Source organism: Hippopotamus amphibius, chromosome 11, assembly GCF_030028045.1.
Source record: "Hippopotamus amphibius kiboko isolate mHipAmp2 chromosome 11, mHipAmp2.hap2, whole genome shotgun sequence".
NCBI classification, from domain to species: domain Eukaryota; kingdom Metazoa; phylum Chordata; class Mammalia; order Artiodactyla; family Hippopotamidae; genus Hippopotamus; species Hippopotamus amphibius.
The window spans coordinates 21,424,208-21,490,000 of NC_080196.1; the positions used below are offsets into that span (position 1 = coordinate 21,424,208).

Genomic DNA, 65,793 nt, shown 5'->3' on the forward strand with positions numbered 1-65,793 from the left:
AGATGCTCCTTTTAAATTCATTAAAACAGAATTCACATTCCTGTAGATAAATTAGTACAGAAATTTTCCAAAGAGAATCTTGTAAGACAGGCTAACAATTGCCAAATGCCTGACATGAGGGTTTAAAAATATTTGATAAGCACTATTCATAACCTGCTAACACAGAATCAGGAGTGGGCTCCTGAGAAAGGCTTTGACAGCTGACAGTGACATCCCACTGATCACAAGTATCTCAAATAACTCAATCATTAGGAATGTTCAATATGCTTCACTGAGACTAAAGCCACAGGTACAACAAATGAGAACTTCACTCTCAAAAGAAATTATAAAACTGTCCTCAGAAATGGTTGCCTAATTAGAAGAATCTACAGTTTTTAAAGACCTCATAGATTTCATTCAGGTCAGAATTGTTCAAATCAATCCACCAAACAATGTAAATCAATAGAACAGACTGTCTAAAAAGGAGCAAAAGTATCCAGTCCCTACAGCTATCTCAGGGACACCGTCCCCTGATCCCTCTGATTCGGGAGTCATTCATCTTCTCATTTCTCAGATCCCATTCTCATTTACTCAGATCCCACCTGCCCCGCAAACCACATCCCCCAAATATTTCCATATATACTGGTTCCCAGGGTCTGTCAGATTAGGTTTTCAAATATGCTACAATACCAAAAGGGCAGGAAAAGTTCACCTATACTACACACAAGCACCAGATCAGAAGTCACCTGCAAAGGAAAGGGCTGACAGGGATCTGTGAGCTGTCCCTCCCTCCTCAGTGACCCTGGTCAGAGCAGAGCCCTCGCAACCAGAAACCTTGGACTGTGGGATGATTGAGGGTCTTACAGGGGTTGCTATATACTGATTACTGATTTAGTAAAGTTTTTAGAGGGGCTGTTTAGAGTATAGTAAACCTACAGTATACAGACTATAGTTGTGCTAAGGAATAAAAGTTAGTTCTATGGCCAGAACAGGGCTACATAAGTGGGCACACATATAAACTGAGAAACTTCCAAGTCTTGTTTGTGCTGACTTGCACCACACAAGTTAGTGTTCCATATTTCAAAAAAATAATGTATTCCCTTGTAGAAAGGGGGACTACAGAAGTTGTGTCTGACTGGTTCGAAGCCTCATAGATAGTAGCTATCACTCCTGTTATGCATCCTTTGCTAATTGTTAGTAAATCTTGTGCGCCTTAAGGATTATGTTTCATGTGAGTCTGACTGACTTTTTGCGTCTCTGCATTCACTCATCACCTGAGCCGATGATGTGCTCCCTGTGTTGCTCAGAGGGCTAAAGGGCTGGAGGAATCGCTGTGTGGGGCTAAAAATAACTGCATGCATGCACAGTTAGGGCAAATTCTAGACCCAAAAGATACAAAGAGACCAAAAAACCCAACTGCCACTTTTGAAGAGCCTGGAGCAAAAACAGGGTGTCGGGAGCAAAAACAGGGTGTCGGGAGCAAAAGCAGAGTACGGAGCATCTCCCCTGCACTCAACACCACCAGAGGGGTGGGCAAAACACCTAAGCCATCTCATGCCCAGCCCCTGCTGCAGCAGAGGCCCCAATAAAGCCTTGCTTGAATTTCTTGTTTAGCCTCTAGTCAATTTTTGTTGACTGGGAAAGGCCAAGAACCCTGGTCAGTATCAGTATGAGGAGAGTAACCTAAATATATTTTAGAAATTTTGCTGAATTACTGTTGGTGAAATGTGTAGAATATGAAATAGAACTTAGGTCATGTACTATTCAGATATGATGATGTTCTCAAAAGTCATTTTTAAAGAGGAAAAAGGTTAAAATGACCAACTCCCATGCCTCACATCAGCATTTCCCTGGCTATATACAAAATTATATGTAAGCACTACCTGATGTTATTACCAGCTAGTGGCTGCCATTGTCACTGGCAGCAGTGAATCACACCCTTCACTCAGTGCTTCGTGTCTACAGCCTTCTCCGAAATGCATGCTGCATAATATGGCTGCCACACTAGTGAAATCACAGTTGGGCCTAATTTCTGGATGGCTTTATCAGGATTGATGTTAGAAAGTTTTTCTTTGAGAGGCTTCCCTGGCAGTCCAGTGGTTAGGACTTTGCTTTCCAATGAAGAGGGTGTGGGTTTGATCCCTGGTCAGGGAGCTAAGATCCCACGTGCCTCATGGCCAAAAACAAAAAAAAGTTTTTCTTTGAGCCTAAATTTTGTTGTTGTTTTTTTTTCACAGTTGCCCCACCTATTTCTGTGAAAAAGCTGATGCATTCAACCCATGGACTTTACAACAAAGCCACAATCAACATGCAAGAATAAGTGATACCTCTTTAGCAACTGCAGAAAATGCTAAAATATTAATATTCCTTACAGCGTTTGAATGTTTTCATGTTTTTATTTTTGCTGTACCTCCATGGTATGTTCTTAAATGTCTTTTTTCAAGTAGAAATGGAATAATGTTCCCAAGTAGGGTTGCAAGTAAGAAAAGCCAGTGCAGCCTGCAGGGGAGGAAAAGTTTTCCTCTACTACCTTAGGGTCCTTGGCTGGGTCTGAAAATTAAACTGACAAAGACAGATTAACAGGAGAAAAGCATACAAATTTTGTTGAATTTTTACATGTACATGGGAGTCTTCACAAAGAATGAAAACCCCAAGAAGGCCAAACCAGTAAGCTTTTATACCTTTTAGACAAAGAACCAATAAATTTGTGAAGAATCAACAAGACAAAGGGGTTTGGACTAGGGGAGCCCAAACTATAGCTAAGGTAGTACTTATTTTCCTTAACTAGGAATAAAGGTTAGTTTAACAAGCTTTGTTTATAGATTCCTCTGGTGCCATGTCTGGGTTGATAAAAGCCTGTAAGAAAAGGAGAAATTTTCCTGCTTTAGGCAGAAAACAGGGAGCTTTTGCAGCATTAACTGCTTCTTAATTGTCTTCAGCTCAAAATACTTTCTACGTTCTTTAGGCATATTTTGGGATGAGATATTTTGTATTCACCCAAACTGCTTAAGAATAATAATAATGGAAATGCTCCAGGAACAGTGAATCAATATCTCTGGAGGCTAGAATGAATCCATTAACTTAGATTTGGAACACTCATTTTTCTAAGAGAACGAAGTAAAGAAATTCCCTTCAGAGTTGTCAGAGGAACTTTTAGATGATGCATGGGAGACACACATATACATCTAAAGAGCTCTGGCGTTCAAAGTCCTTCCATTAAAATGTCTTCCTCGCCCCATCATCTGGAGTCAGAGTCCTTCCAAAACACCTTCTTCATTGCTCCCTTCACATCCTTGTTCCGCAGCGTATATATGAGGGGGTTGATCATGGGGATAACGATAGTGTAGAAGAGAGATATGAACTTGCCCTGATCCTTGGAGTCAGTGCTGCTGCTGGGCTGAAGATACACATAGATGGCTGTGCCAAAGTACAGGGAAACCACGGTGAGGTGGGACCCACACGTCCCAAATGATTTTCTCTGCCCTGCAGTGGACTTTATTCTTAAGACTGCCCTGACAATCCGACCATAGGAGAACACGATTAATGCAACAGGTGTGAAAAGAATGAAGATACTGCCAAAGAAGAGTTCATACTCATTCATAGTGATGTCAACACAGGCAAGTTTGAGAAAAGGAGGAATTTCACAAAGGAAGTGGTCTAATTTATTTCTCCCACAAAGTGGTAAAAGGAAGATGAGCACGGTCTGCAATATGGAGTTAGCAAAACCAGTGATCCATGAAGCAGAAGCCATCAGGGCACACAGACGGGGGTGCATGATTACTGTGTAGTGAAGGGGCCTGCAGACAGCTGCATAGCGGTCATATGCCATAGCTACTAAGAGAAAGCATTCTGTAACTGCCAACCCCAGAGAGATGTACAGCTGAGCTACACAACCACCAAAGGAGATAGATTTGTCAGCTCCACTGAGATTAACCAGGAGCTGGGGAACAATGCTGGTAGTGTAGCACAGGTCCACAAAGCTTAGGTTGGAGAGGAAAAAGTACATAGGGGTGTGAAGTTGTGGGTCCACACGAGACAATGCAATGATGGTTGTGTTTCCCAGCAAAGTGAAGATGTAGAAGATCAAAAGCACCACAAAGAGGACTAGTTCCAGCTGAGGCCTATCAGAGAAACCCAGTAGGATAAATCCAGTGAAAGAACTTGCATTTTTCTGTTCCATCCTTTGTTAGCACATGGCTCCTGTCAAGACAAAGCATTTAACAATTTTTAAAAGGTATCTTCCAGAAAGGGAGAGGGGGTGAAAGGAGGAGGTGAATCTATTACATTAAAAGACAGGGCCAAGAGATTTTATATATAACTATTTAAATAAATGATGCATTCATTGAAATTGACATACGAGGGTGAGTCAAAAATTATCTGCACTCTGCTTATATTAAAACTTCTATAAATTCTACAACCAGAGTAGAGATAATTTTTGACTCACCCTCATATATTATACCAATTTAATTCTACCCTATCAAAAGTAGTAATATAGATATCTAATATAAGAAAAATCAAATAGTAGACCTTGTGTTTCCATCAATCATAGATATAAAAGGTCTTTCTCAGATTGAGTTGAATAGGATTTAAAGTACTACAAGAATGTATGTACATTTTAGAGAAAATGGGGATGAAGAGAAAACAGGAAGAGAGATTAGAAAGAATAAGAAAGAGAATCAGACAAGGGGAGAAAGGTTATCTTAAATATCTATCTCATAATTCTTCACAACTGGATTTCCACATATTTCACATGCAATAGGATACCAGATAACCTCTACAGTGCATTTGATAATAGGAATTTATGACCTAGAATGTACTTAAACAAAGGATTAAATTACATCAAAATATTACTAAGTGTGCTGCACATAAACATTTTGACAGAATTGCTCCTCTACTCCTTCAATATATTTGTGAATGCTACCTTGGTCTTTTTGTATGGCAGTAAAACAAATAAATACTTAGAGCCCGAAAATACCACCATTCAACTACAATGCTTAACTCGTGCACTCAAGATACCTAAAATTACTACACCAATTTAACAAGAACTCCAAAAATTCATTGGAGTTACCAATACTTATCTCTTCTTTCTATTGATTTCATTTTCATATAGTACCAATAACTAGAGTGCATGGGCTTCCTAGAGAGGTAGGATTATTCACTTTCAACGTTCTAATCAAGATAAACATTTTAAAAGTTATCCAATTGTATCATCTACATATAAAGTGTGATGCTTTATATTGCTCCCTATGATAAATAATTAAACAGATAAATACATAAAGACAGATATGTTGTCAGTGTACTGACAGGTCAAAGATACAAGATAAAACTAAAAGAAATACAAGGCATAAATAAATTATTTTGGTATTATAAAAATCTAAGAACCTTCATCTACATTAGGTTAATTTTATATTTGCACCTTTCTGGGAGCTATCTTGAAGCGTCAGTTACACTACACCAAACACACTGCCAGCTCTAAGTTTAGTTGACTACCATTTTCATCAAATATTTGGTATCTGCATAAGCATGGTTATACACTAACCCAAGTGGCATTAGAAAGTAAACAATCCAGTTCTATCATGTTCAAATTGTTAGGTATAAAGAAAATTTTAATTCTTCCGAAACTTTAAAAATCTGAATTGGGTTTGTGTATAGACCATTGATGTGTAAAATATATTGGTACAAAATAAGCATAAAATAAATGTTAATAAAATCTGAATAAGGAAAAAGTAAAGGGCAAACAAAAGAAGAGTCGGGGAAGAGAGGCCTCTGGGAAGTATTCCTCCATCACTGCCATAAATATTCTCCTTGTCCCATAATTTAGTTGCAAGGAAAGCAAACAACAAAGATATCACATGGTTTGAAATATAAAAGCACACACAAAAGAAATTTAATACTTCATATATAAGAAGGGTTAGTTAAACTAATTTAACTTTACACTCAATCGCCTGACAACAGTATGGAAGAGTACAGTTCACATAGCTTGCAAAAACAATCTTTGACTAATAAAAACTTTTTTCACATTTAAAGTTTGAAAGATAAAGCATCCAAAGGTTGAATGCTGGACAGATATGCTACCTACAGTTAACAATATTAATACTAGCTGGTACTGAATGTTTAATATGTTCTAAAATAACTGTATAATCTCAACTCCAACGAAACCCTGAAATTTATTATCATTTCCCTTTTACATATGAAGAAATACATTAAAGTGATTAAATAGCTTGCCCAAGATCATAAAATTCCTAAATGTTTTAACACAAACCCAGGTCCCATTGATATCAAAGTTAGTGCTTTTAACCACCTGTTATCATTAAGCACATGAATGCATTAAAACTGAGAAGTAGTACATGTGGCATACAGGATGTAGTATTTCACAATATTTTTTTAAAGTTTTATAATGATGTGATCAGTGGTATCCACAAAATAATCTATATCCAAAAATTTCATAATAGAATTAATCATAAAAGTATGAGAAAAAAAGTACGAGATACAGTCTACATGTGCAATGACACTCTATAGTCCCCTGACTCACACCTGCTCAGAAGAACAAATAAAAAAAAATGGCTCAGTCTCATGAACACATATACAAATATAATACAGTCATCTGAAATGTACCGCTTGCAATTTTTTTAATACACCTAATAAAGAAGCATTCAGCAGAGTGAAAGGGCGAAAATAAAATGCTAACTCATCAAAGGAAAACACCAAGATAATAATACACCAGCATAATAAAATAATGATTTATTTGAACATTAACATATCAATAAGGATCAAGAAGGCAGTTGACAGAAGGTAAAACTCTCCAATTTTCACAGCAGCATTACATGCAATAGCCAAGATATGGAAGCAACTGAAGTATCCATCAACAGTTGAATGGATAAAGAAGATGTGGTGTACGAGGGTAAGTCAAAAATTATCTGCACTCTGGTTATATTAAAACTTCTATAAATGCTATTTTTTGACTCACTCTCATGTATATATAGCTAAAACGGAATATTACTCAGCCATAAAAAGAGAATGAAATTTTGCCATTTACAACAACGTGGACAAACTTGCAGGGTGTTATGCCTGGCGAAATAAGTCAGACAAAGAAAGACAAATGCTATATGCCTTTACTTATATGTGGAATCTAAAAAATAAAATAAACAGATGAATATAACAAAAGAGAAACAGACTCAAAGATACAGAGAACAAACTAGTGGTTACCACTGGGGAAAAGGATAGGGGAAGGGGCAAGACAGGGGCAAGGGATTAAGAGGTACAAACTACTAGGTACAAAATAAACAAGATACAAGGATGTAATGTACAGTGTAGGGAACATAGCCAGTATTTTATAATAACTTTATATGGAGTATAATCTATGAAAATATAAAATCACTATGTTGTATACCTGAAGTGAATATAGTAAGTTAACAAATCTTCCATTAAAAAAAAACAAAACTCCTTGGGGAGATGAAGTTATACAAACCATTTACTGCTTTATAGGATAAACAAAAAAGAATGCTGAATAGCTACCTATCTGACAGATATAAAAATGAATGATTTTACTTTGAAATATAGAATATCAGGCAAAGGAGACATCAACTAAAATAGAATAAAGAATGGTATGGTCTCTGTATGCTACAATTGTTTCTAATCCACATAGAGAGCACACTGGGACATAATTAGGATACTAATGTCATATTCTCTTCTAACTTTAAATTTTTTTCTTTTACATTCAGGAAAATTATTACCCTTTAGTAACAATGGATATGGGAAATCTCTAGGTGCCAGATGCATTATCCCATTGATTCTCAAGAGTATGTTCTGCTGGTCTGGGTCACTTTGTCCCCTTCCTACTATCCTACTCAGCATCCATCTCTCCTAAAGCTGTTTGCACCACCACAAAAGGCAACTTCCAAGAGAAAGAATATTTTTTGGCTAAGGTTAATGAGAAATTTTCATTTCTTTCCTACAACATTTAAAGAATTGTGTAATTTCACTGGAAATCCTCATCTTTGTTAACGTAAGCATCAACTGACAATGCAGTAAAAAATGTTGATTAATATTAGGCAAACTACACAAATAATAACGACTGGAAATATCAGACACACTCATCCTTGCTATAGGAACAAAGAATGGTATCCATGGTAACCATCATGATATGACATAATATAGGAAAGTCCTGTTATAAAACTTGTGTATAAATTAATTCTTGGGTACAAAAGGGAAACAATTGAAAAAAGCAAAACATATGTACGTATAAAAAATTTAAATAGGTAAAATTTTTTTAATTAGATTCTATTCTGACATTCTGCGTAAAAATTATCCCAAAAAAATGGAAAATGATATCTCACAAGAACATAATTTTACTATACTAGTCATAGAATAGGCATCAGATGAAAGAGGTTAAATGCTTAGTAGTGACACACATCAGGTGGCAGAGGTAATAATTTACAATTACAATAATTATACAATACTGACAAATAATATAACTAAAGTTTTAGCAGAAAAATAAGTATTTCAATAAAGCCAGATACTCAGTATGTAGACCACACGTTTTAAAGACAGGAGATTTCAAGATGTCTGTTTTAAAGATATTTCAAATTATACAACATTCACTGATATTTTTAACATACAGACTCTGCCCTACCCAGTTCTTCAATCAATCTTGAAGAAGTCCTGGCAAAATTTCTGCAGCCTCAGCGCTATGACTGAATTGCTACTGCTTTAATGACATGTCTACCTCATATATGAGTTCAGCTCAGACCTATATTAGGACTGGCCCCTGATGGTAACTGAGGAAATGGGGAGAAATGGGTCTATCACTGTATTGGAAATGACAGGTCTAATGAATATGGACAGTGTTTTAGACCAGGTTCTGCAGAAGAAGAGACTAAGGTAAGAATTCCACTGCATGTGTTTCTGAAAGAATGCTTTCAGGATAAAGAAAGTGAGGGAAGCAAAAGAGAGCAGAAAACATGCTAAACAAAGATGTGATCTCAACTGGAATAACATTAGCCTGATCCCATAAAAAGCTGGAGTAGGACTCTCCAGTAGAACTATCTGTGAGGAGAAAAATATTCTTGTCTTCGCTATCTAATACAATAGCCACTAGCACATGTTGCTACCTAAGCATTTGGCATGTGGTAGCTAAGGAATTGAATTTTAAATTGTATTTAACCTTAATTCACTTGAATTTAAATAGCTACATGTGGCTAGTTGCTACTATCCTGAACAACACAACTGTGGAACATGAATTGCATCAGATTAAGTGCTACTTTGACACAAAGGCAGCCTTTTGTATATCCCAGACTTTCAAGTCTGTCATTGGCTGTGGGCTACTTCCACCAGGTTCAGGAGAACTCCTGGCAATGAGGCTACCATCCAGCTGGGGGCAACCCTCTGAAGAAGGGAATGACTGAGAACATAGCAGTCAATAAAAAAGATTTGAGTGGGAAACCAAAAGCATTCATGCAAAAGACCATTCATAAGTATGTTCAAGGATGGAAGGATGGCCACTAGTGTACATTATACATCACCTCCGTGCAATTCCATTGGGAAAAACTGTCATTTACCTAATTCATCAATTACACGAACAGGTCCCCTTTTCTCTTCCAACCCTGTTCCTCCTCAAACTGGTATTTGTACTCAATTAAAGAATAATGATTTCTCATTAACAATAAACTCAGAATAAAAATTGCATTGACACAATATTCCTTGTCACTGTGAACCTAGCATTTTGAAGAGTCCATACATATTTAAGATATTTTTGTCCTCTTTGAGAAAATAAACATTTAAAAACTATAGATAGTGACAAATACATTTTAAGAAATCAACATGGAAGCATATAGTCTACTAGTTTTACATTCACATATGCACTACTATTCTGTTGCTGAAGAGCATGTTTTAGTATAGCTAAATATGCTGTATTTAAATTATTTTCCATGTGTACCTACTGTGTTATCATGAATGTACTAAAATAAAATGAAACATCTAGGAACAAAGTGTTGGCCTCTAAAATAAACAATTAAGTTTAGTTCTTATATTTGTTGAATTTCTGTAGGAATTTCTGTTCCTTTTGCCAACTGACATATATGCTAACCAGTTCAGCTTTTTCTTTCAAGAACAACTGCAACCAAAAAAATCTAATTTGCCAATTCCTAAAGCAACAGAGACTGAGTTCCATTATACTCACCTTTATTCACCTTATCTGTGGGTCCAAAGCTCTTTACCTAGCTCATATCGAAGTTACTTCTTTAATATAGTACTGGGGATTGGAACTTGGATATGTAAAATCAGGAAGAAGGTTATGTGGAGGGAATGCAATTAAAGATTGGATTATCCTGATATTTTTATTAAGCAATAAGATGTTTGCTCATAATGACTTCACACATTTTCATGTGGTATTGGAGATATGCATTCTGTCTATACGTGGTAGGAAGATGAAGGAAGGCAATTTCAAACTCTTGGTATTATTTCCTGAATACAATGACCTGGCTATATGACAGAGAGCTCCCTATGGGCAACAGGAGAAGGTGGTGTGAAACTGCACTGTGACTGGGCTGGCATAGAGAAAGAACCAAACCTGGCTGAAGTGTCTGGGGAATGTGTGTCCTAAAATGTTAATTAGCTGATGTCACCTTGCTGTCCAGAGATTCTGATCTTCAGGGAAAATGAATATCAAGGAGAATACCAGAGAACACAAAATCTGCTTCTTTTATAATTTCATATATTTGACAGAGGACAGATAATTTCCTAGACCTCCCAGTTACCTTAGCTCTCATCTTTGAATAACTTAGATGTTTCACCAAACACTTAAGATTTTTTCTCACAATTGCAAAAACAATTTTTCCATATAAATATACAGTAAAGAAGAATTCATTCAGCTACTTAATATTAAATGTAAAAATGCAAAAGACTTTTCACTTAATGTAATTCATGGCCACTTATAAGGGATCATAGACCTAATAATTAGGCACATTCTTGTCTTTATGGTCAATGTAATCACTACATTTACCACTAAACATCAAATGTGGCTAAGGAAAAAAAAAATCAAGTCTTCCATACATTGTTCAGTTTATATTCAGAGGTTTTAATTATCTATTCAAACAATAAAAAGAAAAAATACTAACTTTTTAACAAAATTGACATGGTTTGTTTAAATTCAACTAGTCTTTGCCATTAAGTTTCACATGATTTTGGCTAAAGAAAAACAGAAGGAAGTTGATAGGCGTTGTGTCTGCTGAAGTCAGGTTTGAAGATCAATTAAATTATTTCAAAACAATTTATCTTTAATTGACAATACAGGCAAAAGGCAGGTATGAATAACACCAGACTTTGAAAAGCTTTGGCCCTAATCATCAAATGCAACTTCAAAAAATGAAACAAAATCCCTTTTTCCAGATGGGAACACATTTGTCTCAGAATAATAAATGACTGCTAGTTAGCAGTACAAGCTAGCTCAGAGAAAGCCATTTTGGTTTGAAGCACCTTGGTTTCCATATGCCATTAAGTCAGACAACCATAGAGAGCTTCTGTGATTAATTTACATCTTATAGCTGTTTCCCATATATCCATAAGTTCCAGTTTTATTTATAATATTCTGCCTAAAGACATAAATTATCTCTCGCTAAAAACATTCTTAGATTAAAATTTTCTCAGTTATCTCACAATTAAATCTCATCATAATATTTATAAGCTGGTCTAGTTAAGGCAAATATCACTTAAGTTGTCCAGAGGAAGGATGGAATACAAACCTGCTATTAACACTTTTCTTCCCCAGTTCACTCTTGCTGTAGCAAGTATTAATTAACAAAACATCTTTTGATGATAGTTTGGTTGCTATTTAGCAATGCTGACCTGCAATTACATTCCCAGGTACAATATTCTTCTTTAAAATAGTTCTTGGTTATGTGCCATAAGAGACATGTATAAGAATGCTCAAAGCAGCATTGTTTGTATTAACTAAAACCTGAAAACAATCCAAATGCTATCAACAGCAAAATGGGTAAATTTTGGCCTCTTTTATAAGAGAATGAAACAAGGAAATTCCTTTGATAGCTGTCAGGGGAACTTTTAGATGATGCATGGGAGACACACACACACACCTAAAGAGCTCTGGCGTTCAAAGTCCTTCCATTAAAATGTCTTCCTCGCTTCATCATCTGGAGTCAGAGTCCTTCCAAAACACCTTCTTCATTGCTCCCTTCACATCCTTGTTCCGCAGTGTATATATGAGGGGGTTGATCATGGGGATAACGATAGTGTAGAAGAGAGATATGAACTTGCCCTGATTCTTGGAGGTGCTGCTGCTGGGCTGAAGATACACACAGATGGCTGAGCCATAGAACAGGGAAACCACGGTGAGGTGGGATCCACACGTCCCAAACACTTTTCTCTGCCCTGCAGTGGACTTTATTCTTAAGACTGCCCTGACAATCCGACCATAGGAAAACATGATTAATGTAACAGGTATGAAAAGAATGATGACACTGACAAAGAAAATCTCATACTCATTCGTAGTGATGTCAGTACAGGCAAGTCTGAGAAAAGGAGGGATCTCACAAAAGAAGTGGTCTAATTTATTTCTCTCACACAGTGGTAAAAGGAAGATGAGCACGGTCTGCAACAAGGAGTTGGCAAAACCAGTGATCCATGAAGCACAAGCCATCAGGGCACACAGACGGGGGTGCATGATTACTGTGTAGTGAAGGGGCCTGCAAACCGCTGCATAGCGGTCAAATGCCATAACTCCTAAGAGAATACATTCTGTACCTCCCAACCCCAGAGAGATGTACAGCTGAGCTACACAACCACCAAAGGAGACAGATTTGTCAGCTCCACTGAGATTAACCAGGAGCTGGGGAACAATGCTGGTAGTGTAGCACAGGTCCACAAAGCTTAGGTTGGAGAGGAAAAAGTACATAGGGGTGTGAAGATGTGGGTCCACGCGGGACAGTGCAATGATGGTTGTGTTTCCCAGCAAAGTGAAGGTGTAGAAGATCAAAAGCACCACAAAGAGGACTGGCTCCAGTTGAGGCCTGTCAGAGAAACCCAGCAGGATAAACCCAGTGAAAGAACTTGCATTTTTCTGTTCCATCCTTCGGTGGCACATGGCTCCTGTCAATACAAAGCATTTAACAGTTTTTAAAGAGTACCTTCTACAAGGCGGGGGGGGGGGGGGCGGGGGGGGCTTGAGAGGAGGTGTATCTCTCATGTTAAAACACATGGCCATTGTCACATGAAAAGATACTTAACATTGCTAATTATTAGAGAAATGCAAATCAAAACTACAATGAGGTATCATCTCACAACAGTCAGAATGGTCATCATTTTAAAAAATCTACAAATAATAAATGCTGGAGAGAATGTGGAGAAAACGGAACCCTCCTACACTGGTTTTTTTGTTTGGTTTGGTATTTTTACTGCACCATGCGCAGTATGCAAGATCTTAGTTCCCCAACCAGGAATTGAACCTGTGCCCCACCACAGTGGAAGCTTGGAGTCCTAACTACTGGACCGCCAGGGAAGTCCAAACCCTCCTACACTGTTAGTGAGAATGTAAATTGCTGCAGCCACTATAGAAAAGAGTATGGAGGTTCCTTAAAAAACTAAAAATAGAGCTACCAGATGATCCAGCAATCCCATTCCTGGGCGTATATCTGGAGAAAACTCTAATTCGAAAAGATACTTGCACCCCCATGTTCACAGCAGCACTGTTTACTATAGCCAAAACATAGAAGCAACCTAAATGTCCATTAACAGAGGAATAAATAATATACAATGGAATACTATTCAGCCATAAAAAAGAAAGAAAGAATGTCATTTGCAGGAACATGGATGGACCTAGAGATTATCCTACTAAGTGAAGTAAGTCAGACAGAGAAAGACAAATATCATATGATATCACTTACAAGTGGAATCTAAAATATGCTATAAATGAACTTATTTACAAAACAGAAACAGACACACAGACATTGAAAACAAATTTACAGTTACCTAAAGGGAAGAGGGGCAAGGGACAAATTAGGAGTTTGGGATTAGCAGATACAAACTATTATATACAAAACAAATAAACAAGATCCAACTGTATACCACAGGGAGCTATGTTCAGTATCTTGTAATAAACTATATAGGAAAATAATATGAAAAAATATATACATATATATGAAAAACTTTGCTCTACACCAGAAAGTAACACATCGTAAATCAACTACTCTTCAATTAAAAAAAAAAAAAGATATGGCCATGGGAGTGTGTATTCAACTATTTGAATAAATGATGTATTCATTGAAATTGACATATCAATTTAGTTCTACATTATCACAAAAAGTATTGATATTTAATATAAGAAATATTTAATAGTGACTTTCAGTTTCCATCAATCATAGATGAGATATTTTTCAGATTGAGTTTAAAAGGATTTAAATAATATAAGAATATATGTATGTACATTTTAGGGACTTCCCTGGTGGTGCAGTGGTTAAGAATCTGCCTGCCAAGGCAGAAGACACGGGTTCAATCCCTGGTCCAGGAAGACCCCACATGTTGCAGAGCAACAAAGCCCGAGCACCACAGCTACTGAGCCTGCACTCTAGAGCCCATACTCCACAACAAGAGAAGCCACAGCACTGAGAAGCCCATGAACCACTAGGAAGAGTAGCCCCCGCTCGTCGCAACTAGAGAAAGCCCATGCGCAACAATGAAGACCCAACACAGCCAAAAATAAATAAAAATCAAATTAAATTTAAAAAAAAAGAATATACATACATTTTAATGTAAAGAGGGGGGGACTTCCTATGTGGCGCAGTGGTTAAGAATCTGCCTGCCAAGGCAGGGGACATAGGTTCGATCTCTGCTCTAGGAAGATTCCACATGCTCCAGAGCAACTAAGCCGCTCTGCCACAACTATTGAGCCTGTGTGCTGCAACTGCTGAAGCCCACATGCCTAGAGCCCATGCTCTGCAACAAGAGAAGCCACCACAATGAGAAGCCTGCACACCACAAGGAAGAGTAGCTCCTGCTCGCCACAACTAGAGAAAGCCCGTGTGCAGCACTGAAGACCCAACACAGCCAATAAATTAATTAATTTTTAAAAACAGAAAAAAGAAAAGAGGGGTCAGGAGAAAATAGAAAGAGTGATCAGAAAGAATAAGAGAATCAGATAGTGGGAGAAAGGTTATTTTAAATACGTATTTCATAGTTCAACACAACTGGATTTACACAAACTTCACATGCTTGAATACAAGATAATCTCTAAAAACTTGGTAATAGGAATTTATGACCTATAAAGTACTTATACAAAGGATTAAATTACATTGAAAATATCACTAGGAGGGCTGCACATAAATATTTTGGCAGAATTACCTGTCTTGTCTACTCCTCTACTATATTATATTTGTCAATGCTATCTTGGCTTTTTTGTATGGTTGTAAAATAGTTACTATTCAGACAGAGCCTGAAAATACCACTCTTCATTTATAGTGCTTAATTCTTGCCTTTAAAGTACCTAAAATTACTGTACCAATTTAACAAGAACTCCAAAAATCCATTGACTGTACATAGTCAGTTGAAGGCAGTAGCGCAAAATCCAGTGACCAACATCTCTTCTTTCTGTTGATTTCATTTTCACATATTACCAACATCTAGAGTGCCTGGAATTCCTAAAGGAGGTAGGGTTATTCACTACCAATATTCTAATCAAGATTAACATTTTTAAAGTATCCAATTGTGTAATCCATGTACAAAGTGCAGTACTTTATATCACTCCTTATGATAACAACTAAATGGCTAAATACATAGATATAGAGAGATATTTTCAATGCAATGACAGGTCAAAGACAGAATGTAAAACTAAAACTAATACAAGGAAAGGCATAAAGAAAAGGATATTTTGATATTATAAAAATCTAAGAACTTCAATCTACACTGGGTTGATTTTATATATACATCTTTCTGGGAGCTATCTTGAAGCATCAGTTACACTAAACCAAACACATTGCCAGCTCTAAGTTTAGTTTACTACCATTTTCATCCAACTATTTAGTATTTGCATAAGCAACATCATACACTGACCCAAGTGCCAGTAGAAAATAAATAATTCAGTTCTATCATGTTCAAATTGTTAGACATACAGTAAATTTTTTTCCATTAAGAACTTTCGAGATACAATTGACATACAATAAACTGCATATATTTAAAGTGTACAATTTGATATTTTTTTTCTTATTAGTAATGTATATACGGCAATCCCAATCTCCCAATTCATTCCCCCTCAACCCTCCCTGCTTTCCCCACTTGGTGTCCATATGTTTGTTCTCTACATCTGTGTCTCTATTTCTGCCTTGCAAACCAGTTGATTTGTACCGTTTTTCTATATTTCGCATATATGTGTTACTATACAATATTCATTTTTCTCTCTCTGACTCCACTCTATATGATAGTCTCTAGGTCCATCCATGTCTCTACAAATGTCCCAATTTTGTTCCTTTTTACAGCTGAGTAATATTCCATTGTACATAGGTACCACATCTTTATCCATTCATCTGTTGATGGGCATTTAGGTTGCTTCCATGTCCCAGCTATTGTAAATAGTGCTGCAGTGAACATTGGCATGCATGTGTCTTTTTGAATTATGGTGTTCTCTGGGTATATGCCCAGTAGTGGGATTTCTGGATCATATGGTAACTCTATTTTTAGCTGTGCAAGGAACCTCTATGCTGTTCTCCATAGTGGCTGTATCAATTTACATTCCCACCAACAGAGCAAAAGAGTCCCCTTTTCTCCACACCCTCTCCAGCATTTACTGTTTGTAGATTTTCTGATGATGCCCATTCTAACTGTGTGAGGTGATACCTCATTGTAGTTTTGGTTTGCATTTCTCTAATAATTAGTGATGCTGAGCAGCTTTTTGTGTGCCTCTTGGCCATCTGTAGACATAAATTTTTAATTCTTCCAAGACTTTTAAATCTGAATTGGGTTTGGGTGTAGACCCATTGATATGTGAAAGAAATTGGTACAAAATCAGCATAAAATAAGTGTAATAAAATCAGAATAAGGGAAAAGTAAAGGTCAAACAAAAGAAGAGTTAGTGGTAGAAGGGCCACTCAGAAATATTCCTTCGCTGCCGATATATCTATCCTCCTTGTCCCATAATTTAGTTGCAAGGAAAGCAAACAATGAAAAAATCATATCGTTTGAAATATGAAAGCAAGTGTAACAGAAATTTAGTACTTAGGAAGGATTATCTAATCTAGCTTTACACTCAGTCACCTAACAACTGCATAGAAGAGTACTAGTTCACAAATCCTGCAAAAATAATCTTTAATTAATTTAAAAAAACTTTTTTCACACTTAAGGCTTGTAAAATTAAGCAACCAAAGATTGAAACCTGGACTGATATACTACTTATAATTAATAACATTAATACAACTGGTATTACTGTTTGATATGTTGTAAAACATTTATGTGCATAATCTCAACTCCAAAAAATTTTTAAATTTATTACCATTTCCCTTTTACATATCTTACCAAAGATTTTAAACTTCTAAATATTTTAATACAAATCAGGTCTATTTGATATCAAAGTCCGTGCTTTTAACCACCATAACACCTTATTATCAATCAATTGAATATATTAAAATTCAGAGGATGAGACATAGAGGATGCAGTATTTCATACTATTTTATACTTCTTTTGATTTCTTATAAGTATGTGATCAGTGGTAGCCACAAAAAAAAAAAAAAAACTAAGTCCAAAATTTCATAATAGAAATAATTATAAAAGTATGATTTAAAAAAAAGTATGAAAGACAGTCTGAATGTGCAGTGACAGATTACATCCACCTGACTCACACCTGTTCAGAAAGGCAAATAAAAACACCATAGTTCAGTCTCGTGAAAAAATATACACATATAATATAGTCATCTGAAATGAACTGCTGGCAAATATTTTTAACATACATAATAAAGAAGCACTGTGAAGAAGGGCAAAAATAAAATACTAACTCATCCAAGGAAAACAAGAATATAATATCAATATAATGCACCAGTATAATAAAATAATGATATATTTGAACATTATCATTTCAATAAGGGTCAGAAAAGCAGTTCATAAAGGTAAAACCCTCCAATGTTCATAACAGCATTATTTACAAAAGCCAAGACTTAGAAGCAGTCTAAGTATCCATCAACAGTTGAATGGATAAAGAATATGTGGTGTATATGTAGATACAATGGAATATTACTCAGCCATAAAAAGGAATGAAATTTCGCCATTTACAACAACATGGACAAACTTGGAGGATATTAAGCTTAGTGAAATAAGTCAGACAAAGAAAGACAAATACCGTATCTTTTCACTTATATGTGGAATCTAAAATATAAAAAAAAATGAATATAACAAAACAGAAATACACTCACAGATACAGAGAACAAACTAGTGATTGCCAGTGGGGAAAGGGATAGGGCAAGGGGCAAGAGAGGGGCAAGGGATTAAGAGGTACAAACTACTAGGTACAAAATAAATGAGATACAGGGATGTAATGTACAGTGTAGGGAACACAGCCAATATTTTATAACTTTATGTGGAGTATAATCTATGAAAATATAAAATCACAATGTTGTGTACCTGAACGAATATAATATTGTAAGTCAACTATATTTCAATTAAAAAAAAAACCTCCTTGGGGAGATGAAGTTGTACAAACCATTTGCTGCTTTACAGGATAATATGTAGATTAACAAAAAGGAATGCTGAATGGCTACCTATCTGACAGATATAAAAATGAACGCTTTAACTTTGAGATATAGAATATCAGGCAAAGGAGACACAAACCAAAATAGAATAAAGAATGGTATGGTCTTTGTATGTTACAATTGTTTCCAATCCACATAGAGAGCACACTGGGATACTAATTAGGATACTAATATCATATTCTATCTTCTAACTTTAAATTTTTTTCTTTTACATTCAGGAAAATTATTATGGTTTAGTAACACTGGGAATGGGAAATCTCTAGGTGCCAGATGCATTATCCCATTGATTCTCAAGAGTACATCCTGCTGATTTAGGTCACTTTGTTCCCTTCCTACTTTTCTACTTAGTATCCATCTCTCCTAAAGCTGTTGGTGCCACCACAAAAGGCAACTTCCAAGAGAAGGAATATTTTTTGCCTAAGGATAATGAGCAATTCTCATTTCTTTCCTACCATATTTAAAGAACTGTGTAATTTCACTGGGAATCCTCATCTATGTTATCGTAAGCATCAACTGACAATGCAGTGAGAAATACTGATCCATATTAGACAAACTACATAAATAATAATCACTGGAAATACTAACCACATTCATCCTAACTACAGGAACAAAAAATAGTGTCTGTGGTAACCATCATTATATGACATGATATAGGAAAGCCTTGTTATAAAAATTATAGATAAATTATTGCTTGAATACAAAAAAGAAATTGAAATAGATTCTATAACACAAAGATGACATTCTGTGTAACAATTAACAAAAAAATAATACAAAGGAAAATGACGTCTCACAAGAACACAATGTTACTGTGCTAATCAAGAGAACAGCCATCAAATAAGAGGTTAAATGCTTAGTATTGAAACACAGAAAATACTCTAGAATTACAATAACTGTACAATATTCACACATAATATAACTAAAATTTTAGTGGAAGAATAAGTATTTCAATAAAACTAAATACTCAGTATGTAAACCACACATTTTAAAGAAAGAAGACCTCAACATAAGGTCTGTTTTTTAAAATATTTCATAATATACAACATTCACTGATATATTTAACATACAAATTCTGCCCTGTTCAGCTCCTCAGTGAATCCTGAAATAGTTTTGCCAAATTTCCACAGTCTCAGTGCTATGACTGAATCACTATTGTTTGAATGGCATGTCCACCTCATATCTGAGTTCAGTGCAGACCTACATTAGCACTGGCCCCTTATGATAATGGAGGAGGGGGAAATGGATCTATCACTATATTGGAAATGACAGGTCTAATGAACACAGATAATGCTTTAGGCCAGGTTTTATTGAAGAAAAAACTAAAGTAAGAATTCCACTGCATGTTTTTGAGGGAATGCTTTCAGGAAAAAGGGAATGAGGAAAGTAAATTGAGCAGAAAAGGTGCTAAGCAAGGATGTGATCTCAACTGGAATAACATTAGCCTGATCCCATAAAAAGCTGGAGCACCGCTCTCCAAAAGAATTATTGGTAATGATAAAAAATCCTGTCTTCACTGTCTAACACATTAGCCATTATTCACATGTTGCCACATGAGTATTTCAAATGTGATAGCTAAGAATTGAATTTTAAATTGTATTTTAATTTACATTTCAATAGCTACATGTAGCTGGTTACTACTACACTGAACAACACAACTGTGAAGCATGAATTGCATCAGATTAAGTGCCACTTTGACACAAAGGCAGCCTTTTGTATAACCCAGACTTTTGAGTCTGTCATTGGCTGGGGGCTGCCCCCACCAGGGTCAGAAGAATTCCTGGTAATGTGACTACCATTCAGCCAGGAGTAAGTCTCTGAAGAAGGGAATGACTGAGAACATAGCAGTCAATACTCATAAAAAGTAGGGTCTGGAAGGCTGCACCAGTCAGTAAAGATAAGAGCAGGAAATGAAAAGTATTCAATCAAAAGAGACCATTCATAAGTGTATGCAAGGATGGAAGGATGGGCCCTAGTGTACATTATACATCACCTCAATGCAATTCCGCAAAAAAAAAACTGTCATTTGCCTAATTCACCAATTAAACACTCAGGTCTCCTTTTCTCTTCCAACCTTGTTCCTCTTCAAAATGCTCTTTGTACTCAACTGAAGAATTGTCATTTCTCGTTAACAATAATCTCAAAATAAGATGAATGTTATAGTGGAAAACTTCCCCAACATGGGAAAGGAAATAGTAAACCAAGTCCAAGATGCTCAGAGAGTCCCATACAGAATAAACCCAAGGAGAAATACACCGAGACACATATTAATCAAACTAATGAAAATTAAACACAAAGAAAAAAATATTAAAAGCAGCAAGAGAAAAGTAACAAATAACATATAAGGGAAAACCCATAAGGATAACAACTGACCTCTCTGCAGAAACTCTGCGGGCCAGAAGGGAGTGGCAGGATACACGTAAAGTCTTGAAAGAGAAAAACCTATAGCCAAGAATACTCTACACAGTAAGAATCGCATTCAGACACGATGGAGAAATCAAAAGCTTTACAGACAAGCAAAAGTTAAGAGAATTCAGCACCACCAAACCAACCTTACAAAAATAGCTAAAGGAACTTTTCTAAGCAGGAAACACAAGAGAGGGAAAAGACCTACAAAAACAAACCCAAAACAATTAAGAAAATGGTAATAGGAATATACATGTCACTAATTACCATAACTGTAAATGTATTCAGTGCTCCAACCAAAAGACACAGACTGGCTGAATGCATACAAAAACAAGACCCTTATATATGCTGCCTATAAGAAACCCACTGCAGACCAAAGGACACATATAGACTGAAAGTAAGGGGATGGAAAAAGATATTCCATGCAAATGCAAGTCAAAAGAAAGCTGCAGTAGCAATACTCATATCCGACAAATTAAACTTTAAAGTAGAGACTATAACAAGAGACAAGGAAGGACACTACATAATGATCAAGGAATCCATCCAAGAAGAACATATAACAATTGTAAATATCTATGCACCCAACACCTCAGTACATAAGGCAAATGCTAATAGCCATAAAAGGGGAAATCAACAGTAACACAATAATAGAAGGAGACTCTAACACCCCACTTACATCAATGCACAGATCACCCAAACAGAAACTAAATAAGGACACACAAGCTTTAAATGACACATTAGAGCATCTTGACTTAATTGATGTTTATAGGACATTCCATCCAAAAACTACAGAATACACTTTCTTATCAAGTGCACATGGAACATTCTCCAGAATAGATCATATCTTGGGTCACAAATCAAGGCTCCATAAATTCAAGAAAATAGAAATCGTATCAAGCATCTTCTCCAACCACAAGACCATGATGCTAGACATCAATTACATGAAAAAAACTGCAAAAAATACAAACACATGGAGGCTAAACAATTCACTCTTAAACAACCAAGAAATCACTGAGAAAATCAAAGAGGAAATCAAAAAATACCTAGAAACAAATGACAATGAAAACACAACAACCTAAAACCTATGGGATGCAGCAAAAGCAGTTCTAAGAGGGAAGTTTATAGCAATACAGTCCTACCTGAAGAAATAAGAAAAATATCGAATAAACAACCTAAACTTACACCTAAACCAATCAGAGAAAGAAGAACAAAAAACCCCTGAAGTTAGCAGAAGGAAAGAAATCATAAAGATCAGATCAGAAATAAATGAAAAAGAACTGAAGGAAACAATAGCAAAGATCAATGAAACTAAAAGCTGGTTCTTTGAGAAGATAAACAAAATTGATAAACCATTAGCCAGACTCGTCAGCAAAAACAGAGAGAAAATGCAAATCAATAGAATTAGAAATGAAAAGGGAGAAGTAACAACTGACACTGCAGAAATACAAAAGATCATGAGAGACTACTACAAGCAACTATATGCCAATAAATTGGATCACCTGGAAGAAATGGATACATTCCTAGAAAAGTACAATCTTCCAAGACTACACCAGGAAGAAATAGAAAATATGAACAGAACAATCACAAGTACGGAAATTGAGACTGTGATTAAAAATCTCCCAACAAACAAAAGCCCAAAGCCAGATGGATTAACAGGTGAATTCTAGCAAATATTTAGAGAGGCACTAACATCTATCCTTCTCAAACTCTTCCAAAATATAGCAGAAGGAGGAACACTCCCAAACTCATTCTACGAGGCCACCATCACCCTGATACCAAAACCAGGCAAAGATGTCACAAAAAAAGGAAATTACAGACCAATATCACTGATGAATATAGATGCAAAAATCCTCAACAAAATACTAACAGAATCCAACAGCACATTAAAAAGATCATATGTCATGATCAAATGGGGTTTATCCCTGGAATGCAAGGATTCTTCAATATATGCAAATCAACCAATGTGATACATCATATTAACAAACTGAAGAATTAAAAACCATATGATAATCTCAATAGATGTAGGAAAAGCTTTTGACAAAATTCAACATCCATTTATGATAAAACCTCTCCAGAAAATGGGCATAGAAGGAAATTACCCCAACATAATAAAAGCCATATATGACAAACCAACAGCCAACATCATTCTAAAGGGTGAAAAACTGAAAGCTTTTCCTCTAAGGACAGGAACAAGACAAGGGTGTCCACTCTCACCACTGTTATTCAACATAGTTTTGGAAGTGTTAGCCACAGCAATCAGAGAAGAAAATGAAATAAAAGGAATCCAAATTGGAAAAGAAGCAAAATTGTCACTCTTTGCAGATGACATGATATTATATATAGAAAACGCTAAAGATGCTACCAGAAAACTGCTAGCACTAATCAATGAATTTAGTAAAGTAGCAGGATACAAAATTAATGCGCAGAAATCCCTTGCATTCCTATACACTAACAATGAAAGAGCAGAAAGAGAAATTAAGGAAACTCTCCCATTTACCCTTGCAACCAAAAGAATAAAATACCTAGGAATAAACCTGCCTAAGGAAGCAAAAGACCTGCATGCAGAAAAGTATGAGACACTGATGAAAGAAATCAAAGACGATAAAAAACAGATGGAGAGACATACCATGTTCTTGGATTGGAAGAATCAACATTGTGAAAATGACTATCTTACCAAAAGAAATTTACAGATTCAACGCAATCCCTATCAAATTACCAATGGCATTTTTCACAGAACTAGAACAAGAAATCTTACGATTTGTATGGAAATGCAAAAGACCCCGAATAGCCAAAGCACTCTTGAGAAGCAAAGATGGAGTTGGTGGAATTAGGCTTCCTGACTTCAAACTATACTACAGGGCTACAGTGATCAAGATAGCATGGTACTGGCACAAAAACAGAAAGGAAGATCAATGGAACAGAATAGAGAGCCCAGAGGTAAACCCAAGCACACATGGGCAACTTATCTTTAACAAAGGAGGCACGAATATACAATGGAGAAAAGACAGCCTCTTCAATAAGTGGTGCTGGGAAAATTGGACAGCAACATGTAAAAGAATGAAATTAGAATACTTCCTAACACCATACACAAAAATAAACTCAAAATGGATTGAAGACCTACATGTAAGGCCAGACACTATAAAACTCCTAGAGGAAAACATAGGCACAACACTCTATGACATCCATCAAAGCAAGATCCTTTTTGATCCACCTCCTAGAATCATGGAAATAAAATCAAGAATAAGCAAATGGGACCTCATGAAACTTAAAAGCTTTTGCACAGCCAAAGAAACCATAAACAAGACTAAAAGGCAACCCTCAGAATGGGAAAAAATAGTTGCCTATGAAACAACAGACAAAGGATTAACGTCCAAAATATACAAGCAGCTCATGCAGCTTAACACCAAAAAAGCAAATAACCCAATCCACAAATGGGCAGAAGACCTAAATAGACATTTCTCCAAAGAAGACATACAGATGGCCAACAAACACATGAAAAGATGCTCAACATCACTCATCATCAGAGAAATGCAAGTCACAGCCACAATGAGGTATCACCTCACACCGATCAGAATGGCCATCATCACAAAATCTGGAAACAACAAATGTTGGAGAGGGTGTGGAGAAAAGAGAACTCTCCTGCACTGTTGGTGGGACTGTAAGTTGGTACAGCCACTATGGAAAATAGTTTGGAGGTTCCTTAAAAAACTCCAAATAGAACTACCATATGATCCAGTAATCCCACTACTGGGCATATACCCAAAGAAAACCATAATCCCAAAAGAAACATGTACCGTAATGTTGATTGCAGCACTATTTACAATAGCCAGGACATGGAAGCAACCTAAATGCCCATCAACAAGTGAATGGATAAAGGAGATGTGGCATATATATACAATGGAATATTACTCAGCTATAAAAAGGGATGAGATGGAGCTATATGTAATGAGGTGGATAGACCTAGAGTCTGTCATACAGAGTGAAGTAAGTTAGAAAGAGAAAGACAAATATTGTATGCTAACTCACATATACGGAATCTAAAAATGGTACTGATGAACTCAGTGACAAGAATAAGGACACAGATGCAGAGAATGGACTGGAGAACTCGAGGTTTGGGAGGGGGCGGGGAGTGAAGGGGAAGATGAGATGAAGCGAGAGAGTCGCACAGACATATATATACTACCAACTGTAAAATAGATAGCCAGTGGGAAGTTGTTGTATAACAAAGGGAGTTCAACTCGAGGATGGAAGATGCCTTAGAGGACTGGGACGGGAAGGATGGGGGGGACTCGAGGGAGGGTGGGAGGGGAATTGAGGGAGGGAGGGAATACAGGGATATGTGTATAAAAACAGATGATTGAACTTGGTGCACCCCCCAAAAAATAATAAATAAATAAATAAAATAAAAAAAAATAAGTGGTGCTGGGAACATTGGACAGCTACATGTAAAAGAATGAAATTAGAACACTTCCTAACACCATACACAAAAATAAACTCCAAATGGATTAACGACCTAAATGTAAGCCCAGACACTATAAAACTCCTAGAGGAAAACATAGGCAGAACACTCTGCAACATAAATCAAAGCAAGATCCTTTTTGAGCCACATCCTAGAATAATGGGGAAAAAAATCAAAAATAAACAAATGGGACCTCATGAAACTTAAACTTTTGCACAGCGAAAGAAACCATAAACAAGACAAATAGACAACCCTCACAATGCAAGAAAATATTTGCCAAGGAAGCAACGGACAAATGATTAATCTCCAAAATATACAAGCAGCTCATGCAGCTTAATACCAAAAAAGCAAATAACCCAATCCACAAATGGGTGGAAGACATAAATAGACATTTCTCCAAAGAAGACATACAGATGGCCAACAAACACATGAAAAGATGCTCAACATCACTAATCATTAGAGAAATGCAAGTCAAAGCCACAATGAGCTATTACCTCATACTGGTCAGAATGGCCATCATCAAAAAATCTAGAAGCAATAAATGTTGGAGAGGGTGTGGAGAAAAGGGAAACCTGCTGCACTGCTGTAAGTTGGTACAGCCACTATGGAAAACAGTTTGGAGGTTCCTTAAAAAACTAAAAATAGAACTACCATATGACCCAGCAATCCCACTACTGGGCATATACCCAGAGAAGAGCATAATCCAAAAAGAAACATGCACCACAATGTTCACTGCAGCACTATTTACAATAGCCAGGACATGGAAGCAACCTAAAGGCCCATCAACAGATGAATGGATAAAGAAGATGTGGCACAAATATACAACAGAATATTAGGCATAAAATGGAATGAAATTGAGTTATTTGTGGTGAGGTGCATGGACCTAGAGTCTGTCATACAGAGCGAAGTAAGCCAGAAAGAGAAAAACAAATAGCGTATGCTAACTCATATATATGGAATCTAAAATAACGGTACAGATGAACCCAGTGACAGGGCAAGAATAAAGATGCAAATGTAGAGAACAGACTTGAGGACATGGGGTTGGGGTAGGGGGGTGCGAAGGGGAAGCTGGGACGAAGTGAGAGAGTAGCATTGACATATATACACTACCAAATGTAAAACAGATAGCTAGTGGGAAGTTGCTGCAAAACATAGGGAGATAAACTCAATGATGGGTGATGCCTTAGAGGGCTAGGATAAGGGAGGGTGGGAAGGAGTCGCGGGAGGGAGGTGATATGGGGATATATGTATAAATACAGCTGATTCACTTTGGTGTGCCTCAAAAACTGGTACAAGAGTGTAATGCAATTATATTCCAATAAAGAGCTTTAAAAAAAAAGATGAATGGATACAATGTTTACAAAATGGACTGACTCCTTGCAACTGTCAATCTAGCATTTTGAAGATTCCACATATACTTTAGGTCTTTGAGAAAATTAACAATTTAAAACTCCACATTTTAAGAAATAGTCTGTAATTTCCCAAAAATCAAGGAGCCAAAGGTAAAAAGTGGAAGCATATAGTCTAATACTTTTACATTCACACGCACACTAGTATTCTATTACTAAAGGGCATGTTTCATTACAGCTAAATATGTTGTATTTAAACTATTTTCCATATGTACATACTACAGTAGGATGGAATCTCTAGGGACAAAGTGTTAGCTTCAAAAATAAACAATTTAGTATCATTCTTATTTTTGGAGAATTTCTATAGGAATTTCTCTTCCTTTTGCCTTCTGACATATATGTTAACCAATTCGGCTTTTCTTTTCTATTGCAACTGAAAACAAACTAACTTGCCAATTCCTAAAGCGTCACAGACTGATTTCCATTCTACTCACCTTTATTCACCTTACCTCAGGTCCTAAGCTCTTTCCCTACCTCACATCCAAGTTACTATCCTTAATACAGTATTGGGGATTGGAAATTGCATATGTAGAATCAGGAAGCAGGTTGCATGGAATGAGTGCAAGGGTTGATTATGCCAGCATTGTTTTTTGGCGAAATTTTTCTTAAGCATGAAGACAATTTCTCATGATAACTTCAAATATCTTCACACGGTATTGAAGATCTGCATTCTGTCTAAGTGGTAAGAAGATGAAGGAAGGCAATTTCAAACTCACAGTATTATTTCCTGAATACAATGACCTCGCTATGTGACGGAGAGCTCCATATGGGCAACAGGAGAAGGTGGTATGAAACTGCACTATGACTGGGCTGGCGAAGAGAAAGAACCAAACCTGGCTGAAGTCTCTGGGGAATGTGTGTCCTATACTATTAATTAACTGATGTCACCTCACTGTCCAGAGATTCCGATCCTCAGGGAAAATGAATATCAAGGAGAATACTGGAGGACACATAATCTAAGGCATCACCCATCATCGAGTTTATCTGCCTAGGTTACATTCACTGTCATCTTTGAATGACTTAGATGTTTTACCAAACACTTAAGGTTTGTTTTCTCACAACTGCAAATAAAAATTTCACATATAGAATAATAAATAAGAATACATTCAGTTACTTAATTTCAAAACTAAATATGTAAATGACTTTTCATTTAATATAATTCATAACCAACTTATGAGGGATTACATAGCTAATAATCAGGCAGGTATCTAATGTATATATAATGGAGGGAAACCACCACATTTACTACCAAACTTCTACTGTGCCTAAGGAAAAAAAATCAAGTCCTCTATAGCATTGTTCAGTTTATACCCAAAAGTATTAATTATTTACTCAAACAATGAAAAGGAAACATTAACTTTTTTCTTAAAAACTGACATGGTTTGTTTGAATTCAATGAGCCTTTGTATTTAAGTTTCCCAGGATTTTGGTTTACGGAGATAGTTACAAGTAATCGCAAAAAATTTGGAAGAAAGTTGATGGATTTGTGACTACTGAAGTCAAGCTTGAGGATATATGTATACATATAGCTGACTCACTTTGTTGTACAGCAGAAACTAATACAACACTGTAAAGCAATTATATTCCATTAAGATGTGGGGAAAAAAAGAAAATTGGAAGAAAGTTGATGGATTGGTGTCTATTGAAGTCAACTTTGAGGATCACTTAATTTACTTCAAAACAACTTATCTTTAATTGACAATACAATAAAAGACAGGTTTAAATAACATCTGATTTTGAAAAGCTTTGACCCTAAATATCAAATGCAGTTTCAAAAAATGGTAAAATCCCTTTTTCCAGATGGGAACACATTTTGTTTGAGTAATAGATGACTGCTAATTAGCAGTACAAGCTAGTTCAGAGAAAGTCACTTAGGTTTTAAGCATATTGGTTTCCATATGCCATTAGTCAGACAAGCATAGACAGTTTCTGTGATAAATTTACATCCTATAGCCAACTATTTGCCATATAGCCCATGAATTCCAGTTTTAGTTATAATACTCTGCCTAGAGACATAAACTATCTCTTGCTAAAAACATTTAATTTAGAAAATTAAAAGTGTCTCACTTATCTCACTCCTAGCTAGGTCTCATCGTAATGTTTTTAAGGAGGTCTAGGTAATACGAATATTGCTTAAGTTGTCCCAAGGAGGGATGGAATACAAATGTGCGATTAATGCTTTCTTTCCCAGTTCACTTTTGCTGTTGCAAGTATTAATTAGCAAAATATCTTCGGACAACAGTTTGGCTGTTATCTAGCAATGCTGACCTGCAATTACATTCCTAGGTACAATATTCTTCTCTAAAGTAGTTCTTGGTCATGTGCCCCAAGAGACATGTATAAGAATGCTCAAAACAGCACTTTTTGTATTAACCAAAACCTGAAAACAATCCAAATGCCATCAACAGTAAAATGGGTAAATTTTGGCCTCTTTGTACAACAGAGTACCATACAACAACAAATATGAATAAACTACTGCCAAGCAAATTAAAATAATGTCTTTCTCACAAAAACATGACGCAAAAGATGCAATTCACAAAGTAATTGATCCATCCACAAAAAGTTCAAAAACAGAGAGTGTTCGGCCTATGTTTTCCTCTCAGAGTTTTGTAGTATCCGGCCTTACATTTAGGTCTTTAATTCATTTTGAGTTTATTATTGTGCATGGTGTTAGAGAGTGTTCTAATTTCATTCTTTTACAGGTAGCTGTCCAGTTTTCCCAGCACCACTTATTGAAGAGACTGTCTTTTCTCCATTATATATTCTTGCCTCCTTTGTCATAGATTAGTTGACTACAGGTGTGTGGGTTTATCTCTGGACTCTTTATCCTGTTCCATTGATCTATATTTCTGGTTTTGGGCCAGTACCATGCTGTCTTGATTACTGTAGCTTTGTACTATAGTCTGAAGTCAGGGAGCCTGATTCTTCCAGCTCCAGTTTTCTTTCTCAAGATTGCTTTGGCTATTTGGGGTCTTTTGTGTTTCACCTCACTGGTCAGAATGGCAATCATCAAAAAATCTACAAACAAATGCTGGAGACGGTGTGGAGGAAAAGGAACCTTCCTACACTGCTGGTGGGGATGTAAACTGATACAACCATTATGGAGAACAGTATGGAGGTTCCTCAAAAAACTAAATATAGAACTATCATATGATCCTGCAATCCCACTCCTAGACATATATCCAGAGAAAACCATAATTCAAAAAGATACATGCCCCCCAATGTTCACTGCAGCACTGTTTACAATAGTCAGGACATGGAAGCAACCTAAATGTCCATCAACAGAGGAATGGATAAAGAAGATGTGGTACATATATGCAATGGAATAGTATTCAGTCACAAAGAAAAGAATGAAATAATGCCATTACCAGCAATACGGATGTACCGAGAGATTATCATGTTAAATGAAGTAAGTCAGACAGAGAAAGACAAATGTCATATGATATCACTTATATGTGTAATCTAATTTTAAAATGATACAAATGAACTTATTTACAAAACAGAAACAGATTCACAGATCTCATAATCTAACTTATGGTTACCATAGGAGAAACATGGGGGGAAGTGATAAATTAAGAGATTAGGATTAACATATGCACACTACTGTATATAAAATAGATAAGTAACAAGGATGCGCTATATAGCACAGGGAGCTCTTCTCAATACTCTGTAACAACCTACGTGGGGAAAGAATCTGGAAAAGAATGGAGATATATATACATATAACTGATTCACTTTGCCGTACACCTAAAACTAACACAACATACTAAATCAACTCTACTCCAATAAAGTGTTTTTTAAAAAGTTCAAAAACAGGTAAAACAAATTGTTGTCTATGAAAACAAATATGGGCCCTAAAACTATAATTGTAGTCAAAAATTATAGGGAAAACTAAAAAGATCATCAAAAAGCTAATTATAATAAAGTTAAAATCAGTGGGGCGTAAAGGGGATGCAATTGGGTAGAGGCTTTCAGAGTAGTGTCCAGATTTTAGTTAAAGGTGAAAATATCATGACTATTCACTCTTAATTATTCATTAAATTGAAATTATTGAATTAACTTGTTGAATATGGAGAGACAGAGACACACAGAAGAACAAAGAGAGACAGAGAAGGACAGAGAAAGAGAGAAGCAGAGAAAGAGAGGAAGAGAAAGATCGCCAGAGGACATAAGGAACAACACATGGGACAATTTCATACCCATATTATAGGACAGTGTTACAGAACAGGAATACTTCTCCACCAGGTTCCAGGGCACCATCCTCTCAGTAGAGCTAGAATAGTGAGGATAGCCTTTCATCTGAAATGTCTAAATTGCTACCATTTACTAATTACTACACAGGCTATTTATGGTCTCTGAATTATTACTAGCTCGCTAATTCCCTTTCTCGCTAATAGTCCTCTGTCTGAGAGGAGTAGGAATAAAAGTTCAAACTTCCTAAGAAATGGTACCATTACTGTACCGCTACCATGATTTTGGATTTCTGTGGTTACCACTGATAATGGATAAAAATTCCAAATGGGAAAAGTGAAAAGGGAAAGGTTCAGTAAAAAAGAGAAAGATAAAGAAGACATATCTAGAAGGACGGATAACAGGAGCTGAGAGAGACCTTGGATAAATATACAACTTTGAGTCAGAGAGCAGAAATATACACTACAAGTGAAAACAGAAGGAAGATGATGGCGAAAATAATAAAATGATGGGCAAAGTGATTCTCAAAAGATCAAAAAGCTCAGAATGCGTTGAAGTAATTATAAGTGAGGTAAAATATAATGCCAGACTACAAAGCAAGCATGTTGTTTAATAACTCTATATTGAAAATAATTCACTTCTTAAAGGGACTTTCACACACATGGTCATTTTACACAAAAGGTGGGATATGCTGAATATACACATATATAGCACCAAAGGTCAAGTAACAAAAATCTGGTCACTTTCTGTTCCATACACTATCCAGTCACTTACCCTTCTCCTGTAGAAGATGTGACTCTGGAGGTTCTCAGGTAAGCAGAGTTTTCATAGACTGGAGATCGACACTCATTATACCATGAGGTTCTTGAAAGATCTTCCCAAACTATTTCATCTTTGTGGAAATTTTCTGGAACTTAAAGAAAACAGGTAGAGTTAGTCTTGTGGGTAATGAATGTGAACAATATAATCCCCAAAACATGTGGAAAGAGTTTATAGATCACATGTTACATTTCCATCATCCACTCCCTCTCACTCCCAAAACATGCACTTACATAAACATATGCACAAAACATTTGCATTAGAAACCTTCCAAAATCTGGTTTAGTATGTCTTAATTGATTATTTGACCAATGAATTAATCTAAGTTCAGGTTGCTGAATATAAAAGAAACTTTAAAATACTTTGAACCAATTTCAATTTTAACATATTAAAATTTTTAACTTTAGCTATTTTGGGTCCAACCCTATCATTCTTAAGTAATTACATGACGGAAATTAATAACATCTTAAAATTTTAAATTATAAATGTGAAGCTTATCATCACACTGAGCAAAACTTTGAACATACAGCAAGAGAAGTGAACATAAAGAAAAGTTGATTGCCACCTTTTGGTAATCATTAGTCTCTAGCAAATGAAAGTAAGAGCTTATTAAAAAGGAATTTCTTTAAAAAAAAAACATATTTCACAGTTCCATGGAAAGAGCATAACTTTGGAGTCTGAATATTTAGGTTCACTCTTGGACCCATTATTTAGAAGCTGTGCTGTTTCAAGTAAGAATTTAACCTCTCTGTAAAATCTTAAAAAGCCAAACTAGAAACAGAGAGTAGAATCTAGCTTCTCAGGAGCTCCATCTTTCTTTCTCAAGATTTCTTTGCCTATTCCGGGTCTTTTGTGTTTCCAAAGAAATCATAAAATTTCTTGTTCTAGTTCTGTGAAAAATGCCATTGATAATTTGATAGGGATTGTGTTGAATCTGTAAATTACTTTGGGTAGTATAGTCATTTTCACAATGTTGATTCTTCCAATCCAAGAACACGGTATGTCCCTCCAACTGTTTGTATCATCTTTGATTTCTTTCATCAGTGTCTTATAGCTTTCTGCATACAGGTCTTTTGCCTCTTTAGGCAGGTTTATTCCTAGGTATTTTATTCTTTTGGTTGCAATGGTAAATGAGAGTGTTTCCTTAATTTCTCTTTCTAATCTTTCATTGTTAGTGTACAGGAATGCAAGAGATTTCTGTGCATTACTTTTGTATCCTGCTACTTTACTAAATTCATTGATTAGTGCTAGCAGTTTTCTGGTAGCCTCTTTAGGGTTTTCTATGTATAACATTATGTCATCTGAAAAGAGTGACAATTTAACTGCTTCTTTTCCGATCTGGATTCCTCTTATTTTGTTTTCCTCTCTGATTAGTGTGGCTAACACTTCCAAAACTATGTTGAATAACAGTGGTGAGAGTGGGCATCCTTGTCTTGTTCCTGTTCTTAGAGGGAATTCTTTCAGATTTTCACCATTTAGAATGATGTTGGCTGTTGGTTTCTCACATATGGCTTTTATTATGTTGAGGTAATTTCCTTCTATGCCCATTTTCTGGAGAGGTTTTATCATAAATGGGTGTTGAATTCTGTCAAAAGCTTTTCCTGCATCTATTGAAATTATCATATTGTTTTTAATCCTTCAATCTGTTAATATGGTGTATCACATTGATTGAGTTGTGTATATTGAAGAATCCTTGCATTCCTGGGTTAACCCCACTTGATCATGGTGTATGATCTTTTTAATATGTTGCTGGATTCTGTTTGCGAGTATTTTTGCATCTATGTGCATCAGAGATATTGGCCTGTAATTTTCTTTTTTTGTGACGTCTTTGTCTGGTTTTGGTATCAGGGTGGTGGTGGCCTCAGAATGAGTTTGGGAGTGTTCCTCCTTCTGCTATATTTTGGAAGAGTTTGAGAAGGATAGGTGTTAGCTCTTCTCTAAATATTTGATAGAATTCGCCTGTGAAGCCATGTGGCCCTGGGCTTTTGTTTGTTGGAAGATTTTTAATCTTGAATATCTTCAATCTTAAAGTTTTAATCTTAAAAATCTTCTTTAACAGTTTCAATTTCAGTGCTTGTGACTGGTTTGTTCACATTTTCTATTTATTCCTGGTTTAGTCTTGGAAGGTTGTACTTTTCTAAGAATTTGTCCGTTTCTTCCAGGTTGCCCATTTTATTGGCATATAGTCGCTTCTAGTAGTCTCTCATATTCCTTTGTATTTGTGCAGTGTCAGTTGTTACTTCTCCTTTTTCATTTCTGATTTTGTTGATTTGCATCTTCTCCCTTTTTTTCCTGATGAGTCTGGCTAATGGTTTATCAATTTTGTTTATCTTCTCAAAGAACCAGCTTATAGTTTTATTAATCTTTGCTATCGTTTCCTTCAGTTCTTTTTCATTTATTTCTAATCTGATCTTTATGATTTCTTTCCTTCTGCTCACTTTGAGGTGTTTTCTTTCTTCTTTCTTTAATTGTTTCAGGTGTAAGGTTAGGTTGTTCAATTGAGCTTTTTCTTGTTTCTTTAGATAGGATTGTATTGCTATAAACTTCCCTCTTAGAACTGCTTTTGCTGCATCCCATAGGTTTTAGGTTGTTGTGTTTTCATTGTCATTTGTCTCTAGGTATTTTTTGATTTCCTCTTTGATTTCTTTAGTGATTTCTTGGTTGTCTAATAGCATATTGTTTAGCCCCCATGTGTTTGTATTTTTTGCAGTTTTTTTCCTGTAATTGATATCTAGTCTCATGGCATTATGGTCAGAAAAGATGCTTGATACGATTTCAGTTTTCTTGAATTTACGGAGCCTTGATTTGTGACCCAAGATGTGATCTATCCTGGAGAATGTTCTGTGTGCACTTAAGAAAGTGTATTCTGTAGTTTTTGGATGGAATGTCCTATAAACATCAATTAAGTCAAGATGCTCTAATGTGTCATTTAAAGCTTGTGTGTCCTTATTTATTTTCTGTTTGGATGATCTGTCCATTGATGTTAGTGGGGTGTTAAAGTCTCCTCCTATTATTGTGTTGCTGTCGATCTCCCCTTTCATGGTTGTCAGCATTTGCCCTATGTATTGAGGTGCTCCTATGCTGGGTGCATAGATATTTACAATTGTTATATGCTCTTCTTGGATTGATCCCTTGAGCATTATGTAGTGTCCTTCCTTGTCTCCTGTTATAGTCTTTATTTTAAAGTTTAATTTGTCTGATATGAGTATTGCTACTCCAGCTTCCTTTTGACTTCCATTTGCATCAGGTATCTTTTTCCATCACCTCACTTTCAGTCTGTATGTGTCCCTAGGTCTGAAGTGGGTCTCTTGTAGACAACATATGCAAGGGTCTTGTTTTTGTATCCATTCAGCCAGTCTGTGTCTTTTGGTTGGAGCATTTAATCCATTTACATTTAAGGTAATTATTGATATGTATGTTTCTATTACCATTTTCTCAATTGTTTTGGGTTTGTCCTTATAGATCTTTTTCTTTTCTTGTGTTTCCTGCCTAGAGAAGTTCCTTTAGCAATTGTTGTAACGCTGGTTTGGTCATGCTGAATTCTCTTAACTTTTGCTTTTCTGTAAAGCTTTTGATTTCTCCATCAAATCTGAATGAGATCCTTGCTGGGTAAAGTATTCTTGGTTGTAGGTTTTTCCCTTTCAAAACTTCAAATATATCCTGCCACTCCTTTCTGGCCTGCAGAGTTTCTGCAGAAAGATCAACTGTTAACCTTATGGCAATTCCCTTATATGTTATTTGTTGCTTTTCTCTTGCTGTTTTTAATATTTTTTCTTTGTGTTTAATTTTTGTTAGTTTGATTAATATGTACATTTTTTAAATGTTGAATCATATAATCTTTATTAACTTGCTGAGGTTTTGAGTAACACATTTTTCTAATCTCACATAATTAGTGCTTTCTTTTGAAGCCCTTCTGAGCTCCAATATCTGCTCTGAACACTTGTCCTGATGTTCTCATTTAATACCATCAAAGATTACAAGAGTAATGAGATATGCTAATCCCTTTAGGAACTGAAGTCTAAGAGGATAAAAATCTGTTCTCTTACATGTATTTAAAATATATTTTATCAATGAGAAAAATGGTGGCATTTATAATAAAGAAAGCAATAAATTTATAGCAAGCAAGAGGATGCAGATGGCCATCTTATGTAATTCCTACTTAGGTCAACTGCTATTCACACTTCCTACATATGTCAGGTACTACTTTGTTTGTAGTATTATAACTAAGGTCTTCTACTACACTATATGTTACAAAAGATAATTCTTTGAATGTGCTAAAATTTTTCATTTTGAATAATTTCATAATCCATAAGCTTTTTAAACAATATTTTTGGAAAAAAACATTTATAGCTCTCATTTTTAATTGTATAATCATATTTGGTGCAAATGATAATATTTTATTCCTTCTTTCCCAATAAGCCCTTATTTTTATAAGCTCTTGTTTTTTATTCTTGTTTAATTTTATTGGCCAACACTACCAGAACAAGGTTAAGTAATGCAGAGAGTAACAACAAAATTTTCATGTTCCCAACATTTATGGGTTTGCTTCTGGTAAGACTGATATGTCTACTTTTTAAATTGATTTTATAAGCAAGGAAATGTTCCTATACATTGGAACAATACATATGTGCTTGTTTATAACATACACACATTTTTTTCTGTGTAAGCAGGGAATCAATTTAATTAAATCAATAAACCCAGAATAAGTAATAACTTTATAAAAAACAATAAATACTGATTGATATTCTCCAATAGGGAAACAAATAAAAAACAGGTCCAACAGCTGATTAATCCAAGTAGTCACATCAAGTGGCTAAAGTAAATTGGGTGTTATCTCCAAAGTGGTAAATTTAGAAAGTTGCCCTAAGAATATTAATTTCTCAGATTTGATTTCTTCTTTCTTGAAGAGGAGAATCATCTGTGTGTACCTATGAATGATGATGAAGCATGAATAAAGCACATGTTATTTACCAATAATTCCCACAGAATATAGTAGTATATAAAAATGGCAAGTCAATTGGCTAAATAATATTGACCAAGAATATGATATCAGAAAATAATTCACATAGACATTCTAAATTCTAAGGGCTAAAAATCTAACTAAAAGGGACAAACTTAAAAGTCATATAACTCTAGACAGCACTTACAGCATTGTTAGCAGCTAGGCTTTAAAAGCCATACCAGATCCATTTCCTAAACAAGAATTAGTCCAAATCTCTTTTTAATTAATTTATTCTGATATTTTTCTTTATTAACATATCCCTTCTTATTTCTCGGATTATGTCTTAAGATGGGCACTTATATGACTTCTTTTAATTCCTTTTTGTTTAGTAATATGAATGTTTTGACTTCTTATGGGGGCATAAAATAGGACATTTTTACCCTACCTGGAAGGAGAAGACACATTTGAAAGAGTAAAGAAATGCTTTAAATGAAGTATGAAGGTTGAAAGAAATAAACTATTTAATAACATTCTAAGTGAAAGAAGCATCATAAGGAAAAGCTGAACTGTGAAACTAAACAATAAGAAAACAGCACTTCAAGAAGGACCTTGACTACAATGATTAAGAGTTTATACTTTTTACTGAAGAAAACAGTGCACAGTCAAATAAGTTTAAACAGAAAAGGAAATTCTTATTTTTAAATATTAAGCAGATTCCTTAAATCCACATTCACAGTCTCATCTCAAATCAAAATCCACTACTGGAGGATGTACACAAAACTTCAATATATACAAACAAAGATAATTGTGTATTTTTTCTCAATCCACCACAATTACAGTTTACATGGAAACTAAAATTGTATTTCCAGAGTTTCAGTTCATTTAATTTTCTGAATATTAATTTAATATTCATTAAGCATAAAATTCCGAGAACCTAGAATACATAGGACAGAGAATTAAGCACTGTGGATAGAAAGATGAAGAAGAAATAGGTCATTTTCCTGAGGAGTTCACATTCTAATGTAGAATACAGGCTGCCAAGAATGCTGTAAGCATTGACTACTGATTAGTAATAGTAATAATTAGGTAGGACGGTTTACAGGGCCTCAAAAAAGATAGCAAGTAAGAATGTTATGTTCTTTTTAAAAAAATTAGATCCTTGAGCAAAGATCTGAATTAGAAATGGGATACGTTGTATGGGAATTCGGGTAGGATAATACCTTTCAGCTGAAACAACATATTAGAGGAATAGAATGCAGAATACAATGCTGGTGTAAATAGGATAGTGTATTCAGAGAATAGCAAGTTATGGGTTTGTTCCAACAACTACCAGGACCATAGAATAAATACAGTTTCATATAATAAAGATGTGCTTTTTATTTAATCTTGTATACAACAGTACTCAAAACTAGTTGAACAAGTTGTGATGTGTTGGTGTAGTTTATGAAAAATAATTTGGATGACACTAAAAAAGCTGAGTGTTGGTTTGGTTGAAAGATCTCTTAGGAGATGGGCTTCCTAGGTGGAGCAGTGGTTGAGAATGCGCAGTGGTTAAGAATCTGCCTGCCAATGCAGGGGACACAGGTTTGATCCCTGCTCCAGGAAGATCCCACATGCCGCGGAGCAACTAAGCCCGTGCGCCACAACTACTGAGCCTGCACTTTAGAGCCCGTGAGCCACAACTATTGAGCCCATGTGCTGCAACTACTGAAGCCCACACACCTAGAGCCCATGCTCTGCAACAAGAGAAGCCACGGCAACAAGGAGCCCGCGCACCACAACGAAGAGTAGCCCCCACTCACCACAACTAAAAAGAAAGCCCACGCACAGCAAAAAAGACTCAACACAGCCAATAAAATTAATTAATTAATTATTTAACTTTAAAAAAAGATCTCTTAGGAGATGAATTAAAGGTTCATTAAAGGGTTAAATGATCTTATATTGATAACAAATGGAAAATGTATGCTGGAGCATGAATGTATTCTAAAAATATGCCAGAGAAAATCAACAAAGCTCAGGTTAAATGTTGAGACTAAAAGAAAGGGAAGAATCAAGAATAATTCAGGCAATTCTCACTGAGCTTACTTAGGGTTTGGTATTGAGATTCTAAAAATCTGACTTGCAAAGACGAGCTGTTTTCAGAATATGATAAGTTAGATTACAAAACCACTGACATTTTAGAGTTCATGAATAATCCCTGCATATATATTCAAAATTCCATTTCCTATAGTATGGAACTGAAGAGGGGGTCTAAACTGTAGATATGACACAAGATTTATCCTATAGAGAGACGGTATTTTGAGCCACAAAAAACAGCAATGTATCTCAGGAATGCTATGGAGAGAGATTAGAGGAGAGACAAGGATGGAGCTATGGGAAATTTAAACATTGACTTTTGTGCCCAATGAGATAGAAATGAGAATCAGGAGTCCAAGAAACAAGAGAAAAACAGAGAGGCTTATGGATAGCACAGTATCTTGAAGGAGGGAACCTCATCAATGCCAAATTGCATCAAGTAAGATGATGGTTAGCACATCTACCTTGTATGAGGGGGGAAAGTATCAGAGATTTCACAGAAAGCAGTCTCCAGAGTGGTGGAGGAAGAAGACAAATAAGAGTATTTGGAGTGTTGATTGGGTGAGGAAAAAAAATGGATATTTTGTGTCCTATCAAAAAGATTAAGTTAATGAAAGGGAAGATCTAAAGAGTGTGGGGCAGGAGGGAAGGGGGTTAATTCTCATTTTACTTCTCATAGGATAGACATGACCAATATTTTCAGGCTCTGGATCAACAGATAACGGAATATAAGAAGCTAAATTTATACCTATGTGTAGGATGGAAATTACTAGACTTATTGTAGTAATCATTTTGCAGTATATACAAATATCAAATCATTATGTTGTATACCTGAAACTAATATAAAATGTAAAATGTCAACTATATCTCAAATTTTAAAAGGAATTTAAAGACTAGCAAAAAATTTGCAATCAATAGTACTAGATTTGGGATTTAAAAGTTAAGTAGAGATGATAGGTTCATTCATAATCAATTTGGAAGAAAAAAAATGGACTATGTTGATATCACCTCTCCAGAGCCTCCCTCTTTGGTTGCTCCCTAGAGGCAGTCAAACTCTGGATACTTGAACTGAACCTAATGAGTTACATGGGGGCAGGACACTCTTGGGGCCACTAAAAATAAACAAGTATCTCAGTCCCTAAAGCATGTACTTTGATTTTGGTGCTTATAAAAATACCCCTCAGATATAATATTAGCCCTTTTACTCAGAGGCAGGTTCCATAGATTTCACAGGTTCCAATATCTGTTTAGTTACAGAATTAATTGTCCACTCTAATTTGTACTCCGTCTTCTGCACTGAAACATTCTATAAAATGAGTACAGTTTCTTCTTGGGAAAACTCTGGGGGTGATACAAGTTATGCTAAAAGTAATTTTTAAAAGAACTGGTTCTGAGTGAGTAACAATTTTCACTTTCCTTGCCTTTGATAACTAACCACTTTCAAAGTTGGCATATTTTAAAGCCTATTTAAATACATGTCTCTGTATTTATCCTAAGGATTCTGTTCTATGTACTTCACCCTGAACACTTTTCCCCAATTCCAGGACCAAACCTCACTTGATAATCACTGAATTACTAGATTTCATGGGGGACAAGCAGTCATGTGATTTCACCTGCCTAATATTAACATTCCCATCAATATGCCAAATTACTAGTTTCATACAACAATGGTGATCCTTCAAGACCATCCTGTTTCTTCCAGAAGTAGTTGTAAATCTTTCATCTTGTTATTTCTCTTGAAGAAGTCACCATATTCTTAGTCCAACACCCGTTCAAGTGTCCTAAGGCCAGAGAACATATGAGGATGAGTCAAAAATTATCTGCACTCTGCTTATATTAAAACATCTATAAATTCTACAGCAAGAGTGTGGATAATTTTTGACTCTCCCTCGTAGTTCCTTTGACCCAAAAAGGTGGCGGTGCTACCTGCAGATACAGTGTCTATGCATGAGTTTGCTCTTTATTTAGAGTAAGTTCTAGACTAGAAGTGGAATCTGAACTCCAGATTAGCAGATTACCACTTCACTAGAGAAAAGAAAGGGTGTATAAATATTTTCTCTACCAATTCACACCAAATGCTAGGTCTTATTAGCATGCAATCTGTATTGATACTTAAGATCTGTAAAGTGTAACAAAACTGTGTATGAGAAAATAACCTTCACTGGACATTCATGCCAAGTAAGGGGAGTCAGTTTTTCCCTATTACTGTAAACTTCAGCTATCGACACACCATTCGGAATAAGAGAAATAGCAACGCTATCCATAATAAATTTAGCAATTATCATGACCAAGATGTACCTCATTTATGAACTTGGAATAGGATAGAACTAATACTGCATCTTAGCTTACCACTGCATGCCAGGCAGTTACAATAAAGAATCGTTATTATTTGACAGGCATGATTACATTTTACTATTGCTATAGGTTGAAATGTGTCCCCTCCCCGCTCCAATGATAGGTTGAAACTCCAAACTCAGATTCCTGTTTACGTGCCCTTATTTGAAAATAAGATCTTTGCAGACATAATGAAGTTAAGATGACGTTCTACTCACTAGTGTGATCCCTAACCCAATATGACTGATATTCTTATAAGAAACACAGAACAGAGAGGCAGGGATGCTGCCGTGCGACTGCCGAGGAAGTAACTGAAGGGCTGTTGCAGCCAGCCAAGGAACTCCTGAAGTTGCCAGCAAACCACCAGAAGCTAGACGGTTGCAAAGATGTATTCTCCCCTACAGGTTTCAGAGGTCCTGGAGCACCTTCATTTTGCATTTCTAGCTTCCAGAACTATAAGATAATAAATTTCTATAAATCTCTAGTTTGTGGTATTCTGGACAGCAGATAGGAAAATAATACAACATATTGAAATTTGTATTAAAAGGCCCATGTCAATTTAATTCTACTTTTGTAGTTGCATAGAGTTTTACATTTTCTTGTCAGAATGGATTCTTTCTTAGTTCAGATCACATTCTGTGCATCACTGAGAAAAACAAAAATTATTTAACATCATGTTCCAGACTGAATTTTTAGATATTTCCCGTGATCTCTGAGAAACAGCCTATTCAAAAACACTGCCAGAGATATCACCTGGGCACCATGACGGACTGGCAGATTTCCCTCTCCATGACTCTTAAAGCACGAGGATTGAGGGAAGAACCAAAGGTAAGTACCAACAACATTTGATAAAACAAATTATAGTGCCTGATGCCAGTTTTATCATTCTGGGTATTTTGAAACAAGGGCCTTATAATCTGGAAGATATAGAAATTAAGAACCATGCAGTCACTAAAGACAGGGACTGAGAAGAGCTTACTCAAAATACCATAATAGGTCTATTGGAACACAAACCTACCAGGTTTCAGTAAAGAACTGAAGACACTGTCTTTTTTTATTTCTTATTAAAAACTAATAACATTATTTCTATTATTAGGAAGCAGAAAAGGCCAGGAAGTATGGGTTGGACGTCAGCCTTTAAAATCTCAAAGCTTGTAAGTGGCAGATTGATACTTAGACTCCAAGTATCCTGGCCCTGCTTTATCACATTTCAGAAATTTTTATTCCAAATTAACTTAACACTTTGGTACCAGGGTAACAACAGCCACCAAGCCACAAAACAATTACTAAAAAATTAAGAATAAAAGGAATTGAGCTACCAAAAACCAAAAGAAAAGGCATAAATGAGAGGTAGCAGAATATCCTCCTGCCTGGTCATGGATTTTGCTAATAAAAAAGTTATGTTTACAAAAGATAGAGTCCTACAAGTTTCCATACAACCTGGCATTAAAAACAAATCTAAAGTTAGAACAGTCAAGACTGCTTCTTAACTGTTGTTCAACAATTCATTTTCTTCTTGTACATTTACAAATTTCTATAACTCCTAAACTCACTTTCTAAAGCCTCTTACAGTTTTTAAGTTTCCTTCATATTTTCATTTATTTGACAAAATTATTTTGTGAATCTACTATATATATCAGACTCTTTTCCAGGCTTTGGTCCTATTTTGAGACATTCCTCCTCTTTTAGGTATTATTTACCATTAAATTCTCCTCATGCAGAGACTGTGTGTGTGTGTGTGTGTGTGTGTGTGTGGTGTCTGGGTATGAGAGAGAAAGAGAGGCAGGTTGATTTCTAAGATGAGACCAGATGATTTTAACAGAAAAAAGAATGATTAATGTGAGGTTTGTATTTATAAGAAATGCACACAAAGAAGTTGAAAAAGAATATTTGCTCTATCACATTAAACAATTTTAAAAGACTTATAAAGTGAAAGAAAAGAAAAAACTAATTGATGGTTTCCTAAATATTTACTGAAACTGGTAACAATGATGATTACTCAGGCTTAGTCCTTCTGCAACATGCAGTTTGGATACCAGGAATTCTTATATCATTCTTAAAAAAAGTTTGCAATCAATAGACATGATTACAGACTCCATACCAAAGATTCCATTACTACACATATTAAACGTATTGTTTCCATTTCAATAAAATTTTAATAGTAAATTTAATTATCTGTGCATCTTCAGAAAAATATTTTTTCTCTACACAAAGCAGAAGCAGGAGAGCCAGTCTGGAATATTTCAATTCTTGAGGGAAAAAAAAAGAAAGACCGGGGCAGTACCTAATAACAACTTATTTAGGACATTTAGGTTTAATTTTTGGAGAAACTTGAGTTATCTTTCTAGGTCATATAATCATAAAGACAGTATCCCTAGCAGTTAGGAACCCATATTGGAGTGTCTGTTTGAATCCTGCCTCTGAGGTTTATTAGGTACACCACTCTGATAAAATTACCTCACCTTTTTAACTCTCAGTTCCCTCATGTATTTAACAGAAATCATGATAATGCCAAGCTCATAGAGTTGATGTGAAAAACTGCATACAAAGGGCTGAGGTCAGTGCCTGGAACACAGAAGATACTCATATACAGTAGCTATGCAGCACCCCCTTTCTTGCCAGCAGGAAAGTAACTCTGAAAATGCCTCACGCTTCCAACCAAACTCTACTTACACACTCTAGGGGGAAAGAGGTGGATTAAACATGCAGCATAACAGTATGGAGTGCTCTTAATTCCAAAAAGTGAAGTACAATGGAAAGAGCTAATGACAGCACCTTCTCTGGATTCATTCTCCTGGGCTTCTCCAACCGGCCTCAGCTGGAAACGGCTCTCTTCGGGGTCATCCTGATCATCTACTTTTTGAGCTTCTTAGGCAATGGCACCATTATACTTCTGTCAATTACGGATCCTCACCTCCACACCCCTATGTATTTCTTCCTCTCCAACCTCTCTTTTATGGATCTTTGTTTGACCACTTGCACCGTCCCTCAGACGCTGGCCAACTTTAAGGGGAAGGACAAGACCATCACCTATGGTGGCTGTGTGACCCAGCTCTTCACTGCCTTGGGACTTGGGGGAGTAGAGTGTGTCCTCCTGTCTGTCATGGCCTATGACCGCTATGTAGCTGTGTGCCGCCCACTGCACTACATGGTGATCATGCATCCCCAGCTTTGCTTGCAGCTGGCGGTAACTGCTTGGCTAACAGGGTTTGGCAATTCTATAATACAGACAGCATTGACCATGACTCTTCCCCTCTGCAGTAAAAACCAAGTGGACCATTTCTTCTGTGAAGTTCCAGTGATGCTGAAACTGGCCTGCACCAACACCTCTGTCAACGAGGCTGAAGGTTTTGCTGTCAGTGTCTTCTTCTTGGTGGTGCCCCTGTCACTCATTTTAGTATCCTACGGTCACATTACCCAAGCAGTCCTGAAGATTAAGTCAGCCCAGGGGAGGCAGAAGGGTTTTGGAACCTGCGGTTCTCACCTAATGGTTGTGATTATTTTCTTTGGGACACTCATCTCCATGTACCTTCAGCCTCCCTCCAGTTATTCACAAGATGTGAATAAAGGCATTGCTCTGTTCTATACTCTGGTGACTCCCCTGCTGAATCCCCTGATTTACACCTTGAGAAACAAGGAAGTCAAAGGGGCACTAAGGAGACTAGTCAGGAGAACCCTAGACTCAACACAGAGTTAATGCATGATTGCCAGCACAACCTCTTCTGCAATGGGAGACTTCTGAGTGACTAAAAGCTAGTTGTAACTTAATCCAACACACCCTTATAAAGTACTGATTACATACAAGGCACTGTTCTAGGTACTTGAGATGTATCAGTGAAACAGAGACCCGAGTCCTTACGGAGCTAAACCTTCCATTTGGAGGAATATAAGTTAAACAAGATAATCTAAAAACCAACTTTCGTATATCATGCATATGATGTACTATGCAATAATGAGAAAAATAATAATACATACAACAACATGAATGATTCTTAAAAACATAATGTTGAGTGAAAAGGCTAGATACAAAACATTTCCTACTGTATGATTCTGTGTATATAAAACTCAAAACCAGGCAAAACAAATCTCTAGTATTGCAAGTGAGAACAGTGGTTCCCCTGCGGAGTAGTAGTTCTCTGGGCAGGATAAATTGGGGAGGGGCATTCTGGAGTTCTGGTCACGTTGTGATTCTTGATCAGGTTGCTGGTTATATAACATATTCAATTTGTGAAAACTCATCAAACCTGACCCTTAAGGTACTTGTACTTTCTGTATGTATGTTGTACTTCAAATCATTTACTTTTTGAAAGTTTTAAACAAACAGTAAATAGCAGAATACTTTGAAACTAAACAATCACATTGTTTTTTTGTTATTTTCACACAAAATTTAGGTTTACATTCTAAATGACCTAAATTTCTTCTATCCATTGACCTTAATTAATAGATATAAAGTGTTTTGCTATTAGTAATATTTAGCCAACTGGAAGGAACTTTTTCTAACTTTCTTTGGAAGATCTCAATGTGTACAGTGACTCTCTGGTCTCTTCTTCATTCCATGTAGATACTCAGTGGTCAGATCTTGAGGCAAAAATTATAGTGATAATTTTAAAATGAAAATTTTACTAGTGGGTACTATATTGCCTTGAACTAACTATATTTTGACTGAAAAAGATGTTTATTGTGTGTGTGTGTGTATTTGTGTATCTGTGTGTATTTGTATATATGTAGTATACAAAAATCCACAATTTAATAAAAACCGGAAAACATTTTCATTCACCAGAGACAAAGTAAAAAACAGAAATAATTGTCTGGCAAACTAAATAAGCGGTTTGTGTAAATAATTTTGTCTTAAATACTTCTCATTTAATAATGGTAAGTTTGACGGTTTGTTCATGTATTATTCTGCTAATGAACTAATAAAAGAGCAAGGATTTTTCTTTATTTAAGTGAAAACGGATTAGTGAATCGTTGAGCTCCATACTGTTCTTGTCTCTGCTTGTACTGAATAATTTTTTGAGTAATTTCTGTTTATATTCTTTGTGTAATACTAAAGATGATTTTTTTGCCTAACAACTCCTTGGATTTTTCTTTCAAACCATAACCATACGATTTTTATGACACAAAATTTCTGTACTTTATAATCATCTAGATTATAGATGATTATTTAGTCTTTTCCTTCTCAGCAGATAAACGTTGCCTCCATTCCTAATTCAATTTATTGTTTCATTCAAGGTAGACTTTTGTGACATTAACTTTCTAATAGGATGTATTAGCTTACATCTGGTCAGAGTCCGCACTGCAAATACAGTCAACCCCTCCTTAGTCACAGATCCATTCATTCATGGATCCATCTGATCTCCCGTTCTCCATAAGGGATTTGAACATCTGAGTATTTTGGTATGGGGGCAGGGGCAGAGGTTGGGGGAGTTCCTGGAACCAATCCCTTGCCAAGACTGAGTGACAGCTATACTTGAAAAGGTCAAATTACTTTTAGCAATCATATTTTTAAAGCCATTAGAAAGTCGTGGAAGTGATGGAGGTGATGTAGACAAGAATTACAGGGAGGACAGAATCCTTTTGCTGAAGAACAATTGCCTTTTTTCCTGCATGGAGCATTTGACAAGCCTGAGTGTGAGCTGAGAATTGGGCCTGGCCCAGACAGAGGCACTTTGCCAAGAAAAATAAACAGCATAACAGTCATGTAAGGCTGGAGTGACAAACAGAAATTTTAAGAGACTTTAAATACATGGCCAGATGTTTCCAGTGGAAATGTCCATTTTCAGTGGACTCCCCGACAAGTCAGAGAGCTAGACCAAAAGTTTCAAAAATATAGAATAAACTATCCTGCAAGTACATTGTGCTTAGGAAACAAAAACTCACTAGGGAAAGGGGTCCTGTCTCTACCACACAGTTCTCTTCATTAAGGCAGTTGCCAAATTTCGAAGCTGCATGGAATAGAGGACTAAACAGCTAAGCTGAACATCTTTTAGGGGCAGAACTTAAACTCCCAGAGTCTTTTAGGGCGAGAAAATAAGACTCCCCAGACTTTCTGCCAGAAGCCCAGGAGGAGATTGTATCTCTTGTATCTCTAGGAGAGAACAAGAAATAGGCTGAATGTAACAGGGATCTACTGTATAGCACAGCAAAGTATACTCAATATTTTGTAATAACTTATGTGGGAAAATAATCTAAAAATATGTGTGCGTGTGTGTGTGTGTGTTTCTGAATCACTGTGCTGTATACCTGAAACTAACAAGGTGTTATAAATCAACTATACTTCCAATTAAAAAAAAAAAGAGGTAGGCTGAATATAGTCTGCAAGGCAGCCTGACCACCTCATATACAAGGAGATATAGAACTCCCTCTGGAGGAACATAAGGTCATCTGGATCCTCCATGGTTCTTGTATACACTATGTATAGCATATAATTAAAAATGAAAAGAAGGAAAATCATGACTGATAATTGAGGGGGGGAAAAGACAATAGATCAGAGGAACAGATCACCTGGGTAACGGAATTCACAGCCCAAGATATTAAAATACCTATGATTAAGACATTCAAGAAAAATAGAGGACAAGATGGGAGGGGGGAAGATGAAAAGAAAGAGAACTTCACAAACTTTTGCAAACTTTGAGCTTAGTTTTTTCTTCTTTTTTAGTTCCTTGAGGTATAAAGTAACATGGTTTATTTGAGGTGCCTTTCCTTAATGTAGCCTTTTATTGCAATAAATTTACCACTTAGAATGGCTTTTGCATCATCCCATAGGTTTCAGTATGTTGTTTGCATTTTTGTTTACTTCACAATATTTTTTGATTTCCCTAGGATTTCTTCTTTGACCCATTGGATCTTTGGTGTGTGTTGCTCAATTTCCAAGTGTTTCTGAATTTTCCAGCTTTCCTCCTGTTCCCAATTTCTATTTTCACACCATTGTGATCAAAAGAGGCACTTGGTATGATCTCAACCTTCTACAATTTTCTTAGACTTGTTTTATAAATTATCATATGATCTTTCCTGAAGAATGTTCCAGGTGTGCTTGAGAAGAATGTGTACTTTGCTGCTGTTGGATAAAATGTTCAGTCTATGTCCGTTAGATCTTTAAGCCTACAGTATGGCTCAAATCCAATGTTATCCTCTCGATTTTCTGTTCGAATGTTTTGTCCGTTATAGAAGTTAGAGTACTGATGTCTCGTACCTAGTATATTGTTATCTATTTCTCCCTTCAGATGTGTGAGTATTTGTTTACTATATTTAGGTACTCCTATGTTGGGTCCAGTGTATATACCAGTGTTACATCTTCTTGACAACTTGATCTGTTTATCATTATATAATGATGTTCTTTGTCTTGTTACCATTTCTGGCTTAAAGTATATTTTCTTTGATATAAACATACCTACCGCCTTCTCTTCCAAATATTTAAAGAAGAGATAACAACAATCCTATTTAAATTCTACAAAAAGTTAGAGAGGAGGGACACTCTCAAACTCATTTTTCAAGACCAGCATTATCCTGATACCAAACTCAGATAAACAATACAAAAAAGAAAACTATAGACCAATGTCCCCAATGAATACAGATACAAAATTCAACAAAATATTAGCAAACCAAATTTAACACCACATTAAATTTTTATACACCACAATCAATTGCAATTTATACCAGGCATGCAGGATGGTCCAACATACACAAATCAATAAATGTGATACACCATGTTAATAGAATAAAAGATTTAAATCATGTGATCATTTCAACAGATGCAGAAAATCATTTGATGAAACACAAAACATGACAGCTTTTTATGGCAAATACATTCAACAAACTAGGTATAGAAGGAATGAACTTCTACATGATATGAAAAACCCAAGCTAACATCATCCTTAATGATGAAAGCCTCAAAACTTTTCCTCTATGATCAGGAATAAGATGTGGCTGCCCTCTTTCACAACTATCTTTAATATAGTACAGGAAGTTCTGGTCTGAGCAGTCAGGAGGAAAAGAAATAAAAAGCACCCAAACCAGAAAGGAAAAAGTAAAATCATCTTTGTTTGGCAATGTTATGATCCTATATATAGAAAATTTTAGACTCCACCAAAATACCTGTTAGAACTAATCAATAAATTCAGTAAAGCTGCAAAAAAGAAAATCAACCCATAGAAATGAGTTGCCTTTCTACACAATAACAACAAAATAACTGAAAAGAAATATCTTAAAAAATCCTATTCACCATAGCATAAAAACAATAAAATACTTAAGAATAAATTTAACCAAGGAGGCAAAAGATCTGTATACTGGATTTTGATCAAAAAAATTGAAAAAGAACTAGAAACTAATGGAAAGATATCCATTATTTTTGTAAGAAATGATTTATTAAAATTTCCATATAATCCAAAATCATCTACAGATGCAATAAAATCTCTATGGAAATTGTAATAGCAATCTCACAGATAGAGAAAACACAATGCAAAAATTTGTAGGGAACCACAAAGAACCTTGATTGCCAAAGCAATTCTAAGAAAGAACAATGCTGGAAACATCACACTTCCTGATTCAAACTATACTATAGTAATCAAAATAATATTACACTGAAACAAAAATAGACACATAAGCCAAAGGAACAGAATCAAGAGCCCAGAAATAAACCTTCACATACACAGATAATTACTACTTGTCAAGGGCAAAAGTCATGGGGAAAGATAGTCCTTTCAATAAATTGTGCTGAGAAAACTGAATAACTCATGCAAAGAAATAAAATTGGAGCCCTACTTTACAAAATTCACAAAAATTAACCTGAAATGAATTAAAGACTTAAACATAAGATCTGAAACTGTAAAACCCCTGCAGACAACATAGGAAAAATATTAGGCGATATTAGTCTTAGCAATAATTTTGGGATATGACACCAAAAGCACAAACAACAAAAGCAAAATAAAAAAGTGGAACTACATAAAACTAAAAAGCTTTTGCATGGCAATAGTAACAATTAACAAAATGAACAGTCAACATGTAAGAAAACAATTCTATTTACAGTCATGTCAAAAAGAATACTTAGGAACAAATCTAACTAAGGAGGTAAAAGAACTGTGCTTGGAAAACTATAAGACACTGATAAAAGAAACTGAGACAACACAATCATATGGAAAGATATACAATAAGATAAACAAAAACCAAACTCATAGAAAAAAAGATCAGATTTGTGATTACCAGAGGTGGGAGGTGGAGGGAGGGGAATTGGATAAAGGAGGTCAAAACTTACAAACTTCCAGTTAAAGATAAATAAGTACTAGGGATGTAAGTATAACATAATAAATACAATTAACACTCTCACCACCAGGAAAAAAAGTATTTCTTTAATTTTCTATCTATATGAGATGACAGATATTCGCTAAACTTATTGTGATAATCATTTCATGATGGATGTAACTCAAATCATTATTCTATACACCTTAAATTTATACAATACTGTATGGAACACCTGAAATCATAAACCTTCTAGAAGAAAACATTATATCTCAGTAAAGCTGGAAGAAAATAAAAGAATGACTACCATCAAAAAGATAAAAGAGAGAGAAAAGATGGCGGCGAAGTAGAGAGACGTGGAGTGCATCCCTCTCCACAGATGCATTGGGAATGCACGGAAGGACGCAGTAATTCCCACAGAGAACCAGCTGAACACCAGCAGATGGCCTCGGACACCAGAAAGGGCTGCGGGGAGCCCGACATAGCCGGTAGGGAGGCATCTACGAGGGCTCAAAGAGGGTGAAGCGGTGGAGCTGTGGCAGACGGGAGGGAGTGAGAAACATACAGAGGGTCCGCAGCGCAGCTCAGCGTTCCGGGATTGAGACATCGATCCGCGGCTGAACGGAGGGTCCAGGAGTGGGAGCGTGGGAACCGGAGAGCTGGTTCAGGGTGAGAAACATTGTTGCCGGTAGGGTGACGGACCGAGAGGACAGGAGGGAGGAGGTCCGCGGAGAGGAGAGCCCGTCCCTGAGAGCTGCCCGGCCATGATGGCAGCTGGAGGCTGCAGGCTCACGGGCAGGGGAGAGGAGCCACGCGTGTAGGCTCTCCCTCTCTTTCGGAGCCTCTGCAACAGGCAGTGGAGAGATGCCCTGTGGGCCACCTAAGGCGCTCAGGGATAACAAGCACCCTCAGGCGCTCGGGCGGGGCCAGATGAAAACCCCTTGCAATGCCAGCAGCAGGGAGGCTGCCGAGAGAAAAAGAAAAAAACAAAACAACAGCATCAAAAAGAAAAAAACCCCGAGAGAGGCCCAACTCTAAGACTTTCTGTTTACGCCTGAGCCACCAGCGCCCTCTGCAACAGGCACCTCCAAGCCTGACTGAAACAACAGTGCGCCACTGCTCACTCACTCCCAGAAGAAGGAGCCACTATTGTACCCTCTCCCTCCCCACACACCGACGCTTACAGACTAACAATAAAGGAACCTCTGCTGGTCACAGAATAATGCAAAAAAAAACCCAAGGCAAGGAGAAGGACACTTACAGCTGAGACGCTAAGGAAACAGAAATAGTAGTATCAACACCTATTGAACTGGCCCATTCTGGGATCAGTTCTGGATTTTTTTTTTTTCTTTCTCTCTCTCTTTCTTTCTTTTTTTTTTTTTTTGATTTATTAAATACCATCTTAGCCCTAAGGGATCTACAAGTTTTATAACATAATTTTTTAATGATATTTTTTATTCTTTTTTTTTTTTTTTGCCTTTTTATATACTTCTATATCTTGCTAAGTTTTTGGTAGTATGGACAATATATCTCTCATACTTTCCTTTCATCCCTATCTTTTATACATTTCTATTCCTTTCTTTTTATTTGCATATTTCCAACCACATTATGCTCTTCTGTTCCCCTTTCTTCCAGCCATTTTAAGTTTATTTTATCTTAACATACGTATAAGCAACACTATCAGTCTGCTCAGACTCCTTGCTCTATTCTCCAGATGACGCACTGCCTTGGTATTTAATATTAGGCTTTTGTCTTTATCTTAGTTCTTAGTACAGTTGTCTAATTACATTCTGAGAATCTCCATTCCCTCTGGTGGTACTCCAGCTCTTTTCTATATTTGATCCTAGCTTACAAAATCTCCCTGGATTAATGTTTGTATGTGTAAGGTGATATTTGATTGTTTGTTTGCTTTTGCTTTTGTCTCTGATTTGTTCTGTTTCAGTTGTCCATTTCTGTTGGGTTTCTCTTTGAATATCTGATAGCACACTGGGGTTCTGTCAGGTCTTTCTAGAGCCTTATGTCCTAACGGATTCAGTAATTGTGTGTCTTCTACATGTATGTGTTTCCTAGACCTAATATTCGTTTAATCCAATACTTGCACATTAGTCTGAGGCTTGGACAGTCTTCTATAAACACCTCTATCACCAGGACAAGCAACCCCAAAAGTTTGGACAACCATGAGGAAACAAAGAAACACCATGCAGGCAAAGGAGCAGGAAAAAAACCCACAACACCAAATAAATGAGGAGGAAATAGGAAAAATGCCTGAAAAAGAATTTAGAGTCATGATAGTAAAAATGATACAAAATCTCGATAACAAAATAGAGAAAGTACAAGAAACAGTTAATAAGAACTCAGAAAAACAAACAGCAATGGATAACAAAATAACCGAAATTAAAAATACTCTAGATGCTATAACCAGCAGAATGACTGAGGCAGAAGAACGAATAAGTGAGTTGGAAGATAGAATGGGGGAAATAACTGCCACAGAGCAGGAAAAAGAAAAAAGAATAAAAAGATTAGAAGACAGTCTCAGAGACCTCAGTGATAACATTAAGCGTACCAACATTCGAATTATAGGCATCCCAGAAGAAGAAGAAAACAAGAAAGGGTCTGAGAAAATATTTGAAGAGGTTCTAGTGGAAAACTTCCCCAACATGGGAAAGGAAATAATTCACCAAGTCCAAGAAGCACAGAGAGGCCCATACAGAATAAACCCAAGGAGAAATACACCAAGGCACATATTAATCAAACTAATGACAATTAAACACAAAGAAAAAATATTAAAAGCAGCAAGAGAAAAGCAACAAATAACATATAAGGGAACACCCATAAGGATAACAGCTGATCTCTCTGCAGAAACTCTGCAGGCCAGAAGGGAATGGCAGGATATACTGAAAGTCCTGAAAGAGAGAAACCTGAAGCCAAGAATACTCTACCCAGCAAGAATCTCATTCAGATTTGAGGGAGAAATCAAAAGCTTTCCAGACAAGCAAAAGTGAAGAGAATTCAGCACCATCAAACCAGCCTTACAACAAGTGCTAAAGGAACTTCTCTAAGTAGGAAACACAAGAAAAGGAAAACACCTACAAATACAAACCCAAAACAATTCAGAAAATGGTAATTGGAACACATATGTCAATAATCACTTTAAATGTAAATGGATTAAATGCTCCAACCAAAAGACACAGACTGGCTGAATGGATACAAAAACAAGACCCTTCTATATGCTGCCTACAAGAAACCCACTTCAGACCACAGGATACATATAGACTGAAAGTAAACGGATGGAAAAAGATATTCCATGCAAATGGAAGTCAAAAGAAAGCTGGAGTAGCAATACTCATATCAGACAAATTAGACTTGAAAGTAAAGACTATTACAAGAGACAAGGAAGGACACTACATAATGATCAAGGGATCCATTCAAGAAGAATATATCACAATGGTAAATATCTATGCCCCCAATATAGGAGCACCTCAATACATAAGGCAAATGCTAACAGCTATAAAAGGCGACATCGACAGTAACACAATAATAGTGGGAGACTTGAACACCCCACTTACATCAATGGACAGATCATCCAAACAGAAAATAAATAAAGACACACAAGCTTTAAATGACACATTAGACCAACTCGACTTAATTGATATTTATAGGACATTCCATCCAAAAACGACAGACTACACGTTCTTCTCAAGTGCACACGGAACATTTTCCAGGATAGATCACATCTTGGGTCACAAATCAAACCTCAGCAAATTCAAGACAATTGAAATCATATCAAGCATCTTCTCAGACCACAACGCCATGAGACTAGATATCAATTACAGGAAAAAAACAGCAAAAAATACAAACACATGGAGACTAAACAATTCACTGCTAAACAACCAAGGAATCACTAAAGAAATCAAAGAGGAAATCAAAAAATATCTAGAAACAAATGACAATGAAAACACAACAACCCAAAATCTATGGGATGCAGCAAAAGCAGTTCTAAGAGGGAAGTTTATAGCAATACAGTCCTACCTTAAGAAACAAGAAAATGATCGAATAAACAACCTAACCTTACACCTAAAACAACTAGAGAAAGAAGAACAAAGAAACCCCAAAGGGAGCAGAAGGAAAGAAATCATAAAGATCAGAGCAGAAACAAATGAAAAAGAAAGGAAGGAAACCATAGCAAAAATAAATAAAACTAAAAGCTGGTTCTTTGAGAAGATTAACAAAATTGATAAACCATTAGCCAGACTCATCAAGAAAAAAAGGGAGAAGATGCAAATCAACAGGATTAGAAATGAAAAAGGAGAAGTCACAACGGACACCTCAGAAATACAAAACATCATGAGAGACTACTACAAGCAACTATATGCCAATCAATTGGATAAGCTGGAAGAAATGGATACATTCTTAGAAAAATACAATCTTCCAAGACTGAACCAGGAAGAAATAGAAACCATGAACAGACCAATCACAAGTACGGAAATTGAGGCAGTGATTAAAAATCTCCCAACACACAAAAGCCCAGGACCAGATGGGTTCACGGGCGAATTCTATCAAACATTTTGAGAAGAGTTAACACGTATCCTTCACAAACTCTTCCAAAATATTGCAGAAGGCGGAGCACTCCCAAACTCATTCTACGAGGCTACCATCACCCTGATACCAAAACCAGGCAAAGATGTCACAAAAAAAGAAAACTACAGACCAATATCACTGATGAATATAGATGCAAAAATCCTCAACAAAATACTAGCTAACAGACTCCAACAGCACATTAAAAAAATCATACACCATGATCAAGTGGGGTTTATCCCTGGGATGCAAGGATTCTTCAATATACGCAAATCAATCAACGTGATACATCACATCAACAAATTGAAGGATAAAAACCATATGATCATTTCAATAGATGCAGAAAAAGCTTTTGACAAAGTTCAACATCCATTTATGATAAAAGCTCTCCAGAAAATGGGCATAGAAGGAAATTACCTCAACATAATAAAAGCCATATATGAAAAACCAAAAGCCAACATCATTCTCAATGGGGAAAAACTGGAAGAATTCCCTCTAAGAACAGGAACAAGACAAGGGTGTCCACGCTCACCATTATTATTCAACATAGTTTTGGAAGTTTTAGCCACAGCAATCAGAGAAGAAAAAGAAATCAAAGGAATCCAAATTGGAAAAGAAGAAGTAAAATTGTCTCTCTTTGCAGATGACATGATATTATATATAGAAAACCCTAAAGACTCTACCAGAAAACTGCTAGCACTCATTGATGAGTTTAGTAAAGTAGCAGGATACAAAATTAATGCACAGAAATCTCTTGCATTCCTATACACTAACAACGGAAGAGCAGAAAGAGAAATTAAGGAAACTCTCCCATTCACCATTGCAACCAAAAGAATCAAATACCTAGGAATAAACCTGCCTAAGGAGGCAAAAGATCTGTATGCAGAAAACTTTAAGACATTGATGAAAGAAATCAAAGACGACAGAAACAGATGGAGGGACATACCATGTTCCTGGATTGGAAGAATCAACATCGTGAAAATGTCTGTACTACCCAAAGCAATTTACAGATTCAATGCAATCCCGATCAAGTTACCAACAGCATTTTTCACAGAACTAGAGCAAGAAATCTTATGATTTGTATGGAAACGCAGAAGACCCCGAATAGCCAAAGCAATCTTGAGAAGGAAAAATGGAGTTGGTGGAATCAGGCTTCCTGACTTCAAACTATACTACAAGGCCATGGTGATCAAGACAGTATGGTACTGGCACAAAAATAGAAAGGAAGATCAATGGAATCGAATAGAGAACTCAGAAGTAAGCCCAAACACATGTGGGCACCTTATCTTTGACAAAGGAGGCACGAGTATACAATGGAAAAAAGACAGCCTCTTCAATAAGTGGTGCTGGGAAAATTGGACAGCAACATGTAAAAGAATGAAATTAGAACACTTCCTAACACCATACACAAAAATAAACTCCAAATGGATTAAAGACCTACATGTAAGGCCAGACACTATAAAACTCCTAGAGGAAAACATAGGCAGAACACTCCATGACATACATCAAAGCAACATCCTTTTTGACCCACCTCCTAGAATCATGGAAATAAAATCAAGAATAAACAAATGGGACCCCATGAAATGTAAAAGCTTTTGCACAAGCTTTGCATAAACAAGACTAAAAGGCAACCCTCAGAGTGGGAAAAAATAATTGCCTATGAAATAACGGACAAAGGATTAACCTCCAAAATATACAAGCAGCTCATGCAGCTTAATACCAAAAAAGCAAATAACCCAATCCACAAATGGGCAGAAGACCTAAATAGACATTTCTCCAAAGAAGACATACAGATGGCCAACAAACACATGAAAAGATGCTCAACATCACTCATCATCAGAGAAATGCAAGTCAAAGCCACAATGAGGTATCACCTCACACCAATCAGAATGGCCATCATCACAAAGTCTGGAAACCACAAATGTTGGAGAGGGTGTGGAGAAAAGGGAACTCTCCTGCACTGTTGGTGGGACTGTAAGTTGGTACAGCCACTAGGGAAAACAATTTGGAGGTTCCTTAAAAAACTACAAATAGAACTACCATATGATCCAGTAATCCCAATCCTGGGCATATACCCAAAGAAAACCATAATCCCAAAAGAAACATGTACCATAATGTTTATTGCAGCACTCTTTACAATAGCCAGGACATGGAAGCAACCTAAATGCCCATCAACAAATGAATGGATACAGAAGATGTGGCATATATATACAATGGAATATTACTCAGCTATAAAAAGGGATGAGATGGAGCTATATGTAATGAGGTGGATAGAACTACAATCTGTCATACATAGTGAAGTAAGTCAGAAAGAGAAGGACAAATATTGTATGGTAACTCACATATTCGGAATCTAAAAATGGTACTGATGAACTCAGTGACAAGAACAAGGATGCAGATACAGAGAATGGACTGGAGAACTCGAGGTATGGGAAGGGGCAGGGAGTGAAGGGGAAACTGAGACGAAGCGAGAGAGTAGCACAGACATATATATACTACCAACTGTAAAATAGTCAGTGGGAAGTTGTTGTATAACAAAGGGAGTCCAACTCGAGGATGGAAGATGCCTTAGAGGACTGGGGCGGGGAGGGTGGGGGGACTCGAGGTGGGGGGAGTCAAGGAAGGGAGGGAATACGGGGATATGTGTATAAAAACAGATGATTGAACCTGATGTACCCCCAAAAAAATTAAAAAAAAAATTAAAACAACATGTACGTTCAAAAAAAAAAATAAAAGACAAAAGATAACAAGGGTTGTGAAGCAAAGGGAACATCTATGCATGGTTTGGATATTTATTTATTTATTTTTGGCTGCGTTGGGTCTTTGTTGCTGCACACTGGCTTTCTCCATTTGTGGCGAGCAGGGGCTACTCTTCATTGCATGTGTGGGCTTCTCACTGTGGTGGCTTTTCTTGTGGAGCACAGGCTCTAGGAGAGTGGTCTTCAGTAGTTGTGGCTCAAGGGCTTAGCAGTTGTGGCTCACGGGCTCTAGAGCGCAGGTTCAGTAGTTGTGGCACTTGGGCTTGGTTGCTCCGTGGCATGTGGGATCTTCCCAGACCAGGGAATGAACCCTTGTCCCCTGCATTGGCAGCTGGATTCTTAACCATTGTGCAACCAGGGAAGTCCATATGCACGGTCGATGGGAATGTAAGTTGGTAAGCCACTATGGAAAATAATACGGAGATTCCCAAAAAATTAAAAATAGAACTTCCATATTATCCAGCAATCCTAATTCTAGGTACAAAAGAAAAAAGTGAAATCAATCTGCACTCCCATGTTCATGGCAGCATTTTTCACAATAGCCAAGATATGGAAACAACATAAGTGTCCAAAGAGGTGAATGGATAAAGAAAAAGTGGTATACACATCCAAAGAAATATTATCCAACCATGAGAAAGAATGAAATACTGCCCTTTGGGATAATATGGATTAACCTTGAGGGCTTATGCTAAGTGAAATAAGTCAGAAGAGAAAGATGAATACTTTATGATCTCACATATATGTGGAATCCAGAAAAGCTGAACTTGTAGAAACAGAGCGAAGAATGGTAGTTGCCAGGGGCAAAGAGGTAGAAGAAATGGGGAGATGTTGGGAAAAGGGAACAAACTTCCAGTTATAAAATGAATAAGTTCTGGGGATCTAATTTACAATGTGGTGGTTATAGTTAAATATATTGTATTATACACTTGAAAGCTGTTAAGAGAGTAGATGTCTTAGATGTTCTCACTGCAAAAAAAAGGGTGGGGCAGGGTGGGACCTCCCTGGCAGTCCAGTGGTTAAGACTCTACATGTCCACTGCAGGGGGCACAGGTTTGATTCCTGATCCAAGAATTAAGTTGCCGCATGCCATGGGGCATCGGCGAAAAAAAATTTTTTTTTTTTAATTTTAAAGGGGGTAAATATCAATATTTGCTAGATAAAGGTCTTAGCTAACACTGTGTGGTAATCATTTTGCAATATATAAGTATATCAAATAACACTTTGTACTCTTTAAACTTGCTCAATGTCATGTCATTTAAATCTCAGTAAATACAGAGGAAAATAAATGAAAACAAGGGTTATTATTCATTTCTTTCATCCTACTGATCCTTCCTCTCCTAAGGTCTGATTTTCACTATTGTTTAATACAAAAATCTCTACATATTAATAAATGAAAGTACTCTAGCTTTACCCTATCTACAGACATGCCCACTCTTTGCGATTCAAATTTCAATCCAGAGCCTGAAAGAATGGCACCTCTACATTTTTAAAATTACGTGTATCTATCATGACAGTAAAAGGAGTATAATTTGTTCCATGAAGCTCCTTAGTGCAGCAAATTTTATCAGTTTCTTTTTTTTTTATCAGTTTCCTTTTTAATGTGACTTGCAGGAATAAAAAGTTACCACAATGATTTGTATGTATTTGCAATTATTTCAGAAAACATTGGAATTACATCACTTGTAAACCTGTAACTTCTAAGTGGTATGAGCTAAAGGAAACATTTTCTTCTACTGTTCACCCTCAAGAAAGAGTTAAGAGATTGACCTACAAGACGTTGCATGTAGAGTGCATGCTTTGTGTATCTGTACATCTGGGTGTGTAATAACATATTAATATGTTACTTCAAGCCAAATACAAACCAAAATATAACATGTTATGGAGGAGTACAAGGAGAAATATTCTTTGAAAAGTATAGGAGGCTTTTTCCAAGATGGGGAGGAAATGCAGAGAGAGGGGTGATTTCACAATAAAAATAACACATTATTGGCCAAGGTGCTCTCTTTACATACATTAACACAGAGTTCTCATTCAGTGGATAAATAAAGGAACTTTCCAAAGAGACTCTTGTAAGACTATTTAACAATCCTCAAACACTTGAAATATGGAATGAAAAATACTTGATAAGCACTACTTGTGACCTGCCAGCACAGAATCAGGGGTGGGTTCCTGAGAAAGACTGACAACTGACAGTAACATCACACTGACCATGAGTATCCCCAATAACCTAATCACTAGAAATGCCCAGGATGCTTCATTGAGACTAAAGCCACAGGTACAACAACTGAAGAGCTTCCCTCTGAAAAGAGGTTAAAACTGTCCCCAGAAATGGTTGCCTAATTAGAAGAACTAGCAGTTTTTAAAGATGTTGTAGATTTCATTCAGTTCAGGATGGTTAAAATAAATCCAGCAAACAATGTAACTCAATAGAACAGACTATTTTAAAAGCAGCAAGAGTATCCAGCCCAGTCCCTACAGCTATCTCAGGGACACCATCCCCTGATCCCTCAAATTCTGGAGTCATACAACTTCTCATTTCTGCATTTACACAGAGCCCCCCTTTCCAGAAAACCACACCCCCAAGACATTTCCATGCACTGTGGTTCCCTGTCTGCCATATCAAGTTTGAAATATACTACAATACTAAAGACATGGAAGAAGCTCTCAACTATACTACAAACAGGCACCAGAAAAGAAGTCACAGGCAGAGGAAAAAGTTGACAGAAAATTGTAACCTATTCTCTCCTCAGCGACCCTGGTTAAAGCAGAACCCTGGGAAAACAGTAACTGCTAGGATCTGCTGACTAAGAGATAAATGAGGCTATTAAACAGCAGTTGCTACATAGTGCTTACTGATCTTACCATGTTTTTTAGCAGGGTCTCTTTAGAGTGTAGTAAATCTACAGTATACATACAACAGTTGTTGTAACAAATAAAAGTCCTAAAGCCAGGACAGGACTACAAAGGTAAGGACACATTTAAAGTTGGAAACTCCAAAGCCTTCTTTGTGCTGACTTGCAGGACACAAGTTAGTGCCCCAAATTAAAAAACAAACAAACAAACAAACAAACAAAAACACATTCCACTGCAGGAAGATGAACTCAAGAAGTTCTGATTGGTTTGGGGCCTCATAGATATTGCATGTGTTGTTGCTCTGGTTTTTTGTTATTTTCTCAGTTAGTAAATCTAGTGCTGGTTAAGAATTTTGTTTCACGTGAATCCTTTTTTTTTAACTTCTTATTTTTTTTATTTTTTACAATAAACTGCATATATTTAGAGTGTACAATTTGGTATCCCAATCTCCCAATTCATTTCCCCCCCAACCCTCCCTGCTTTCCCCACTTGGTGTCCATATGTTTGTTCTCTACATCTGGTTTCATGTGATCTGACTGGCAGCTGAGGGGATTCAAGAACCAGGAGGATATAGATTAGCTGTCAGGATAGGGGACTGTATGGTAATTGTTATGCATATATCTTCATAAGAGACACAGATGTATTTCCTTGCCTTGTGTTACTTGTTGGGAAAATCTACCAAAAATCATAAACATTTCTGTGATGATACACTGTCAAAGCTCTAACTGCCATGGAAAAATACACTGTTCATGACATTAGACATACACAAAAACCAGGATCCACCTCTTAAAACAAATTTATACTGCAAATTGAGCTTGAGCAGGGATCTAGACCTAGGATGTCAGATTAAGTTTTTCTGGGATGTTTATATTGTTACTCATAATTTAGAATTGTATGACAGTTATTTCATAATGAGATAGCTGTTAGTAAAGCTTAGGCATATTTTTTAATATGCACTTTATTTACTCATTAAATTTCCTTCTGGTAAATCTGTGTAAGTTTCCACAAAACATGGAGTTTCCTGGGAATCAGGGAACATTTGTCAGTTTTATATTTCACTGAATTCAAATTTCATGGGGCCTTTACCAGATGGGAAATACAAGGCCCTGACCAATCAATGCATGAATCAAATAGTATGTGAAATGGTATGAAGAGATTAGTCTAAAAATATATTATCCTTTGAAACTTTTACTGCATTACAGTAAGCAAACTGTACAAAATATGAAAGAGGACTTGGATCATGTTCTATTCAGATATGATAATGTACTCAAGAGTCATTTCTTAAAAGGGAGTAGGTGACTCACAAACTTAAAATAACCAACTCCCAGGCTTCACGTCAGTATTTCTCCTGCTTTGTACAAAATTTCACATGAGCACTACCTCGAGGCATTACCAGCTATGGGCTACCACCCTCACTGATAGCAGCACATCACCACACCCTTCATTCAGTGATTCCTATGTACAACCTTCTCTGAAATGATGCTACATAATATGGCTGCACACCGGTGAGGTCACAATTGGAATGGATATCTGAATGGCTTTATCAGGATTAACGTAACAAGTTTTTCTTTAAGGTTAAAATTTGTTTTTCCCACAGTCCCAACTATTTCTGTGAAAAAGTTCTGATACACTCAACCTATGGACTTTGTAATAGAGCCATGATCAAAATGTTAGAATGAATGATACCTGTTCTAGCACTTTCTTTTTTTTAATATTTAATTTATTTATTTATAGGCTGCGTTGGGTCTTCACTGCTGCGTGCGGGCTTTCTCTAGTTGCAGCAAGTGGGGGCCACTCTTCACTGTGGTGCACTTGCTTCTCATTGCGATGGCTTCTCTTGTTGTGGAGCACAGACTCTAGGCTCGAGGGCTCAGTAGCTGTGGCATGTGGGCTCAGTAGTTGTGGCGCACAGGCTTAGCTGCTCTGCAGCATGTGGGATCTTCCCAGACCAGGGATCGAACCCGTGTCCCTGCATCGGCAGACAGGTTCTTAACCCCTGCGCCACCAGGGAAGTCCCAGCACTTTCTAGAAAATGATAAAATATTAGTATTCCTTACAGTGTTTCACTGCTTTCATGTTTAACTTTGGTTGTGCCTTCATGATATGTACTCACAATGACTGTTTGCAAGTAGAAATGGAATAATGTTACCAAATGGGGGTGCAAATAAGAAAAACTTATAGAGATTTTTAAAATAATGAACATAATGCAGATTCTCGAGAAACACTGAATCAGCATCTCTGGAGGTAGGAATAAATCCGTGAACTTGGATTTTGAACACTCACTTTTATAAGAGGATGAAACAGGAAATTCCCTTCATAGCTATCAGGGGAAATTTTAGATGATGCATGGGGGACACACACATACATCAAAAGAGCTCTGGTGTTCAAAGCCCTTCCATTAAAATGTCTCCCTCGCCCCACTATCTGGAGTGAGAGTCCTTCCATAGCATCTTCTTCATTGCTCCCTTCACATCCTTGTTCCGCAGTGTATATATGAGGGGGTTGATCATGGGGATAATGATAGTGTAGAAGAGAGATATGAACTTGCCCTGATTCTTGGAGTCATTGTTGCTGGGCTGAAGATATACATAGACAGCTGAGCCATAGAACAGGGAAACCACGATGAGGTGGGATCCACACGTCCCAAACACTTTTCTCTGCCCTGCAGTGGACTTTATTCTTAAGACTGCCCTGACAATCCGACCATAGGAAAACATGATTAATGTAACAGGTATGAAAAGAATGATGACACTGACAAAGAAGAGCTCATACTCATTCGTAGTGATGTCAGTACAGGCAAGTCTGAGAAAAGGAGGGATCTCACAAAAGAAGTGGTCTAATTTATTTCTCCCACAAAGTGGTAAAAGGAAGATGAGCATGGTCTGCAATAAGGAGTTGGCAAAACCAGTGATCCATGAAGCAGAAGCCATCAGGGCACACAGACGGGGGTGCATGATTACTGTGTAGTGAAGGGGCCTGCAAACTGCTGCATAGCGGTCAAATGCCATAACTCCTAAGAGAATACATTCTGTACATCCCAACCCCAGAGAGATGTACAGCTGAGCTACACAACCACCAAAGGAGACAGATTTGTCAGCTCCACTGAGATTAACCAGGAGCTGGGGAACAATGCTGGTAGTGTAGCACAGGTCCACAAAGCTTAGGTTGGAGAGGAAAAAGTACATAGGGGTGTGAAGATGTGGGTCCACGCGGGACAGTGCAATGATGGTTGTGTTTCCCAGCAAAGTGAAGGTGTAGAAGATCAAAAGCACCACAAAGAGGACTGGCTCCAGTTGAGGCCTGTCAGAGAAACCCAGCAGGATAAACCCAGTGAAAGAACTTGCATTTTTCTGTTCCATCCTTCGGTGGCACATGGCTCCTGTCAATACAAAGCATTTAACAGTTTTTAAAGAGTACCTTCTACAAGGCGGGGGGGGGGGGCGGGGGGGGCTTGAGAGGAGGTGTATCTCTCATGTTAAAACACATGGCCATTGTCACATGAAAAGATACTTAACATTGCTAATTATTAGAGAAATGCAAATCAAAACTACAATGAGGTATCACCTCACAACAGTCAGAATGGGCATCATTAAAAAAAAATCTACAAATGATAAATGCTGGAGAGGGTGTGGAGAAAAGGGAATCCTCCTACACCGGTTTTTTGTTTGCTTGGGGTTTTTTTGGTTTTTTTGTCTGTTTTTTTTTTTTACCGTGCCATGCACATACGCGAGATCTTAGTTCCCTGACCAGGAGTTGAACCTGTGCACCTTGCAGTGGAATCTCGGAGTTCGAACCACGGGACCGCCAGGGAAGTCTAAAGCCTCCTACACTGCTGGTAAGAATGTAAAGTGCTGCAGCCATTACGGAAAACAAAGTTTTTCCTTAAAAAACTAAAAATAGAGCTACCAGATGATCCAGCAATCCCATTCCTGGGCATATATCTGGAGAAAAGTCTAATTCAAAAAGACAGTTGCACCCCAATGTTCATAGCAGCACAATTTACAACAGCGAGGACATAGAGGCAACCTAAATGTCCATCAACAGAGCAATGGATAAAGAAGTCATTGTATATATATATATATATATATATATATATATATATATATATAGAAGTACAACTCGGCCATAAAAGAAATGAAATAATGTCATTTGCAGCAACATGGATGGACCTAGAGATTATCATACTAAGTGAAGTAAGTCAGACAGAGAAAGACAAATATCATATATTACTTACACATGGAATTTAAAATATGATGTGCTTATTTACAAAACAGAAACAGACTCACAGGCATAGAAAACAAACTTATAGCTACCTAAAGGAAGGGGGGGTTGAGGGATAAATTAGGAGTTTGGGATTAGCAGATATAAACTACTATATACAAAACAGATAAAAAACAAGGTCCTACTATATAGCACAGGGAACTATATTCAATATCTTGTAATAAACTGTATAGGAAAAGAATATGAAAAACTTTGCTCTACACCAGAAAGTAACACAGCGTGGTAAATCAACTACACTTCAATTAAAAAAAAAATGTCCACAGGACTGTGTATACAACTATTTGAATAAATGATGTAATCATTGAAACTGACATATCTTATACCAATTTAGTTCTACATTATCACAAAAAGTAATACTACTTTTTAATATAAGAAAAATTTTAAAATGACTTTCAGTTTCCAACAATCATAGATATGAGACTTTTTCAGATTGAGTTTAATAGGATTTAAATAATATAAGAGTAAATGTACATTTTAGAGAAAACAGGGATCAGGAGAAAATAGGAAGAGTGATCAGATAGAATAAGAAGGAGAATCAGACAGTGGGAGAAACATTATTTTAAATATGTATTTTGTAGTTCAACAACTGGATTTGCACATACTTCACGTGCTTGAATACAAAATATCTCTAAAAACATTTTGTAATAGGAATTTATGAACTATAATGTACTTATACAAAGGTTTAAATTACAAAATATCACTAAGAGTGCTGCACATAAATATTTTGGCAGAATTACCTGTCTAC

General features: G+C 36.5%; 3 protein-coding genes and 1 pseudogene across 3 annotated transcripts; 1 reads left to right on the forward strand and 3 right to left on the reverse strand.

The window, feature by feature from the left end:
• Positions 1–3,217: 3,217 nt before the first annotated feature.
• On the reverse strand, positions 3,218–4,174 carry LOC130831676 (putative olfactory receptor 2B8; annotated as a pseudogene).
• A 7,947-nt stretch (positions 4,175–12,121) lies between these two features.
• LOC130831680 (putative olfactory receptor 2B8) lies at positions 12,122–13,075 on the reverse strand. Its single transcript, XM_057700030.1, has one exon. It carries the CDS (start codon positions 13,073–13,075, stop codon positions 12,122–12,124), a length of 954 nt encoding a protein of 317 aa, XP_057556013.1.
• Positions 13,076–44,098: 31,023 nt separating this feature from the next.
• On the forward strand, positions 44,099–45,043 carry LOC130831685 (putative olfactory receptor 2B8). Its single transcript, XM_057700034.1, has one exon. The coding sequence runs from the start codon at positions 44,099–44,101 to the stop codon at positions 45,041–45,043; it is 945 nt and encodes a 314-aa protein (XP_057556017.1).
• Positions 45,044–63,187: 18,144 nt separating this feature from the next.
• LOC130831677 (putative olfactory receptor 2B8) lies at positions 63,188–64,141 on the reverse strand. Its single transcript, XM_057700026.1, has one exon. The coding sequence runs from the start codon at positions 64,139–64,141 to the stop codon at positions 63,188–63,190; it is 954 nt and encodes a 317-aa protein (XP_057556009.1).
• Positions 64,142–65,793: the final 1,652 nt, after the last annotated feature.

Excerpts from the sequence above, each read along its gene's own strand:
- LOC130831680 (XM_057700030.1), bottom strand. The coding sequence starts at position 13,075 with ATGTGCCACCGAAGGATGGAACAGAAAAATGCAAGTTCTTTCACTGGG.
- LOC130831685 (XM_057700034.1), top strand. The coding sequence starts at position 44,099 with ATGGAAAGAGCTAATGACAGCACCTTCTCTGGATTCATTCTCCTGGGC.
- LOC130831677 (XM_057700026.1), bottom strand. The coding sequence starts at position 64,141 with ATGTGCCACCGAAGGATGGAACAGAAAAATGCAAGTTCTTTCACTGGG.